This window comes from Bos javanicus, chromosome 3 (genome assembly GCF_032452875.1).
Source record: "Bos javanicus breed banteng chromosome 3, ARS-OSU_banteng_1.0, whole genome shotgun sequence".
NCBI classification, from domain to species: Eukaryota; Metazoa; Chordata; class Mammalia; order Artiodactyla; family Bovidae; genus Bos; species Bos javanicus.
The window spans coordinates 18,441,129-18,513,217 of NC_083870.1; the positions used below are offsets into that span (position 1 = coordinate 18,441,129).

General features: G+C 39.3%; 1 protein-coding gene across 1 annotated transcript; it reads left to right on the forward strand.

Annotated features, from left to right (window-relative positions):
* Window positions 1–16,234: 16,234 nt before the first annotated feature.
* On the forward strand, window positions 16,235–48,412 carry FLG2 (filaggrin 2). The gene is made up of 3 exons (XM_061412992.1): window positions 16,235–16,410; window positions 17,369–21,198; window positions 48,265–48,412. The coding sequence occupies exons 1-3, from the start codon at window positions 16,273–16,275 to the stop codon at window positions 48,410–48,412; spliced, it is 4,116 nt and encodes a 1,371-aa protein (XP_061268976.1). The 5' UTR covers window positions 16,235–16,272.
* The last annotated feature ends 23,677 nt before the right edge of the window (window positions 48,413–72,089 follow it).

Consider the following 72,089-nt stretch of genomic DNA (forward strand, 5'->3'; position numbering starts at 1 on the left):
CCCCATGAATCGCAGCACGCCAGGCCTCCCTGTCCATCACCAACTCCCGGAGTTCACTCAGACTCATGTCTATCGAGTCAGTGATGCCATCCAGCCATCTAATCCTCTGTTGTCCCCTTCTCCTCCTGCCCCCAATCCCTCCCCGCATCAGAGTCTTTTCCAGTGAGTCAACTCTTCGCATGAGGTGGCCAAAGTCCTGGAGTTTCAGCTTTAGCATCATTCCTTCCAAAGAACACCAAGGGCTGATGTCCTTTAGAAAGGACTGGTTGGATCTCCTTGCAGTCCAAGGGACTCTCAAGAGTCTTCTCCAACACCACAGTTCAATAGCATCAATTCTTCAGCGCTCAGCCTTCTTCACAGTCCAACTCTCACATCCATACATGACCACTGGAAAAACCATAGCCTTGACTAGATGAACCTTTGTTGGCAAAACAATGTCTCTGCTTTTGAATATGCTATCTAGGTTGGTCATAACTTCCCTTCCAAGGAGTAAGCGTCTTTTAATTTCATGGCTGCAGTCACCATCTGCAGTGATTTTGGAGCCCAAAAAAATAAAGTCTGACACTGTTTCCACTGTTTCCCCATCTATTTCCCATGAAGTGTTGAGACCAGATGCCATGATCTTCGTTTTCTGAATGTTGAGTTTTAAGCCAACTTTTTCACTCTCCTTTTCACCTTCATCAAGAGGCTTTTTAGTTCCTCTTCACTTTCTGCCATAAGGGTGATGTCATCTGCACATCTGAGGTTATTGATATTTCTCTTGGCAACCTTGATTCCAGCTTGTGTTTCTTCCAGCTCAGCGTTTCTCATGATGTACTCTGCATATAGGTTAAATAAGCAGGGTGCAATATACAGCCTTGACGTACTCCTTTTCCTATTTGGAACCAGTCTGTTGTTCCATGTCCAGTTCTAACCGTTGCTTCCTGACCTGCATACAAATTTATCAAAAGGCAGATCAGGTGGTCTGGTATTCCCATCTCTTTCAGAATTTTCCACAGTTGATTGTGATCCACACAGTCAAAGGCTTTGGCATAGTCAATAAAACAGAAATAGATGTGTTTTTTTGGAACTCTCTTGCTTTTTCGATGATCCAGCAGATGTTGGCAATTTGATCTCTGGTTCCTCTGCCTTTTCTAAACCCAGCTTGAACATCTGTAAGTTCATGGTTCACGTATTGCTGAAGCTTGGCTTGGAGAATTTTGAGCATTGCTTTACTAGCGTGTGAGATGACAAATGCAAATGTCTGTTTAACTACCATCAGAATCAAGACATAGAACAGTGTCATTATCCAAAAAAATAACCCTCGTGTACCTTTGTAGTCAACCTCTCCCTCCAGCCCCAAGATCTGGCGCAAGTGATTTCCGTCCCTATCAGTTCAGTTCAGTTCAATTCAGTCACTCAGTCATGTCCAACTCTTTGTGACCCCATGAATCGCAGCATGCCAGGCCTCCCTGTCCATCACCAACTCCCAGAGTTCACTCAGACTCACGTCCATCGAGTCAGTGTTGCCATCCAGCCGTCTCATCCTCTGTTGTCCCCTTCTCCTCCTGCCCCCAATCCCTCACAGCACCAGAGTCTTTTCCAATGAGTCAACTCTTCGCATGAGGTGGCCAAAGTACTGGAGTTTCAGCTTTAGCATCATTCCTTCCAAAGAAATCCCAGGGCTGATCTCCTTTAGAATGGACTGGTTGGATCTCCTTGCAGTCCAAGGGACTCTCAAGAGTCTTCTCCAACACCACAGTTCAAAAGCATCAATTCTCCATCCCTATAGCTTTGTCTTTTTCCAGAATGTCATGTAAATAGAGTCACAGAGAATTTGGCCTTCTGAGCCTGGCTTTTTTCACTAAGCAAATGGATTTAAGATTCATCAATTTTGCTGTATATAACTGTGAATCCATTTTTGTTTGAAGGGCTAATTCATCATATGAAGGACGTTTCAGTTGTTTTCAGTCTTTGGTTATCACAAGTGTTTTAGTCGCTCAGTCGTGTCCGACTCTTTGTGACCCCATGGACTATAGCCTACCAGGCTCCTTCGTCCATGGGATTTTCCAGGCAAGAGTACTGGAGTGGGTTGTCATTCCCTTCTCCAGAGGATCTTCCTGACCCAGGGATCGAACCCAGGCCTCCCATATTGTAGGCAGACACTTTACCATCTGAGCCACCAGGGAAGTCATGACATCACAAGTGAAGCTACTATAAATATTTGCATACAGGCTTCTATGTGCATATAAATTTTCACTTCACTTGGGTAAATAGCTGGGAGTGAGACTGTGAAGTCAGACAGTGAATGTCCGTTTACATTCATTGTGAAGTGAAGTGAATTCGCTCAGTCGTGTCTGACTCTATGCAACCCCATGGACTGTAGCCTACCAGGCCCCTCTGTCCATGGGATTTTCCAGGCAATAGTACTGGAGTGGATTGCCATTTCCTTCTCCAGAAGATCTTCCTGACCCAGGGATGGAACCCAGGTCTCCTGCATTGTAGACAGATGCTTTACTGTCTGAGCCACCAGGGAAATTGTTAATTTTCCAAAGCAGCTGTACCATTTTTTCATTGCAAGAGTTCTAGTTGCTCTGTATCCTAGATAGTACTTGGTATTACTAGATTTAAAAGAGACTATTCTACTAGGTGTTAGTGGTATCTCATTGTAGTTTTATTAATAATTTGCATTTCACTAATGACTAATAGTGGGGAGTCCCAGGTGGCTCAGTGGTAAAGAATCCTCCTGCCAATACAGGAGACGTAGGTTTGATCCCTGGGTTGGGAAGATCCCCTGAGGAGGAAACAGCAGCCCACTCCAGTATCCTTGCCAGGAAAATCCCATGGACAAGGAGACTAGCAGGGTCCATGGGATCCATGGGGTTGATGGGGTTGCAAAGAGTCAGACACGACTGAGCAGGCACACATGCAATGACTAATGATATTGAACATCTTTCCACATGCTCATTTACCATTCAGATCAGATCAGATCAGTCGCTCAGTCGTGTCCGACTCCTTGCCACCCCATGAATCGCAGCACGCCAGGCCTCCCTGTCCATCAACAACTCCCGGAGTTCACTCACACTCACGTCCATCGAGTCAGTGATGCCATCCAGCCATCTCATCCTCTGTTGTTCCCTTCTCCTCCTGCCCCCAATCCCTCCCAGCATCAGAGTCTTTTCCAATGAGTCAATTCTTCGCATGAGGTGGCCAAAGTACTGGAGTTTCAGCTTTAGCATCATTCCTTCCAAAGAAATCCCAGGGCTGATCTCATTAGTGTATATATTTTAAAATTTTTTATTGGAGTATAGTTGTTTTACAATGTTACTTTCTGCTGTACAGCAAAGTGACTCAACCACATGTATGGGTTGTGCTAGTGGTAAAGAACCTGCTTGCCAGTGCATGAGATGTTAGAGACATGGGTTCAATGCCTGAAACAGGAAGATCCCCTGGAGGGGAGTATGGCAACCCACTCCAGTATTCTTGCCTGGCTAATCCCATGGACAGAGGAGCCTGGTGAGCTGCAGTCTGTAGTGTCGCAAGGAGTCAGACAGGACTGAAGCAACTTAGCATGCACTCATATGTATATTCCTCCTCTTTTTGGATTTCCCTCCCATTTAGGTAGCCACTGTGTATTGAGTAGAGTTCCCCGTGCCACACAGTAGCTTCTCATTAGTTTTCTATTTTATATATTCAGTTCAGTCCAGTCACTCAGTCGTGTCCAACCCCATGAACTGCAGCACACAGGCTTCCCTGTCCATCACCAACTCCTGGAGCTTGCTCAAACTCATGTCCATCTAGTCAGTGATGCCATCCAACCATTTTATATATAGAATTGTGTCTTTGTTAATCCCAGTCTCCTAATGCATCCCACCCCCCATCATGTCCCCTCTTGGTGTCCATAGGTTTGCTCTCTGTCTGTGTGTCTGTTTATGGCTTGCAAATAGGTTCATGGGTACCATTTTTCTAGATTTAACATATATGCATTCACTAGTCATTCAGTTCAGTTCAGTTCAGTTCAGCCGCTAAGTCGTGTGCACTCTTTGTGACCCCATGAATTGCAGCACACCAGGCCTCCCTGTCCATCATCAACTCCTGGAGATAGCTCAAACTCATGTCCATCTAGTCAGGGATGCCATCTAACCACCTCATCCTCTGTCGTCCCCTTCTCCTCCTGCCCCCAATGCATCAGGGTCTTTTCCAATGAATCAACTCTTCGCATGAGGTGGCCAAAGTCCTGGAGTTTCAGCTTTAGCATCATTCCTTCCAAAGAACACCCAGGGCTGATCTCCTTTAGAATGGACTGGTTGGATCTCCTTGCAGTCCAAGGGACTCTCAAGAGTCTTCTCCAACACCACAGTTCGATAGCATCAATTCTTCGGCGCTCAGCTTTCTTCACAGTCCAACTCTCACATCCATACATGACCACTGGAAAAACCATAGCCTTGACTAGACAGACCTTTGTTGGCAAAGGAATGTCTCTGCTTTTGAATATGCTATCTAGGTTGGTCATAACTTTTCTTCCAAGGAGTAAGCGTCTTTTAATTTCACGGCTACAGTCACCATCTGCAGTGATTTTGGAGCCCAAAAAAATAAAGTCTGACACTGTTTCCCCATCTATTTCCCATGAAGTAATGGGACCAGATGCCATGATCTTAGTTTTCTCAATGTTCAGCTTTAAGCCAACTTTTTCACTCTCCTCTTTCACTTTCATCAAGAGGCTCTTTATTTCTTCTTCACTTTCTGCCATAAAGGTGGTGTCATGTTCATATATGAGGTTATTGATATTTCTCCCGGCAGCCTTGATTCCAGCTTGTGCTTCCTCCAGCCCAGCATTTCTCATGATGTACTCTGCATATAAGTTAAACAAGCAGGGTGACAATATACAGCCTTGACGGACTCCTTTTCCTATTTGGAAACAGTCCATTGTTCCACGTCCAGTTCTAACTGTTGCTTCCTGACTTGCATAGATGGGTACAATAAAGGACAAAAACGGTATGGACTGAACAAAAGCAGAAGATATTAAGAAAAGGTGGCAAGAATACACAGAAGAACTACACAAAAAAGATCTTAATGACCCAGATAACCACGATGGTGTGATCACTCACCTAGAGCCAGATATCCTGGAGTCCAAAATCAAGTGGGCCTTCAGAATCATCTACAAACAAAGTTAGTGGAGGTGATGGAATTCCAATTGACATATTTCAAATCCTGGAAGATGACTCTGTGAAAGTGCTGCACTCAATATGCCAGCAAATCTGTAAAACTCTGTAGACACTTTGTGCTACAAATTTTCCTCTAAACACTACTTAGCTTCAACTCACAAATTTTGACATATATTTTTTCATTTCTATTAAGTTAAATACATTCTAATCTCTCCTTTGATTTGTTCTTCAATCCCAGATTATCCTGAAGTGTGTTTTGGTTTCTGAATATTTGAATTTGTAGATAACTTTGTTAGTTTCTAATTTAATTCCATTGTGATCAACTCTGTAGAAGTTAAATCATTTTAATTCACTGAGACTTGTTTTATGGCCCAGAATACAGTCTATCTTGATAAATGTTCCATGCGCACTTAGAAAGAATGTGTATTCTGGTGTTGGGTGTTCTGTAACTGTCACTTAGGTCACATTGGTTAATAGTATTCTTCAAGACTTCCATAACCTGAAAGTAACCTGAAAGTCAGTTGTGTCCGACTCTTTGTGACTCCATGAACTGTAGCCTGTCAGGCTCCTCTATCCATGGGATTCTCCAGGCAAGAGTACTGGAGTGGGTTGCCATTTCCTTCTCCAGGGATCAGACTCAGGTTTCCCACATTGCAGGCAGATTCTTTACCATCTGAGCCACCAGAGAAGCTCTTCCATATCCTATTGATTTTCTATCTACTGGTTTTATCAATAACTTGGAGGGATTTTCGAAATCTCTGACTATAAATGACTCTTTCTTTTTGCAGTTCTATTCAGTTTTGGCTCATTAAATGCTTAGAATTATGATGTTCTTTTGATGACTTGACCCTGCTTAGATTTCCTCTCTTGTGCTGCAGCCTATAAATGTTCTCTCCCTGTAAAGTTCATAGAGCATCTCTAGGCTTTAAGCTGGAGACATTATTATTTGCTCACTTTATTTATTTTTCCTGTGTTGTTTGTTGTCCAATGGGTGAAAACATTTGTTTCCTTTTTTGTTTACTAGATTTTAGTTGATGGAAGTGGGAGGGTCTTGAAGGCAATAATCAAGCAGAGACTCAAAGGAGATGAGAGTGCACTAGCTGCAGAAGAGTACTCTAGAGAGAGGAAACTCAGATGGGAGTGTGCCTGGCAAATTCATGGAACACCAGGGAGGCTAGTATGGCTAAAGAAGAGAGAGTGAGGAGAGCAGCAAGAGATGAGGTCAGAGACCTTCTAGTCTTTATCGGGCTTCTGCCTACTCTAAAGCAGGGAGTGACATGCTCAGCCTTCTGTGTTAAAACGTCAAGTCAGTCTACAATCTTGACAATATACTGTAGAGAGTTGAGAGTAGAAGCCGGCACATCAGTTAGGAGATGAATGAGCCAGCAAGAAACAATAGCAGTTGGATTAGTATGGCAAAAGTGAAGATGGTGAGCATTGCATAGATTCTGGTTACCATCTGGAAGAAGAATCAATAGGATTTGCTGACAGTTTGCCTTTGAGGTATGAGAGAAAGAAAGAAGTTAATAATGAACCAGTGTTCTCTGTATTATACTGTATTGTATTTATCTTTTATATTTTCACAAAAGGTTTAAAGGTTAGTTCTCCTATGGTTGAAGTTGTGTCTAGAGAATGGGCACTGACTTTCTACCTCATACTTTTTTTTCCCATTTCTTTTCTAATGGCCCAGTACATATCAGCTCCTGTGAATATTTATTGGTTATAAGAATTAAGGCATATGGGACTCTCTTTTCAAACTGACTAAGAGCTGAAGTACAGTCCTCTGCTATAGGGTTGATGCAGAGGTGGGTTAGAGCAGCCAGCCTCAGAGTTTCTTAGGGTGGGGGCCACAGAATCTATATTTAAATTAATATAAAGGTCCCTCCCTTCACAATCATTCTCAAAATAGAGATCCAGCCTGTCTTATCACTCACGTTGCTGCTTGACAAATAGCTTAGCCGAGGCCCCAGATTGCTGGGTCGTGGAACCAACAGGGGAGGGAACCAGTCCTACGGCTGGCAGGATCTGAACTGGGCTAGTATGCACCCGACTCAACTTGCCTCTGGCTTTACATAAAGCCCTGAAATGGGTTGAGTTTTGCTATTTCAGCCACTAACAGCTTTGAGCAGCTTGCAGGAGAAAGAAGCAGCTGAACTTGGTAGCTTAGCTTTACTTGTAGGTAGAAGAAGTCAAAACTGCAAAATACACCTCAGTCAGCTGATGTCTCCCTGACATTTAGGCCAATTCGAAACACTTAGAACTATCTGTTCATCAGAATTCTATGTGGTAGGAGGGTAAGAGGCAGTAGAGAAGCCCATAAATCCATAAACCATTAAAGACTGCTAGGACTCTGGCTTCTTTATGAAAGAAAAGGGACAGAAGGATTTTTCTATCTATAAAACTCCTAAAGAATCCATGGTTTCAAAGTTTGGGAAGAGTAAGTGTTCCTACTGAGGATGAGGTAGCTAGGAAGTATATACAACCAGGAAGGAGCTTCCAGAGGCTAGAATGTAACTAGAGGAAGAAAGGGTACAGATTGTTAAAGCAAGATAAATAGGCCATAGACCCCCTTCCTGGCAGCAGATCAATAATAGAATGAATGGAAAAGAAAGAAGGAAACAATTGATGTGCCCTTGAAAGCAAATCTAGGGCATATGCTTTGAATTGCTGATGTAAAAGTAAATGATTCTCATCTGAAGATTCTATATCTATCATGAACAGAGTTTGTGTCATCATCACTATAAATGCCATCTTGATTATTGGCTTCATAATTACCTTTAATCAATGTGATCCACCAGCCAACTGAGTTAGAACCAAGACCCTCTCCTAAGCCGACCAATCATAGGCCACTTTGTACAGTATTTGATGCCCAGAGATGCTAATTAATCCTGAGCACATCTGACTTATGATTTTAGCTCTCAAAACAAAACTATTAGGAACAACATACACAATAAGCATAAAAATACAGTATTTTAATCAGATTAAAAAAAAAAAAAGATAGCCTTTTTTAAGCAAAAACCCAGGAATTTCTACCTCTTGTTGAATGAGTGTTTTGTTCCAGGCACTTGACTTCTTTGAGGCTTTATAACAACACCTGTGAAGAAAATGCCTCACATTTAAAGAGATATTAAGTCACATAACTAGTGAGTGGCAGAGACAGGATTCCAACCTAGATCTGTCAGATTCCAAGTTTTATGCTCTTAATCACTGGGCTCAACAACTTGGCTATAGATTTTGTGTTCATTTTTAGGGAGAAGTCAAGAAACATATTTCTTTAAGAGTCCTACTCTGACTTTGCCCCAAATTCTTCTGTGTGGATCAGACTTAGGGAATGAATATGAGAAAGAAGTCTGGGCTAATAACTGCTCCTCTTGTAGCAAAGGTCCCAAGCCCCACTCTGCATGAGTATATCTGCCTCTCTAGCCATATTCATCTCAGAAATGAGTGGGATGACGTCTTTGAACATCTCAAAAAGCTAAATATTGGTCTCTCTATGCCAGGGGTCCTGGACCCTCAGGGAACAGATTCTGCTCCAAGTATCTTTGACCTGAACAATACTAGGAGCAGGAGGTGGGGCAATTGGGTTGGAGAACATGGTCGATCCTGAGACTTTAGTCAACCCATAATAATTACATGAAATACTCTGTCTGCCTTTTACAATTATCTTGCTAGAGAGGTGACATAGTATCCGTAAATCAAGTTACCAGTCCCCAGGGAGAAAACCTCCCACTGAAGAAAAAGTAAGACACTGCAGATGTGCTTTTCCACAGATCCCACTTTATTATCCTTCCTCTAAGAGTCCAAATGCTCAGAAGTGATTTAAACTAGATAATTCCAGAAGACTAAAACTCTGATGCATCATTAGTGCCCAGAGGCAAGAAATTAGCACATAGATGGAGTGACTAATGCACAAAATAAACATAATTAATTTTAAAGGGAAACAAACAAAATTATCAGAGATAATGGAAACAATCAATAAAACTAATTAATCCAAAATTAATAAAACCTAAGCCTGATAGCTGTAACTCATAGAGGTGCTATATTTATTTTTCCCTAGTCCTATTCAAAGACATCACCCGATTAGTAGATGCAAACTACTATATATAGGATGGATAAAGAACAAGGTCATACTATATAGCACAGGAAACTATATTCAATATCCTGTGATAAATCATAATGGAAAAGAATATGAAAAAGAATGCAAATATGTATAACGGAGTCACTTTGCTGTACAGTAGAAATTAACACTACACTGAAAATCAACTACACTTCAATAAAAATTTTTTAAAGTATACAAAGATGTCATCCTAAGCAGTCTAAGATATTTTTTGTCAATTTTGTCCTCATCCATAAGGCATGAAAAATCAGCCTTATTTTGGTACTGTACAGCAAGTCTGTCCCTTGTTAAAATTTAATGGTGTGGGGATGAATAAATGTATATACATATCTATATATTTGTGTAATTGTGTGCACATAGTGTATCCTGGGCAATCCAAAATCGCAAATCCTCAATATGCTTTCAAACAGGAGAGTGCCAAGATTGTTGAAAGGATGTGATGGAAAACCTGAGGCTCATAAATAATCCCAAACTAATATACCTTCATAGAAGAGACCATGCTTAGCACTGGCCTTTGCATATTATAACTTTTCAATAATGTATATTAAATGTGTGTGGGAATATGTGTAGAGAGGAGTGAATGTGTATGAGTGTGTGTACCATGTACATATAAATCTTAAACTGTTGCCAATTTTTTTTCTGATATAAAGACTCTTGCTCCTCAGAAGAAAAGCTATGACAAACCTAGACAGCATGTTAAAGAGCAAAGACATACTTTGCCGACAAAGGTCCATATAGTCAAAGCTATGGTTTTTTCAGTAGTCATGTATGGATGTGAGAGGTGGACCATAAAGAAGGCTCAATGCTGAAGAATTATTTTTATTTTTTTAATTGAAAGATTATTGATTTACAGAATTTTGTGGTTTTCTGTCATATATTAATAAGAATCAGCCATAGGTACACCCATGTCCCACCCCTCCCTCCCAAATCTCCTGCCCATCTCCCTCCCCATCCCACCCTTCTAGATTGTCACAGAGCCCCTGTTTGAGTTTTCTGAGTTATACAGCAAATTCCCATTGGCTGTATATTTTACATATGGTATTGTAAATTTCCATGTTACTCTCTGCTTATATCTCGAGGAACTGATGCTTTCAAACTGTGGTGCCAGAGAAGACTCTTGAGAGTCCCTTGGATAGCAAGGAGATCAAACCAGTCAATCCTAAAGGAAATCAACCCTGAATATTCATTGGAAGGACTGAGGCTGAAACTCCAATACTTTGGCAACCTGATGTGAAGAGTCGACTCATTGGAAAAGGCCCTGATGCTGGGAAAGATTGAAGGCAGGAGGAGAAGGGGGTGACAGAGGATGAGATGGTTGGATGGCATCACTGGCTCAATGGACATGAGTTTGAGCAAACTCCAGGAATTGGTGAAGGACAGAGAAGCCTGTTGTGCTGCAGTCCATGGGCTCACATAGAGTTAGACACAACTGAGCAAATGAATAGCAACAATCTTTTCTGATGCCAAACTCCAGGCCAATATTCAGTCCTAATCTAGCTTCATTATACTATCTCATACATTCTTGGACTGCCTCACCACTGGAAGCACATTCACATGAAGAAAATGGTCATAGGAGCACAGCAAGTCCTCAAAAATATGCTTGCTGAAGTAACAGGAATTGCTGAGAGCCACTGTACTGATGAAATTAATTTGGTTACTTTAAATTCATACTTAAAAATGGACTCTCCCTCCTTTTAAAAAATCTTATGAGTTATTCTCTTTGTAATGAAATGTGGTTCCAAATGCTTATAAATGATTCAAAAAATCAACTTCATGCTTAAACAGCCAATATTTTTACCTACCAAGTGATATTTAAAAGAATTTGATGCTCTGAATGCTTTGAAGGAAGAGCTCCTGTTAACATTTTGAGCATATATATATATATACAGTCTTTCAGGGAAATTACTTTTATTGTACAGATTATATGTGTTTTAAGGGAAAAAAATCCCCTGCCTTACTTAATAACCATATGTTGCAAATTGTCAAAATACAAATTCTAGATGATCTAGAGAATCCTAAACTCCAGTGCTAATTGAAGTTCCTTCTTCTTTAGTCAGGTTTATCTAGTCAGTAAGTTTCCATATCCATCGGGGAGCAGCCTCTTCTTCATATTGTTATCACAGGTGCTGGATGTTGTGACTGCAAAAACCACTTGAGTTTCTGAGACTCAGCCTTCAGAAATGGCCCTGAGTAGATTTCAACAAGCATCTGGAAGCCCCAGCTGGCGCATCTCACTTCCATCTGCACAGAACAAGTCACTGAAGCCTCCCATTATGACTAAAAGCCTGGATGTGTCAGTAGACATCTCTTTGTGAGACTGTTGCTCCAGTATATGAATCTTGAGATATCAACAGTGATGTAAGAAAACAAGAAATGGATCTAGGTGTGGGGACATTCTCAGATGGTGTGGCTAATGGTTCCATCTTCACCACAAACTTCTCGTAAACAAACTTCTCGTAACAGAAAATATAAGCTCCTTTGAAGGCTAGATTCCAACAGTTCAACCCAATTGGCCTCTGATTTCACTTAGAGAGAGATTACCAGGAGGGAACAGTTAAGAACCATCTCCAAGAAACATCACCCCCCCAAAATCTACTGATAACCCCCTGCTGCTGCTGCTGCTGCTGCTAAGTCGCTTCACTCGTGTCCGACTCTGTGCGACCCCACAGACGGCAGCCCACCAGGCTCCCCCATCCCTGGGATTCTACCAGTCAGATTAAACCTGAACATAAGAAAGAAAGAAAGAAAAGAAATTAAATTCTTTTTTAAAAATTTATTTATGTGGTCAACATTACCCTAATATTATCTTGTCTCACATGTCTGACATTATTCTCATTTCACAGAAATGGAAAGAGACTCAGATTTAGAAATTTGCTCAAGGTATTATAGGTAGTAAATGTTGGAGCTGTAATATAAAAACAGTCTGTCTTACTGCAAAGTCAGTATTCTTCCTACTACATTATATCATGAGCCAAGAATAGTTCCCTAAATTGCTTTTACAGAAAAGAGACATTTAATAGCTATCAGCATCCCTGGATCAACTCTGAGGTTATCAGTTCTAAGTTGAGTTTGTTCAGAAACCTCAAACTCCTAAGAGTCTCAGCAGAGAGGAAATGTTTGGTTCTTAATGATAGGGACAGGATCATTTAGGCCATAAGGCAAGTCCTTTGAACTTAACAGGATGCTAAAGGAGACTAATTTAACTTGGAGAAGGCCCGCCTTGAATATGGTGAGATAGGAAACAAAATTCAGCTGATATTCAGTGAAAAAACCCAAAGCTAGAACTTTTACAGGTACAATGAAAGTTGTTTTTAATATTCTAAGATGTTGCTTCCCTCTCAAGACAATCCTTTTGCCAACAGTGCACAACTTCACTAAATGGGCCTAAAATCAAAGAGTCTGATGAGATGAGTGAATAGTGCAAGAAGAAGGTCCAGATACAGAGAAATGGTAAGGTGAGTTGTGCCCTAACCCCTGACTCCAGGCCTCTGCTTCACCGGACTAAACAATCTTTCAGAAGCCAGGCAGGAAAATTCTCTGCATGTGTCATCAAATGGATCCCTACATTATTTTGTTTTCTTTCCAGATAGTGCTTAGGCCTCTGGTAGGATAATAACTATTCTCCAAAATTGTAGCTGAAATGATCTGACAGGTGTCCACTTATTCCCCTGACACTAAGAACACCTTGCAGTTATTACAGAGGGAAAACTGAAGCATTGATAAGTGAAGAAACTTAAGAATACTAACTAAAACCTAGCTGCATAATTCTGTGAATATGCTAAAAGCCACTGAAGTATATACTTTAAAAGGTTGAATTTTATGGTATGTTCATTACATCTCAATAAAATTGTTATTAAAAAAGTCATGACATCTTCTGGAGCATGACATCTTCTGGAGCAATGCTTTTGACAGATAAGGAGTATTTCTGCCTTTAAAGGCCTACAGTTAGCTCCTGATTTATTTTTATCAAACATGATTGAGTGCCTCCTATGTATAAAACACTGTGATAGTTGCTATAAAATATTTTAAAGTATCTTGCAATAATTTTACAATTTACTAAGCATTTATTATATGCCAGGTAAGTACTAAACAATTTCACATGTTATCTTATCTCTATAGTGAAGTAGGTATTATTGAAATTGGAAAACTGAGGCTTAGAGGATCAGATAATTGTCCAAGGAACACTACCTATAAGAGACAGAGCTGAAATTTAAACTCAGATATTCCTGACTCCTAAGTCAATATTTTTACCTAGTGTGATCTGCAACTCAGAAAAGAGACCTGAACACAAAAAATACAAGCGTGAGTGGCAGAGTTCTGAGAGTGGGCAAACAATGGAACTAGAATCCTGAAGTTGCAGGGCAAGGATGACTTTAAAAATGTACTTCAGTGTGGAGTCTGGGGGTCTGAAAGTCCTCCTGACACAAGAGTCATCTCAGTGAAAACAAGCACAATTCCAAAAGATACACACAATTGAAAATGACCATAATATCCATGGGATGACATCACTTTCTGTGTGGTCATTTCGGTCAGGGAATCCCTGACTAGGAAAGCACTGGATGTATCAGTGGTATATCCATTAACATTTTGTGAGCAGACGTTCTAACTGTTAACTAAGTACTAGGCATTGTCTAAGATGGTGAGGTAAATAAAATAAATGGCTTCCCTGAAGGAGCACCCAAATAGGAACTGACTGACCCCAAATATGTGGTATATATGTGATTAAGAGGCAGGCTTTAGCATTAGACAGTATGGGTTTCTATGTTAGTGTTGCTGCTTCCGAGATGTGATTTTGGACAAATTATTAAATTTCTCTATGCTTTCATTTCCTTATTTGTAAAATGAGAATGACAATAATACTGACCTCACAGGATTATTGCAAAGAATAAATATGTAAGCATGTAAAACTGCCATGTCAGGCAGTTCCCTCAGGTATTGCATTTCATGTACATGTATGTACATACTTCATGTACATAAATGACATTTTCCCAAGGGTCTAGGCCCAAAACTGCCAGACTACCAATGAACAGCAGAATGCTAGAAGAAAGCCCCCTCTAAATTCACCTTGAACACTTCTGAAAAAAATGACTTTCATGTATAGCCCATTAACATAATTTTATAGCCTAGAAAAAAGCCTTCCAGAGAGTACATGTCTTCTCTTCCTGGCTGATAATACTCCTTTTATATACTTTCATACATTTCCTAAAACTGCATGCTTTTTTGTGTAATAGGTGTATATAGTAGAGGTAAGCTAGTATAACGGTTAAAAGAAAGGGCATTATGATAAGATAGATACAGTTCAAACCCTAGTTCCTCCACTTACAAGCTGAGTTACCTTAGAGAGGGTTCTTATGATCTCTGAATCTGTTTCTTCATCTGTAAAATGGAATACAGTACAAACTTCATAGAAATGTTGTAGAGATTCAATGAGATGATATGTGAAAAGAATTCAGCACAGTATCTAGTACATACTAAATTCTCAATAAATAGTAGCTGTTATTATTGCAAAAAAGACATTAATTAGGTAGCCTGGTGGCCCAGGTTCATTCCAATTACATAAGCATCTATTACACACTGCCAAGTAGCTTACATTTTGCTACTTTTGGTGGACAGTGAAGGGATTGAACTACGTTTGTCCTCTAAAACATAATCTCTGCTTTTCACAAGTGTATGACCCTGAGAAAAGTGTTGTGCGACATGTTCTCATATTGGAGGGTGGGCTGGTACCAGCCTTTCTGCAATCATCTCAGAGATGATAAAGGAAGATAAACACAGAGGAGGAGATAGGATTGTTGAAAATGAACCAGTCCAACCCACAGAAGGCAGCACCCACATGTTAGCTATATAAGGGCCACTAGCTCAATCCTTTGTCGCCCTGCAAGCTGCATCAGGCTTTATCCTACTTTTTCCTTTGGTGAACCAGGTGAGAGAAAACTCATCCAGCTACATCAGTGGATATTTGGTTGGCTATTGTTCATGGTATAAATCCAGGGGTATGAGCTAAGACAGAGTTAATATATATTTGGTTTTCTTGCCTTCCCTCCTTTTCGTTTCTTTCTTTTTTCTTCTTTTGTTTGCTTATTTGTTTGGTCAGTTAGTTTATTCCAGGGTCTTTTTAGAATAAATTTTTCTTTGTTATGGAAAATAATGTAAGTAGAAATTTGTTTCTTATAGGCTGTTCCACATTCTCTTCCTAGTCATTTTTTGTGCTATATTTTCTGGGTTGTACAGCTGAAATAGGGAAAAGACCAGCACTGCTGTAGAAACCCATCCTTGTTCAGTGGCAACTTTCAGAGCTCCAAGATTTAATCATCCTCTAGTCAAACTGCAGTTTACATTGCTGAATCTTTTCCCCTGATTACTGAAAGAAAACAGAGTTTGGTTAAAGCAGAGATTAGGATATCTTGGGAGCTTTGATGAGGGCTATCTCATGCTTCTAAAGCAACAGGGTAGAGTTAGCCCACTTTGTCCATTGTTAATTTGCTAAATCCCTTATCAGTCCAATTTAGCTGCTGGTACCCAGAGGGGAGACAGGTATGCATGTTAGATGGTCTGGTACGTTTGATTTAAAAAACAAACAAACAAAAACAGTGAAACTAGCCAGAAAGACTGGAGCAATATATCTCGGTAATTCTAGAAATTTTGGAAGCCCCAAGACAACACCCAGAACACCAAAGTACACAAAGCGTAGAGATGCTGTGTAGAGAATATATTCATCCAGGACATGGAGATCTGAAATCTAGTCCTAGATCAGTCAACAACATGCCATGTATGGCTCGATCTTAGCAAAGCAACTCAACGTTAACAAGATTAGCTTTCACGGTATTTATGTGTATTGTATCACCCCTGACCTATTCTTACTTGTTAAGGTATTTTGGTTTAAAGAGACAAGATATTTGAAAACTCGGGATGATTACTATTAAAATCAGAACTGTTTATGCATTAAAATAAAATGAATGATAGGATCTTTTTTTTTTTTTCCCCTTCAGGTTCACTTAAACCTGCAAAAAGATGACCAATCTCTTGAGAAGTGTTGTCACCGTAATTGATACTTTCTACAAATACACCAAGCAGGATGGGGAATGTGGTACACTGAGCAAGGATGAACTAAAGGAACTTCTGGAGAAAGAGTTTCGTCCAATTCTGAAGGTGAGGACCATGTACCAGGACTGAAAACTACTAGCATCCTGTACACTCTCTGTTTATGAGCAAGGAATAGCTAAAAAGTGTGCAATCCCCATGGTCTTTGAGCTCACACTATGAGTAGTACTTTTGGGGGACATCAGAAAGTCTGTTGAGGCAGCATTTATTTTTAAAGAGGTGATCATTTTCTTCCTCCTACCATATAGACCATCAGACTTTTTCATGTCCCCAGGTTTTTCCTTCTAAAAAAGCAAATGATAAATTTGCACTATCAATTTATAAATTACCCTAGCAAATGAGGAAGAAAAGATATAGAGAGGGACATGTATAAGGGGTGTTGATCAAGTAACCAAGGTGACTAAAAACTGAAAACAAAATACAAGAATATTTTTTTCTATTTACTTGGGAAGGACTCAGTTATTAGCTTCAAAATTATAGATCATAACATAGAATATATTAGCAGGCAAGGCTTAAAATGTATGTTAAACACACCAGGTACTGAATTTGGTTTATTCAACTCCCCCTTATTTACCATACCTGAGTATCTACTTCTCCAGCTTAGGTCCTTGAACTGTATGCACTGAGGATCCCAATGGCCTTTATTCTTTTTTATTACCTCTTCACACCTGCTAGGTGTTGTTAGGCTGTTTTAGCCTAAAGTATTTCTTGATTGGATTAAAATACCTAACATCAAACATTCCCTCAGTCGTGTCTGACTCTTTGCAATCCCATGGATTATACAACCCATGGAATTCTCCAGGCCAGAATCCTTGAGTGGGTAGTCTTTCCCTTCTCCAGGAGATCTTCCATCCCAGGGATCAAACCCAGGTCTCCACATTGCAGGCGGATTCTTTACTGAGCCACAAGGGAAGCCTCCCACAATTCTACAGCTTTACCCAGATATTTTAGCTGAGCATATGGACTAGACTGACCAGGTCTTCTTTGGTGTGTTGCTTGTACACAGAACCCGGATGATCCAGACACAGTGGATGTCATCATGCATATACTGGACCGAGATCATGACCGAAGACTGGACTTTACTGAGTTTCTTCTGATGGTATTCAAACTGGCTATGGCCTGCAACAAGGTTCTCAGCAAAGAATACTGCAAAGCTTCAGGGTCAAAGAAGCACAGGCATAGTCACCGACACCAGGAGGAAGAAAGTGAAACGGAAGGTGAAGAAGAGGACGCATCAGGACAAAACTCAGGTTACAGATATTCAAGTTGGAGTGAGGGAGAGGAGCATGGTTATAGTTCTGAGGGCTCTAGGGGAACTCCAAAACACAGACATGAGTCTGGCTCCAGAAGGCTGAGAAGGCAAGGTGGTTTATCTAGCTCAGAGAACCAAAAGAGATCTGGAAAAAGGCACCATGGGTCCAGCTCTGGTTACTCATGGAGTAATGGCAAAGAAAGACATGGTTCCAGCTCTGAAGAACTGGAGGGAAAAAGAAACAAGTCACATGTTAGCCCCTCTAGGGTATCTGGGTATGAATACAATTCTGGATCAAAGAGTGGTAGAGGGAGAGGTCATGGTCATCTGTCATACGAATATGAATCAAACTCTACTCAGGCAAGTTATGCAAGACAAAAACATGGGTCTAGCTCTAAAGGTTCAGAAGATGGTGGGAGGGAAAGTCATGCATGTGGTTCCAGCAATTCAGGTGGGTGTGGAAGACAAAAAAACACTTCTAGTTCTTGTCAGGCAGGTAGATTTGGAGAGCAAGGAAACCAATCTAGCTATACCCAATCAGGTTATCAATCAGGAAGTAGTGGAGAAGGTCATAGATATATCTCAGGAGGTTGGGCCTCTGGATATGGTCAACATGAGCCTAGCTCCTATAGCCAGTCTACTAGGCAGAAAGGATATGGATCTAGAACATGTGGTCAACCACAGAATTGTGGAGGACAACAGGGAACAGGTTCATGTCAGTCCTCTTGTTGTGGACAATATGGGTCAGGAGTAAGTCAGTCTTCTACTTATGGTCAACATGGATCTGGTTCCTGTGGATACTCTTCAAACTCTCATCAAAAGAGGTGTGGTTCAAATGAAACTTCTAAATGTGGTCAACGTAGATCCAGCTCAGGTCAATCTTCTGGCTTTGGCCAACATGAGTCAGGCTCAGGTCAGTACTCTGGCTTTGGACATTGTGGGTGTGGCTCAGGTCAGTCCTCTGGCTTTGGACACCATGAGTCTACATCAGGACAGTCTTGCTATGGTCAACATGGGTCAGGCTCATGTCAGTACTCTGGTGCAGGACAATATGGATCAGGCTCAGCTCAGTCCTCTGGCTTTGGACACCAGAAGTCTATATCAGGACAGTCTACCTGTGTCCAACATGGATCTGGTTCAGGTCAATCCTCGAGCTTTGGCCAACCTGGTTCAAGCTCTGGTCAGTCTTCTGGCTTTGAACACCATGAGCATAGATCACAGCAGTCTGGCTATGGCCATCATGAATTGGGCTCAGGACAATCATCTGGCTTTGGCCAACATGGGTCAACTTCAAATCAGTCTTCTGGCTTTGGACAACATAGATCAGGCTCATGTCAGTCTTCAGGCTTTGGACATCATGAGATTGGCTCAGATCAGTCCTCTAGTGATAGTGAAAGGCATTCAGAAGTCTCACAGAGACACTCAAGATCCGCTCATGGGCAGGCTGGATCTCAACATGGAGAGTCAGGAACCACAGTGAGAGGGAGACACGGAACTGGTCATGGGCAGTTAGGAGACACCAGCAGACATGGCCACTCTAGGCAGGGACAATCTACACGGTCAGGGTCCAGACAGGTGGGGAGACAGGGATCCAGTAACAGTGAGGCTAGTGACAGTGAAAGGCATTCAGAAGTCTCACAGAGACACTCAGGATCCACTCATGGGCAGGCTGGATCTCAACATGGAGAGTCAGGAGCCACAGTGAGAGGGAGACACCGAACTGCTCATGGGCAGTCAGGAGACACCACCAGACATGGCCACTCCAGGCAGGGACAATCTACACGGTCAGGGTCCAGTCAGGTGGGAAGACGGGGATCCAGTCACAGTGAGACTCACGACAGTGAAAGGCATTCAGATGTCTCAGAGAGCCACTCAGGATCCACTCATGGGCAGGCTGGATCTCAACACGGAGAGTCAGGAACTACAGTGAGAGGGAGACACAGAACTGCTCATGGGCAGTCAGGAGACACCAGCAGACATGACCACTCCAGTCAGGGACAATCTACATGGTCAGGGTCCAGTCAGGAGGGAAGACAGGGATCCAGTCACAGTGAGGCCACTGACAGTGGAAGGCATTCACATGTTTCACAGAGCCACTCAGGATCCACTCATGGGCAGCCTGGATCTCAACATGGAGAGTCAGGAACTACAGTGAGAGGGAGACACAGAACTGCTCATGGGCAGTCAGGAGACACCACCAGACATGGCCACTCCAGGCAGGGACAATCTACACGATCAGGGTCCAGTCAGGAAGGAAGATGGGGGTACAGTCACAGTGAGGCTAGCGACAGTGAAAGGCATGCAGGAGTCTCAGAGAGACACTCAGGGTCCACTCATGGGCAGGCTGGATCTCAACATGGAGAGTCAGGAGCCACAGTGAGAGGGAGACACCGAACTGCTCATGGGCAGTCAGGAGACACCACCAGACATGGCCACTCCAAGCAGGGACAATCTACACAGTCAGGGTCCAGTCAGGCAGGAAGACAGAGATCCAGTCATAGTGAGGCTAGTGACAGTGAAAGGCATGCAGGAGTCTCAGAGAGACACTCAGGGTCCACTCATGGGCAGGCTGAATCTCAACATGGAGAGTCAGGAACTACAGTGAGAGGGAGACATGGAACTGCTCATGGGCAGTCAGGAGACACCAGCAGATATGGTCACTCCAGGCAGGGACAATCTACACGGTCAGGGTCCAGTCAGGCAGGAAGACAGGGATCCAGTCATAGTGAGGCTAGCGACAGTGAAAGACATGCAGGAGTCTCAGAGAGACACTCAGGGTCCACTCATGGGCAGGCTGGATCTCAACATGGAGAGTCAGGAGCCACAGTGAGAGGGAGACACCAAACTGCTCATGGGCAGTCAGGAGACACCAGCAGATATGGCCACTCCAGGCAGGGACAATCTACATGGTCAGGGTCCAGTCAGGCAGGAAGAGGGGGATCCAGTCACAGTGAGACTCACGACAGTGAAAGGCATTCAGATGTCTCAGAGAGCCACTCAGGATCCACTCATGGGCAGGCTGGATCTCAACACGGAGAGTCAGGAACTACAGTGAGAGGGAGACATGGAACAGCTCATGGGCAGTCAGGAGACACCAGCCAACATGGCCACTCCAGGCAGGGACAATCTACATGGTCAGGGTCCAGTCAGGCAGGAAGAGGGGGATCCAGTCACAGTGAGACTCACGACAGTGAAAGGCATTCAGATGTCTCAGAGAGCCACTCAGGATCCACTCATGGGCAGGCTGGATCTCAACACGGAGAGTCAGGAACTACAGTGAGAGGGAGACATGGAACTGCTCATGGGCAGTCAGGAGACACCAGCCAACATGGCCACTCCAGGCAGGGACAATCTACATGGTCAGGGTCCAGTCAGGCAGGAAGAGGGGGATCCAGTCACAGTGAGACTCACGACAGTGAAAGGCATTCAGAAGTCTCACAGAGCCACTCAGGATCCACTCATGGGAAGGCTGGATCTCAACATGGAGAGTCAGGAACTACAGTGAGAGGGAGACACGGAACTGCTCATGGGCAGTCAGGAAACACCACCGGACATGTGCACTCTGGTCATGGACAATCCACATGGTCAAACAGACAATCAAGTCACACTCATGCCCATTTTGGTAAAAGTCATTCTACGTCACAGATCAGTGGCAGACAAAGACATAGATCAGATCAAGCCTGGAGACATGGCAGTTATGGGAGTGCCGAATATGACTATGGGCAGTCTGGTTATGGACCTTCTAGTGGTAGCAGAACAAGCAGTCATAATTCTAGTCCTTTTAGGTCAACAGACCAAGCTGCAACCAAGCGAGCATCTAGTCATGGACAATCAGTTTCTAGTTTTGACTACATGGGATCAAAAGCAACTGAAAAAATAGGAAGACAAGATTCAAGTCCTGGACAATCAGAGATAAGTGATGGGAAGTCAATTTATTCCCATAATCATTCTGGATTTTGTACAACTGGAGGACAGGGATCTAGTCATAGACATTCAGTAGCAACTCAGGCACAGTCAAGAGATATCCATGTTCAGTCTGGAAGGTTGGGGTCTACTCATAGCAGTCAGCTTAGTAACCACTCTGCCTCTAACCATGGAAAACCCTTATCAGCCCACAGCCATTCAGATTCTAGTTCAACTAGAAGTCAAAGATCCCATAGTGATAGTAAGGAGTATTGGGGGGAAAATATTCATGAACAATTAGAATTGAGGCATAGACAATCAGAGTTCAATACAATAGACGTACATGAATCCAACCAGCAGCACTTAGGAGATTCATCTTCTCATGATCTGGTAAGATCCAGCACAAATTTAGCAACACAAGGATCAAGTGATGGACAATCAGGACATATCCAGGGTCAGTCTGGATTCAGCACCAACGAAAGACAAGTATATAGTCATGGCCAGTCAAGGGACAGCTATGGGCATTCAAGTGGCAGTCACTCACTTGATAGCCAAGCCCCTTTGGGAATTGAAGAAAAATAGTTTTAGGTATTTATCAAGCAGTGTAACCACATGGAGTGGGGAAAGGCAAAAGCAAGAGTCTGGATCAAGTCCGTCAGGGACCATGAGAAAATACAATCAGGATGTTGATGATAAGCAGACAGGAGACTCTGAGGTCAGAGGTTACCATGGAAGAGAGAGAACAGATTCAGGTTCCTTGCAACACCCCACTCTATGAATATATCAAAGAACAAAGGTGCTATTACTTTGAATAATAATTTGAAACCAAAGGAAGACAAACTAACTCAAGATAAGAAATAATCCAAAGGAGAAATGAGACACACAACATGGAATTAAGATATTTAACATGATCCTTTCTTTTGGTAGTGGGGGTATATATCTGATTTTCTATTTAACTGTGGTACTGTATTCTATTTCTTTTCTTTGGTACAAGGCATTTTTGTAAGGCTCCATAATCATTGAGCTCTTAGAAAATAGTGGATAGAAGAAGTAAATTGCATTTGGGACATATTTAGAACTATATGACAAAGTGATTGGATGCTCTGGAATAAAGTGAGCATTTAAAAATAATTTTATATATTCCAGGTTGATTTAATTGATTGTTGATAAACCTATCCAAGAAGCTCAGAGACATGGTCTAGGAGTCAAAATTTCTCTAATAACATTGTAACATATTCTGTGTCCTAAACAACAAAAAAAGTAGTAGTTTAAGATTTAGAATATTTGCATCTTTTGTACCACCACTGGAACACTCTACTGCTGTTTTTTAATTTATTGTCATGACCACCTGGATACAGGATCCAGAAAATTGTATTGCATAAAAATTGACAATAAACATTTCATCAAGTTACATTTTGTCTTCTCTTTCATCCTCACAAAAACAAATACAGCCTTCTGCTATGGGGTCAGATGCATATTTCTGTTTTCTACCTTTGGACACCTAGATGACAGGAAAATATCTGGATACTATTCAAAGTCCAAAGAAGGCAAAACTCAATCACATTTATCTTTTCCTCAGTCTAATCACTGTCCAAAGCATTTATAAGAAGAAATGTTTTATATTGAGGAGTTGATCTCAGATACTTTAGTCAACTGTGATTATCAGAGCAATCATTATTAAACATAACCCCAAGTGGCTATTTCCTGAGACCACACAACCTCTGAAAATAATATTGATGAGTCACAGACTTTCTCTGTCAAAGACATTAATTGAAATATCCCTTAGCAATGGAGGCTAATGGGGTCCTGTAATTTCTAGTCAAATAAAAACAATTAAAAGTATACTCCTCCCTAGCAAGAAAAATATGTGAGTTTATTATAAACAGAAAGAGACATAACAAGGAGTAGAAAAATAGGTACAAAAAATAATAACTCAGTAGAAAGTTTATTGATATAAAATCAAAAAGCAAAGTTCACAATGTGAAAACTAGTACAGACTTTAAAGATCATTCCCATAATTTACAGATTAAAAGAAAAAAATCAAAGCAAAGCACATTTACTCTAACCAAAATGAGTGATAATTCCTTAAATCAGAATCTGATGCTCCATCATCTTCTCCTCCCCCCAGAAACTCGAGCTTCTTTTTTTCCACCTTCACCTTTGGATTTCAAACTAAAGTACAATTCATCAATGGGTGTTCAAGATTGCAAGCCACTATTAGAGAAAGAAATTATATGAAAGACCAAAAGAATAGTCTCATTCCTCTGATTAAACTTAGAACATGTTCTATCCAGCTTTTAACATTTTATTTTAAGAACTATCCAAATTTTAAGTCATGCTATTTGAGAAATAGAACACTAGTCATATTACTTTATTAGTGGAAGAAAATAAAATTATTGTTATACTAGTAGTGACACACATACAAATAACTGAGTATATGTGAGAGTTGGACCCTAAAGAAAGCTGAGCACCAAAGAATTGATGCTTTAGAACTGTGGTGTTGGAGAAGACCCTTGAAAGTCTCTTGGACAGCAAAGAGATCAAACCAGTCAATCCTAAAGGAAATCAGTCCTGAATATTCATTGAAAAGACTGATGCTGAAGCTGAAACTCCAATGCTTTGGCCACCTGATGTGAAGAACTGACTTTTTGGAAAAGACCCTGATGCTGGGAAAGATTGAAGGCAGGAGGTGGGGACAACAGAGGATGAGATGGTTGGATGGCATCACCGACTCAATGAACGAGAGTTTGAGCAAGCTCCGGGAGTTGGTGATGGACAGGGAAGCCTGGCGTCCTGTGGTCCATGGGGTTGCAAAGAGTCAGACACGACTGAGACACTGAACTGAACTGAATTGATATGGTAGTTAACTCTAAATGGTAACCAATTTATATCTATATATCCATCATTTATATGCTTTATATGCATATATATGCAAATTTATATCAATCATTATATATGCTTTATATATAATTATAATTCCATTATATTTCATCATTGAATAAATGCTAATTACCAAAGAATCATTGGAAATTTAAATATCATGTTTAATCTCACCCAAACAAAATCTATTGTAGGTTAAGTAAATGAGACTCAAAGAGATTAACTTGCCCCTGTTGTGCAGATGATTGGAAGTGCTGCTATGATCCGGGTATAGGTTTCTGATTCTTAAACCAAAGTACTTTCCATTCTTCCAGGGGCTCTGCACTCCATTCATTTGTAATTTCCCCACTCTTTAATCTCTAAATATGAAATTTAGAAGTGTATAAAACTTTACCAGTTCCTTGAATCAATGTTAATTTGCCTTTACTCTGTGAGTGTATATTTATCAGTGATACCCATAATTCCTTGACCAAACTCATCTAAAGTATAAATATAATGGAAAAAATTATATTCCAGACTGTTAAGATGACCAATGATTTGCTTTAGTCAAATTGAAGGCAATTACCCATTATAAATTATACCAAAAGTTTTCTAAAATAATTCAAAAAGAATTACATATTCCCCTTCTAAGATGAAAGGTAAAAGTGAGACAGCAGGTATGCTCTACAAGGTCAAAGGTTAGAAACTGGAGTGCATACATATGGAACCCTTGTGAAGAGTTGAATTAGATGCAGTTCTGTTGAGAAACGAGTCATATGGTGTGTACAATCAGAGATTTTCCCTCTACTATGACCTGTGTATCAGTATTCTATGGATAAAACATTTCTGTGCCAAAGGATACTAAGTGAAGTCAAAGCATTCTTCAAAGCATGTCTGTACTGCCAGGGAGGCACATATGGCATTGAGGAGAAACTCTGAGTGGCCAAATTAGGAGCACCAAAGAAAAAAAATTCTTCTTTCCTTAAACTTTCTAGATAAAGATGACATTTAGATATGGGAAACTGAAGGTCAGTTTAAACTGGACATACTGCATGCATATTGGTTGTTTTGTTGGAGTGTAAGTCATAGTCTGGGGTTTCCTTGGTGGCTTAGATGGTAAAGAATCTGCCTGCAATGCAGGAGGCCTGGATTCAATCCCTGGGTCAGGAAAATCCCCTGGAGAAGGGAGTGGCGACCTAGTCCAGTATTCTTACCTGGAGAATTCCATGGACAGAGGAGCCTTGCAGGCTATAGTCCATGGGGTCAAAAAGAGTCAGACATGACTGAGCGACTAACACTACTACTACTGCTAAGTCATAGTCCTGTGTTATGAGAGACTTCTGTGTTTTGAGTTATGAGATAACCAGAAAGGACCTTTTAAAATAATACTACACATAGTTTATTTTTATGTATGGCATTAAAGAATGTTTTAATTTCATTCTTTTACACATAGCTGTCCAGTTTTCCCAGCACCATTTATCTCCATTATATTGTCTTGCCTCCTTTGTCAAAATCCCCAGTGGCTCAGTGGTAAAGAATCTGTGTGCAACGCAGGAGACTAGCAGGAGATGTGAGATTGATTCCTGGGCCAGGAAGATCCCCTGGAGTAGGAAATGGTAACCCAGTCCAGTATTTTTGCCTGTGAAATACCATGGACAGAGGAGCCTAGTGAGCTGCAGTCCATGGGTTCACAAAGAATCAGACACGACTGAGCAACTCAGCAACAACCTTTGTCATAGATTAACTGATCATACATGTGTGGGTTTATTTCTGGGCTTTCTATCCTGTCCCATTAATCTATATTTGTTTTCCGTGCTAGTACCATACTGTTTTGATGATTATAGTCTTGTAGTATAGTTTGAAGTCAGGGAGCTTGATTCCTCCAGCTTCATTTCTCTTTCTCAAGATTGCTTTGGCCATTCAGGGTCTTTTGGGTCTCCACACAAATTTAAATTTTTTTTTGTTCTAGTTCCGTGAAAAACTGTTGATTTGACAGGAATTTCATTGAATCTGTAGATTGCCTTGGGTGGCATAATCATTTTGACAAAATTGAGTCTTCCAATCCAAGAACATGGATTAAACATCCAAATGTAATACCAAATATTGTAAAACTCTTAGAGGAAAACATAGGAAGAACATTCTTTCACATAAATCATAGCAAATTATTTTTTGACCCATCTCCTAAAGTAATGGAAACAAAACCAAAAATAAACAAATGGGACCTAATGAAACTCAAAGGCTTTTGCACACCAAAGGAAATCATAAATAAAATAAAAAGAGAACCCACAGGATGGGAAAAAATATTTACAAACAATGCAACTAACAAGGGATTAATATCCAAAATTTACAAACAATTCATGCATCTCAATATCAAAAAAAAAATCCAATCAAAAAATGGGTGGAAGGCCTTTATAGGCATTTTTCCAAAGAACATATACAGATGGCTGAGAGACACATAAAAAGATGCTCAGTAGCAGTAACTATTAGAGAAACTCAAATCAAAACTATAATGAGATATCACCTCACACCAGTCAGAATGACCATTATTAAAAAGTCTATAAACAATAAATACTGGAGAGGGTGTGGAGAAAAGGGGGTCCTCCTACACTGCTGGCAGGAATGTAAATTGATATAGCCACTATGGAGAATAGTACAGAGGTTACTTAAGAAGCTAAAAATAGAACCGCCATATGATCCAGCAATCCCACCCCTGGGCATATATCCAGAGAAAACTATGATTTGAAAGGGCACATGCACCACAACGTTCATTGCAGGGCTATTTACAATAACCAAGATGTAGAAGCAACTTAAATGTCCATTGCCCAATGAATGGATGGATAGAGAAGGTGTGGTATATACAATGGACTGTTACTCAGCCATTTAAAAAAATGGAATAATAGCATTTGCAGCAACATGGATGGACTTAGAGATTATCATATTAAGTTAAATAAGCTAAACAGAGAAAAACAAAATATTATACAATATTACCTATATGTAGAATCTAAAAAGATACAGATAAATTGTTTACAAAACAGAAACAGACTCACAGATTTTAGAAAGCAAACTTGTGGTTACCAAAGGAAAAAGTAGGGGGAGAGAAAAACTGGGAGTTTGGGATTGACTTACCCAAACTATTATATTTAAAATAGATGATCAACAAAGACCTACTGTATAGCACAAGGAACTCTACTCAATATACCACAATAACAAAAAGGGGAAAATAATTTGAAAAAGAATGTATATATGTATCTGCATAACTGAATCACTTTGCTGTATACCTGAAACTAACGCAACTTTGTAAATCAACTATAATCAAATATAAAATAAAAATAAATAAAAATACTACATGCAATAAAGGTGAGTATACAAGCTATGGCAGCAATGAGAAAAAGGATGTAGAACAAGAAAAAGATCATGACTGAGGCAATGTTGGATTTGACTGGAAATGAATCCAGCCAATAAACAGAGGTCAGCTTCTTCTCTAATAATAAACCATTTGGCATAATTAAAAGGCCACTAACCCAGACTCTTACACCTATTCTAAGCAACATTTTACCAGCTTTGGGGAGTATATTAAGTGAAAGTGAGACAAGTTCTACTTACTAAATACATAGAGGTACCAGTCAGGTCAGTTCAGTCGCTCAGTCGTGTCTCTTTGCGACCCCATGAATCGCAGCACGCCAGGCCTCCCTGTCCATCACCAACTCCCGGAGTTCACTCACACTCACGTCCATTGAGTCAATGATGCCATCCAGCCATCTCATCCTCTGTCTTCCCCTTCTCCTCTTGCCCCCAATCCCTCCCAGCATCAGAGTCTTTTCCAATGAGTCAACTCTTCGCATGAGGTGGCCAAAGTACTGGAGTTTCAGCTTCAGCATCATTCCTTCCAAAGAAATCCCAGGGCTGATCTCCTTCAGAATGGACTGGTTGGATCTCCCTGCAGTCCAAGGGACTCTCAAGAGTCTTCTCCAACACCACAGTTCAAAAGCATCAATTCTTTGGCGCTCAGCCTTCTTCACAGTCCAACACTCACATCCATACGTGACCACAGGAAAAACCATAGCCTTGACTAGATGGACCTTTGTTGGCAAAGGCATGTCTCTGCTTTTGAATATGCTATCGAGGTTGGTCATAACTTTCCTTCCAAGGAGTAAGTGTCTTTTATTTTCATGGCTGCAGTCACCATCTGTAGTGATTTTGGAGCCCCCAAAATAAAGTCTGACACTGTTTCTTCTGTTTCCCCATCTGTTTCCCATGAAGTGCTGGGACCGGATGCCATGATCTTCGTTTTCTGAATGTTGAGCTTTAAGCCAACTTTTTCACTCTCCACTTTCACTTCCATCAAGAGGCTTTTTAGTTCCTCTTCACTTTCTGCCATAAGGGTGGTGTCATCTGCATATCTGAGGTTATTGATATTTCTCCCAGCAATCTTGATTCCAGCTTGTGTTTCTTCCAGTCCAGCGTTTCTCATGATGTACTCTGCATAGAAGTTAAATAAGCAGGGTGACAATATACAGCCTTGACGTACTCCTTTTCCTATTTGGAACCAGTCTGTTGTTTCATGTCCAGTTCTAACTATTGCTTCCTGACCTGCATACAGATTTCTCAAGAGGCAGATCAGGTGGTCTGGTATTCCCATCTCTTTCAGAAGGTACCAGTAGACATTTATAAATACTCTATTTGTATTATGAAGCTATTTGACACAAGGAAGTATAGAATTTGCAAGGCATTTGTTCATTTTTTAAAAATTATTTAGATACATTAAATTTTCTCTTATATTACCTATTTTGTTCATTTTTCCATGATGATCACTGATGAAAATCTTATGATTTCCTAATGACTACAATAAAATAATTATAAAAAAAAGATGAAATGGAGAATCACTCTCTGTTTCCAAACACTTAGATGTGTTTCTGGCTTTACCAACTTTTTCTAGGATTAAAGTTTCAAAGGTTTACTGGTCTTCAGTCCTTCATTAGAACATAGACATGAAGGGTAAGTGAAGCAGTTTCCCATAGTGAGGCTACTAGAGAAGAGGAAACAGAGAGAGAATTTGAAATATACAAATGAGATGGTCTGCTGAGGGGGTTGGGGGGACAGGACTTAAGGACTCAACAACTTAGATTCCAGTATAGGTAAATTAGCCCCCTCTAATGATCCAGCTCCAGGTGTTTCTTGACTTCCTACTTTTGCATTCCAGTCCCCTATAATGAAAAGGACATCTTTTTTGGGTGTTAGTTCTAAAGGTCTTGTAGGTCTTCATAGAACCGTTCAACTTCAGCTTCTTCAGCATTACTGGTTGGGGCATAGACTTGGATTATTGTGATATTGAACGGTTTGCCTTGGAAACGAACACAGATCACTCTGTCGTTTTTGAGATTGCATCCAAGTACTGCATTACGGACTTTTTTGTTGACCATGATGGCTACTCCATTTCTTCTGAAGGATTTCTGTCTGCAGTAGTAGATATAATGGTCATCTGAGTTAAATTCACCCATTCCAGTCCATTTGAGTTTGCTGATTCCTAGAATGTCAACATTCACTCTTGCCATCTCTTGTTTGACCACTTCCAATTTGCCTTGATTCATGGACCTGACATTCCAGGTTCCTATGCAATATTGCTCTTTACAGCATTGGACCTTGCTTCTATCACCAGTCACATCCACAGCTGGGTATTCTTTTTGCTTTGGCTCCATCCCTTCATTCTTTCTGGAGTTAGTTCTCCACTGATCTCCAGTAGCGTATTGGGCACCTACTGACCCAGGGAGTTTCTCTTTCAGTATCCTATCATTTTGCCTTTTCATACTATTCATGGGGTTCTCAAGGCAAGAATACTGAAGTGGTTTGCCATTCCCTTGGCCAGTGGACCACATTTTGTCAGATGTCTCCACCATGACCCGCCCGTCTTGGGTTGCCCCACAGGCATGGCTTAGTTTCACTGAGTTAGACAAGGCTGTGGTCCTAGTGTGATTAGATTGACTAGTTTCCTGTGAGTATGGTTTCAGTGTGTCTGCCCTCTGATGCCCTCTGCAACACTTACCGTCTTACTTGGGTTTTTCTTACCTTGGGCATGGGGTATCTCTTCACAGCTGCTACAGCAAAGTGCAGCCACTGCACACCTTGGACGAGGCGTATCTCCTCACCGCCGCCCTTCCTGACCTTCAACATGGCATAGCTCCTCTAGGCCCTCCTGTGCCCACACAGCTGTGGCTCCTTGGACATGGGGTTGGCCCTCCTGGCTGTCACCCCTGGCTTTGAGCATGAAGTAGCTCCTCCCAGCCGCTACCCCTGGCCTCTGGTGTGGGGTAGCTCCTCCCGGCCGCCGCCCCTGACCTCGGACACGAGGTAGCTCCTCTCAGCTGTCGCCCCTAACCTCGGATGCCGGGTAGCTCCTCTTGGCTGCCACCCCTGACCTCGGTCATAGCAAACACCCTCTTCCAACAACACAAGAGAAGACTCTACACGTGGACATCACCAGATGGTCAACACCGAAATCAGATTGATTATGTTCTTTGCAGCCAAAGATGGAGAAGCTCTATACAGTCAGCAAAAAAAAGAACAGGAGCTGACTGTGGCTCAGACCATGAACTCCTTATTGCCAAATTCAGACTTAAATTGACGAAAGTAGGGAAAACCACTGGACCACTCAGGTATGATCTAAATCAAATCCCTTATGATTATACAGTGGAAGTGAGAAATAGATTTAAGGGCCTAGATCTGATAGATAGAGTGCCTGATGAACTATGGAATGAGGTTCGTGACATTGTACAGGAGACAGGGATCAAGACCATCCCCATGGAAAAGAAATGCAAAAAAAGCAAAATGGCTGTCTGGGGAGGCCTTACAAATAGCTGTGAAAAGAAGAGAAGCAAAAAACAAAGGAGAAAAGGAAAGATATAAGCATCTGAATTCATAGTTCCAAAGAATAACAAGAAGAGATAAGAAAGCCTTCCTCGGTGATCAATGCAAAGAAATAGAGGAAAACAACAGAATGAGAAAGACTAGAGATCTCTTCAAGACAATTAGAGATACCAAGGGAACATTTCATGCAAAGATGGGCTCAATAAAGGACAGAAATGGTATGGACCTAACAGAAGCAGAAGATATTAAGAAGAGGTGGCAAGAATATACAAAAGAACTGTACAAAAAAGATCTTCATGACCCAGATAATCACGATGATGTGATCACTGACCTAGAGCCAGACATCCTGGAATGTGAAGTCAAGTGGGCCTTAGGAAGCATCACTACGAACAAAGCTAGTGGAGGTGATGGAATTCCAGTTGAGCTATTTCAAATCCTGAAAGATGATGCTGTGAAAGTGCTGCACCCAATATGCCAGCAAATTTGGACAACTCAGCAGTGGCCACAGGACTGGAAAAGGTCAGTTTTCATTCCAATCCCAAAGAAACGCAATGCCAAAGAATGCTCAAATTACCACACAATTGCACTCATCTCACACCCTAGTAAAGTAATGCTCAAAATTCTCCAAGCAAGGCTTCAGCAATACATGAACCATGAACTTCCTGAGGTTCAAGCTGGGTTTAGAAAAGGCAGAGGAACCAGAGATCAAATTGCCAACATCCACGGGATCATGGAAAAAGCAAGAGAGTTCCAGAAAAACATCTATTTCTGCTTTATTGACTATGCCAAAGCCTTTGACTCTGTGGATCACAATAAACTGTGGAAAATTCTGAAAGAGATGGGTATACCAGACCACCTGACCTGCCTCTTGAGAAACCTATATGCAGGTCAGGAAGCAACAGTTAGAACTGGACATGGGACAACAGACTGATTCCAAATAGGAAAAGGAGTACGTCAAGGCTGTATATTGTCACCCTGCTTATTTAACTTCTGTGCAGAGTACATCATGAGAAAAGCTGGACTGGAAGAAGCACAGCTGGAATCAAGATTGCTGGGAGAAATATCAATAACCTCAGATATGCAGATGACACCACCCTTATGACAGAAAGTGAAGAGGAACTAAAAAGCCTCTTGATGAAAGTGAAAGTGGAGAGTGAAAAAGTTGGCTTAAAGTTCAACATTCAGAAAACAATGATCATGGCATCCGGTCCCATCACTTCATGGGAAATAGATGGGGAAAGAGTGGAAACAGTGGAAACAGTGTCAGACTTTATTTTTGGGGGCTCCACAATCACTACAGATGGTGACTGCAGCCATGAAATTAAAAGACGCTTACTGCTTGGAAGGAAAGTTATGACCAATCTAGATAGCATATTGAAAAGCAGAGACATTACTTTGCCAACAAAGGTCCGTCTAGTCAAGGCTATGGTTTTTCCTATGGTTTTTCCTATGGATGTGAGTGTTGGACTGTGAAGAAGGCTGAGCACTGAAGAATTGATGCTTTTGAACTGTGGTGTTGGAGAAGACTCTTGAGAGTCCCTTGGACTGCAAGGAGATCCAACCAGTCCATTCTGAAGGAGATCAGCCCTGGGATTTCTTTGGAAAGAATGATACTAAAGCTGAAACTCCAGTACTTTGGCCACCTCATGCAAAGGGTTGACTCATTGGAAAAGACTCTGATGCTGGGAGGGATTGGGGGCAGGAGGAGAAGGGGACGACAGAGGATGAGATGGCTGGATGGCATCACTGACTCGATGGACATGAGTCTGGGTGATCTCCAGGAGTTGGTGATGGACAGTGAGGCCTGGCCTGCTGCGATTCATTGGGTCGCAAAGAGTTGGACACGACTGAGTGACTGAACTGAACTGAACTGAAAAGATGTCATATTACACTTATTTTTCTCATTACTCATTCTTCACTGAATAATGTTTGGAGATGTTGATTTATATAAATCTAGTTCATTCTTTTTGCTATAGAATTCTGTGGTATAGATACACTGAATTTTATTTAGCCACCCATCTATTGGTGGGTATTTAGGTTGCTTTCAGTTTTTTCAGTATTGTAAACAATGCTGCGGTTAGTATCTTTCACTTGTCTTCTTGTTCACATATATGTTTTTCTAGGGCGGATACCTAGAATGGAATTACTGGCAGATAGGTTATGTGCAATTTTTAATTTAACAGATATTCCCAAAGTATCCTCAAAAGTAATTGTATCAAATTACTCTCCTATGATTAGTATATGAAAGTTCCCTTCCCCCAACACTGGGCCAAAAGTTAGTATTACCAACTTTAGAAGTTTTGTTAATTTTACAGGTAAATGATAGCATCTATCATCATTTTAATGTCTCTTCCTGAATACCAGCAAGTTAAGTGTTTTCTCTAAATTGTATTCTTTGTTGGGTTTTCTTTTATTTTTCTTTATTTTTTTATTTTTTGCCATTACCATCCAATCTTGAGTGTAAATAAGGGAAGCAAGTCATTCCAAACACAGGGTAGTAATGAACAGTTACTATTCACTTCATTTGAGCACAGATAAAATTTTTTTTAACTTTTTTATTTTTGACCCCTTTCATCCATTTGTCCCACCCACATCCCAACTGCCTCTACCTCTGGGAAACACCAATCTGTTCTTTGAATCTGTGAGCTTGTTTTGTGCCTGTGTGTGTTGTTGTTGATGATGATGATGGTTTAGATATGACATGTAAAAGAAATCATACTGTATTTGTCCACTCCAGTATTCTTGCCTAGAAAATCCCATGGACAGAGGAGCCTGGGAGGCTACAGATCGTGGGGTCACAAACAGTCAGACGTGACTGAGCACACATCTGACATTTCACTTGGTACAATGCCCTCGAAGTCCATCCATGTTGTCGTAAGTGTCATTTTCTTTTTTTTTTTTTCCCTGAAAATATTACATTGGGTGTGTGTGTATGTATATATATATATACATACATACATATATGTATGTATATATATATCACAATTTCTTTATTCATTAATTCATGTATTGCTAAGGTTGTTTCCATATCTTGAGTATTGTGATTAATGCTGCAATTACATGTATCTTTCCAAGTTAAGTGTTTTTGGTTTCTGTCTTCTGGTTTACTCCGAAGTGGAATTGCAGGATCACATGGTAGTACTATTCTTAAGTTTTTAAGAAACTTCCGTACTGTTTTCCATAGTAGCTGCACCAATTTATATTCCCAGCAACAATGGACAAGGGTTCCCTTTTCTTCACATCCCTGACAACAATTGTCATTCCTTGTGTTTTTGAAAATAGCCATCTAAAAGGTGAGGTGACATCTTGTCATGGTTTTCATTTGCATTTTCCTGACCATTAATAATGTTGAGAATCTCTTCATGTATCTGGCCAGCAGGTACATGAAGAGATTCTCAACATTATTTCCAGAAAATGTTCTGGAAAAATGTTCAGACCTTTTGCCCATCTTTTAACTGGATTCCTTTTCCTTTTTTTTTTTTTTGCTATTGAGTTGTACGAGTTTTTATATATATTTTGGAAATTAGCCCCTTCTCAGATAAATGATTTGCAATTATTTTCTACCATTCAGTAGGTTGCCTTTTTATTTTGTTGATGGTTTCTTTCACTGTGAAGAATTTTTTAGTTTGATGTAGTCCCACTTATATATTTTTTGTTTATTTTGCTTTTAATGTAAGAGTCAAAAAAACCATTGCCATAATCTTACTGCCTATGTTTTCTTCTAGGAGTTTTATGGTTTCAGTTTTTCTGTTCAAGTTTTTAATTCATTTTGAATTAATTTTTGTGTATTGTGTAAGACAGTGGTCAGGTATCATCCTGCCTGCATGGGACTGTTCAGTTTCCCCAAAACACTGAATAAACTGTCTTTTCCCCCTTGTATATTCTTGGCTCCTTTGTCATAAATTAATTGACTGTATATGCCTGGGTTATTTCTGACCTTTCAATTCAGTTTCATTGATTCACATGTCTGTTTCTATGCCAATATGAGGCTGTTTTAATTACTAAAGCTTTCTAATATAGTTTGAATCATGGTTATCTCCAGCTTTGCTCTTCTTTCTTAAGATTGTTTTGGTTAATTCAGGGTCCTTTGTGGTTCTATACACATATTAGGATTGTTTGTTTTGTTTCTGTGAAAAAATGCTATTGGAATTTTGATAGGGATTGCACCGAATCTGTAGATTGTTTTGGGTAGTATGAACATTTTAACAATATTAATTCTTCCAATCCATGAGCATGGATTATCTTTCCATTTATTTGTCTCTTTAAATTCTTTCATAATGTCTTGTACTTTTCAATATACAGGTTTTTCTTGGTTAAATTTATTCCTAGATATTTTACTCTTTTTGATGCAATTTTAAATGGGATTTTCTTAATTTCTCCTTCTGATAGTTCATTGTTAATGTATAGAAATACAAGAGACTTTTGTGGATTGATTTTGTATTCAGTTCACTTCAGTCACTCAGTTGTGTCTGACTCTTTGTGACCCCATGAACTGCAGCACGTCAGGCCTCCCTGTCCATCACCAACTATCAGAGTCCACCTAAACCCATGTCCATCGAGTCGATGATGCCATCCAACCATCTCATCCTCTGTCATCCCCTTCTCCTCTTGCCTTCAGTCTTTCCCAGCATCAGGGTCCTTTCCAATGAGTCAGCTCTTCGCATCAGGTGGCCAAAGTATTGGAGTTTCAGCTTCAACATCAATCCTTCCAATGAACATCCAGGACTGATCTCCTTTAGGATGGACTGGTTGGATCTCCTTGCAGTCCAAGGGACTCTTAAGAGTCTGCTCCAACACCACAGTTCAAAAGCATCAATTCTTCAGTGCTTAGCTTTCTTCACAGTCCAACTCTCACATCCATACATGACCACTGGAAAAACCATAGCCTTGACTAGATGGATCTTTGTTGGCAAAGTAATGTCTCTGCTTTTTAATATGCTGTCTAGGTTGGTCACTACCTTCCTGCCAAGGAGTAAGCATCTTTTAATTTCATGGCTGCAATCACTATCTGCAGTGATTTTGGAGTCCAGAAAAATAAAGTCAGCCACTGTTTTCACCGTTTTCCCATCTATCTGCCATGAAGTGATGGGTCTGGATGCCATGATCTTCGTTTTCTGAATGTTGAGCTTTAAGCCAACTTTTTCACTCTCCTCTTTCACTTTTATCAAAAGGCTCTTTAGTTCTTCGCTTTCTTCCATAAGGGTGGTGTCATCTGCATATCTGAGATTATTGATATTTCTCCCAGCAATCTTGATTCCAGCTTGTGCTTCTTCCAGCCCAGCATTTCTCATGAGATACTCTGCATATAACTCAAATAAGCAGGGTGACAATATACAGCCTTGACGTACTCCTTTTCCTATTTGGAACCAATCTGTTGTTCCATGTCCAGTTCTAACTGTTGCTTCCTTACCTGCATATAGGTTTCTCAAGAGGCATGTCAGGTGGTCTGGTATGCCCATCTCTTTCAGAATTTTCCACAGTTTATTGTGATCCACACAGTCAAAGCTTTGGCATAGTCAATAAAGCAGAAATAGATGTTTTTCTGGAACTCTCTTGCTTTTTCCATGATCCAGCAGATGTTGGCAATTTGATCTCTGGTTCCTCTGCCTTTTCTAATACTAGCTTGAACATCTGTAAGTTCACGGTTCACGTATTGCTGAAGCTTGGCTTGGAGAATTTTGAGCATTACTTTACTAGCATGTGAAATGAGTGCAAGTGTCTGTCTACAGTGTGGGAGACCCAGGTTCGATCCCTGTGTTGGGAAGATCCCCTGGAGAAGGAAATGGAAATCCACTCCAGGACTATTGCCTGGAAAATCCCATGGACAGAGGAGCCTGGTAGGCTACAGTCCATGGGGTCGCAAAGAGTTGGACACGACTGAGCGACTTCACTTTCACTTACTAGCATGAGATGAGTGCAATTGTGCGGTAGCTTGAGCATTCTTTGGCATTGCCTTTCTTAGGGATTGGAATGAAAACTGACCTTTTCCAGGCTGTGGCCACTGCTGAGTTTTCCATACTTGCTGGCATATTGAGTGCAGCACTTTCACAGCATCATCTTTCAGGATTTGAAATAGCTCAACTGGAATTCCATCACCTCCACTAGCTTTGTAGTGATGCTCCTAAGGCCCACTTGACTTCACATTCCAGGATGTCTGGCTCTAGGTCAGTGATAACACCATCATGATTATCTGGGTCGTGAAGATCTTTTTTGTACAGTTCTTCTGTGTATTCTTGCCACCTCTTCTTAATATCTTTGCTTCTCTTAGGTCCCTACCATTCCTGTCCTTTATTGTATACTGGAACGTTACTGAATTTGTTAATTCTAACAGTTTAATATCATGTCATCTGCAAATAATGATGATTTTACTTCCTCCATTCCAATTTGGATGCCTTTTACTTCTTTTTCTTTCCTAATTTCTCTGGCTTGGACTTCCAGTACTATATTGAATAAAACTGGCAAGAGTGGGCATCCTTATATTTTTTTCTGACCTTAGAGGAAAAGCTTCCAGCTTTCCACCATTGAGTGAGATGTTAGATGTGGGCTTGTCATATGTGTCCTTTATTATATTGAGGGACATTTTCTCTACATTCACTTTGTTTTAAATCATAATAGCATGCTGAATTTTCTCGAATGCCCTTTCTGCATCTATGGAGATGATCATGTGATTTTTATCCTTTATTTTATCATGTGGTCTAATCTGTGGATGTTGAACCATCCTTGTACACCTGGAAAAAAACCCATTTGATCATGGTGTATGATCCTTTTAACATACTGTTGAATTTGGTTTGCTAATATTTTATTGAGGATTTTTGCATCGATGTGCATCAGGGATATTGACCTGTAATTTTCTTTTCTTGAAGCATCTTTATCTGGTTTTAGTGTAAGGATACTGCTGGCCTCATAAAATGAGTTTGAACATTTTCATTCCTCTTCTACTTTTTCCGAAGAGTTTGAGAGGGATTGGCATTAATTCTTATTTGAATGTTTGGTAGAATTCACCAGTGAAGCCCTCTGATCCTGGATTTGTATGTGTTGGGATTTTTTTTTTTTTTTTTTACTGATTGAATATCTTTACTAGTAATCAACCTGTTCAAATTTTTCTGTTTCATCATGATTCAATATTGGTAGGTTATATGTTTCTATAAATTTATTCATTTCTTCTACATTGTGCAATTTGCTGCTGTATAACTGTTCTAAGCAGTCTGTTACAATCTTTGGTACTTCTGTAGTATCAGTTTTAACATATCTTTCATTTCTGATTTTGAGTCTTGTTTTCCTCAGTGAGTCTTACTAAAGATTTTTCAGTATTATTTATTTTTTCAAAGAACCATTTCCTAGTTTCATTCATTTTTTAAAAGTTTCTATTTCATTTGATTCTTCTTAAATCTTGTTATTTCCCTCCTTCTCCTAGTTTTAGGCTTCATTTGTTCTTTTTCTAGTTTCTTGAGGTACAACCTTAGGTTGTTAATTTGAGACTTTTCTTATTTCTTGAGATAGGTATTTACCATGTGAACTTCCCTCTTAGAACAGCTTTTACTGTATCATATACATTTTGGTATGTTACGTTTCCATTTCTGTTTGTCTCAGATATTTTTTTTAATTTCTCTTAGCATGTTGTTTAATCTCCACATACTCGTGAATTTTTCAGTTTTCCTCAAGTAATTCATTTATTTTCATACCATTGTGGTCAGAAAAATGCTTGACATGATTGCAATCCTCTGAAATTTTTTTAGACTAGTTTGGCAGCTTAATGTATGATCTACCCTGGAGAATGTTCCATGTGCCACTGAGTAATGTGTATTCGGTTGCTTTTGGATGCAACACTCTGTAAATATCAGTTAGGTTCACCTGATCAAATGTGCTGTTTTAAGTCAATGTTTCTTCATTGATTTTTCTGTCTGGATGATATAGTGTTTGGTATAAGTGGGGTATTAAACTGTGATTGTTATTGTGTTGCTGTCCATTTCCCTTTTTAGGTCTTTATATATTTGTTTTACATATTTAAGTACTCCTAGGCTGGTTGCATGGAGAAGGCAATGGCAACCCACTCCAGTACTCTTGCCTGGAAAATCCCATGGATGGAGGAGCCTCGTAGGCAGCAGTCCATGGGGTCACTAAGAGTCAGACACGACTGAGTGACTTCACTCTCACTTTTCACTTTCCTGCATCGGAGGAGGAAATGGCAACCCACTCCAGTGTTCTTGCCTGGAGAATCCCAGGGACAGGGGAGCCTGGTGGGCTGCCGTCTATGGGGTCGCACAGAGTTGGAAACGACTGAAGCGACTTAGCAGCAGCAGCAGGGTGGTTGCATAAATATTTATAAATGTTATATCATCTTGCTGAATTGATCCTTTTTTCATTATGCAACATCCTTTTTGTCTCTTATATAGTCTTTGTTTTAGTCTCTTTTGTCTGACATAAATATAGCTACTCCAGCTTTCTTTTCATTTTCATTTGCATGTAATACATTTTTCCTTCCCTACACTTTCAGATTGTGTTGTTTCCTTACATCTACAGTGAGTCTCTTATAGCCTGCATGCAGTTGGGTCCTGTTTCTTTCTTTCTTTTTTTTTTTTTTTTTACTTATTTTAGTTGGAGGCTAATTACTTTACAATATTGTAGTGGTTTTTGCCATATATTGGCATGAATCAGCCATGGATGTACATGTGTTCTCCATCCTGAACACCCCTCCCACCTCCCTCCCCATCCCATCCCTCTGGGTGATCCCAGTGCACCAGCCCTGAGCACCCTGTCGCATGCATCAAACCTGGACTGGTGATCTGTTTCACATATGATAATATACATGTTTCAGTGCTTTTCTCTCAAATCATCCCACCCTCGCCTTCTCCCACAAAGTCCAAAAGACTGTTCTATACATCTGTGTCTTTTTTTCTATCTCACATATAGGGTCATCATTACAATCTTTCTAAATTCTATATATATGCATTAGTATACTGTATTGGTGTTTTTCTTTCTGACTTACTTCATTCTGTGTAATAAGCTCCAGTTTCATCCACCTCATTAGAACGGATTCAAATGTATTCTTTTCAGTGGCTGAGTAATATTCCATTGTGTATATGTACCACAGCTTTCTTATCCATTCATATGCTGATGGACATCTAGGTTGCTTCCATGTCCTGGCTATTATAAACAGTGCTGTGATGAACATTGGGGTACATGTGTCTCTTTCAATTCTGGTTTCCTCAGTGTGTATGCCCAGCAGTGGGATTTCTGGGTCATATGGAAGTTCTATTTCCAGTTTTTCAAGGAATCTTCATACTGTTCTCCATAGTGGCTGTACCAGTTTGCATTCCCACCAAGAGTGTAAGAGTGTTCCCTTTTCTCCACACCCTCTCCAGGAGTTATTGTTTCTAGACTTTTGGATCGCAACCATTCTGTCCAGCGTGAGATGGTACCTCATAGTGGTTTTGATTTGCATTTCTCTGATAATAAGTGATGTTGAGCATCTTCTCGTGTGTTTGTTAGCCATCTGTATGTCTTCTTTAGAGAAATACCTGTTTAGTTCCTTGGCCCATTTTTTGATTTGGTCATTTATTTTTCTGGAATTGAGCTGCAGGAGTTGCTTGTATGTTTTTGAGATTAATTCTTTGTCAGTTGTTTCATTTGCTATTATTTTCTCCCATTCTGAAGGCTGTCTTTTCACCTTGCTTATAGTTTCCTTCATTGTGCAAAAGCTTTTAAGTTTAATTAGGTCACATTTGTTTATTTTTGCTTTTATTTCTATTGCTCTGGGAGGTGGGTCATAGAGGATCCTGCTGTGATTTATGTCAGAGAGTGTTTTGCCTATGTTTTCCTCTAGGAGTTTTATAGTTTCTGGTCTTACGTTTAGATCTTTAATCCATTTTGAGTTTGTTTTTGTGTATGGTGTTAGAAAGTGTTCCAGTTTCATTCTTTTACAAGCGGTTTACCACTTTTCCCAGCACCACTTGTTAAAGGGATTGTCTTTTCTCCATTGTATATTCTTGCCTCCTTTGTCAAAGATAAGGTGTCCATAGGTATGTGGATTTATCTCTGGACTTTCTATTTTGTTCCATTGATCTATATTTCTGTCTTTGTGCCAGTACCATACTGTCTTGATGACTGTAGCTTTGTAGTAGAGCCTGAAGTCAGGCAGGTTGATTCCTCCAGTTCCATTCTTCTTTCTCAAGATTACTTTGGCTATTCAAGGTTTTTTGTATTTCCATACAAATTGTGAAATTATTTGTTCTAGTTCTGTGAAAAATACCATTGGTAGCTTGATCAGGATTGCATTGAATCTATAGATTGCTTTGGGGAGTATACTCATTTTCACTATATTGATTCTTCCAATCCATGAACATGGTATATTTCTCCATCTATTTCTGTCCTCTTAGATTTATTTCATCAGTGTTTTATAGTTTTCTATATATAGGTCTTTTGTTTCTTTAAGTAGATATATTCCTAAGTATTTTATTCCTTTCATTGCAATGGTGAATGGACTTGTTTCCTTAATTTCTCTTTCTGTTTTCTCATTATTAGTGTATAGTAATGCAAGGGGTTTCTGTGTGTTAATTTTATATCCAGTAACTTTACTATATTCATTGATTAGTTCTAGTAATTTTCTGGTAGAGTCTTTAGGGTTTTCTATGTAGAGGATCATGTCATCTGCAAACAGTTTTACTTCTTCTTTTCCAATCTGGATTCCTTTTATTTCTTTTTATGCTCTGATTGCTGTGGTCAAAACTTCCAAAACTATGTTGAATAGTAGTAGTGAGAGTGGGCACCCTTGCCTTGTTCCTGACTTTAGGGGAAATGCTTTCAATTTTTCACCATTGAGGATAATGTTTGCTGTGGGTTTATCATAAATAGCTTTTATTATGTTGAGGCATGTTCCTTCTATTCCTGCTTTCTAGAGAGTTTTTATCATAAATGGATGTTAAACTTTGTCAAAGGCTTTTTATGCATCTATTTAGATAATCATATTGTTTTTAGCTTTCAATTTGTTAATGTGGTGTATTACATTGATTGATTTATGGATATTAAAGAATCCTTGCATTCCTGGGATAAAGCCCACTTGGTCATGATGTATGATCTTTTTAATATGTTGTTGGATTCTGTTTGCTAGAATTTTGTTAAGGATTTTTGCATCTATATTCATCAGTGATATTGGCTTGTAGTTTTCTTTTTTTTGTGGAATCTTTTCCTGATTTTGGTATTAGGGTGATGGTGGCCTCATAGAATGAGTTTGGAAGTTTACCTTCTTCTGCAATTTTCTGGAAGAGTTTGAGTAAGATAGGTGTTAACTCTTCTCTAAATTTTTCATAGAATTCAGCTGTGAAGCCATTTGGTCCTGGGGTTTTGTTTGCTGGAAGATTTCTGATTACAGTTTTGATTTCCATGCTTGTGATAGGTCTGTTAAGATCTTCTATTTCTTCCTGGTTCAGTTTTGGAAAGTTATACTTTTCTAAGAATTTGTCTGTTTCTTCCAAGTTGTCCATTTTATTGGCTTATAGTTGCTGATAGTAGTCTCTTATGATCCTTTGTATTTCTGTGTTATCTGTTGTGATTTCTCCATTTTCATTTCTAATTTTGTTGATTTGATTCTTCTCCGTTTGTTTCTTGATGAGTCTGGCTAATGGTTTGTCAATTTTATTCATCCTCTCAAAGAACCAGCTTTTAGCTTTGTTGATTTTTGCTATGGTCTCTTTGTTTGGGTCCTGTTTCTATCTATTAAACTACCCTATGTCTTTTGATTAGAAAATACAATCCATTTACATATGAGTAATTATTGATAGTAAAGTTGCTCAGTCGTGTCCAACTCTTTGCAACCCAATGGACTGTAGCCTGCCAGGCTCCTCCAGTCATGGGATTTTCCAGGCAAGAATACTGGAATGGGTTGCCATTTCCTTCTCCAGGGGATCTTCCTGAACCAGGGGTCAAACTTGGGTCTCCCACACTGCAAGCAGACTCTTTACCATCTGAGCCACCAGGGAAGCCCACTAATTATTGATAAGTATTTACTTATTTCCATTTTGTTAATAGTTTTCTGAATGTTTTTGTACATCCTCTCTGTTCCTTTCTTCTTCTTTGCTCTCTTCCTTTGTGGTTTGATTATTTCTTAGGTGATATGTTTATATTTCTTTATCTTTTGTATATTTACTATAGGTTTTTGCTTTGTTTTTACCATGAGGCTTACACATGACAACCTGTGTCTCTAACAGTCTATTTTAAGTTGATAACAACTTATTCTTCATCCTATCTTAAAGCTAAACATTTTTACTCTCCCTTCCCCCATATTTTGTTTCTGATGTCACACTTTACATCTTTAAAGAGGAAGAAATTTTATTTGAAAAAATAATGGCTAAAAATTTTCCTAACCTGGGGAAGGAAACAAACATCTCAATCCAGTAATCCCAGAGAGTTCCACTAAGAGGAATCCAAAAAGATCCACACATATTATAATTAAAATGTCAAAAGTTAAAGATGAAGAGAGAATCATAAAAGTGTCAACAGAAAAAACAACTTCTAATATACAAGGGAATCTCCATAAAACAATTAGAAGATTTTTTTTCAGCAGAAATTTTGCAAGCCAGAAGGGACTGGCATGATATATTCAAAATGCTGAAAGAAAAAAAAAAAAACTTTCAACCAAGAATAGTCTATGCAGCAAACTGATCATTTAGAACTATATAAGAGTCAAGGCTATGGTTTTTCCAGTGGTCATGTATGGATGTGAGAGTTGGACTGTGAAGAAGGCTGAACACCGAAGAATTGATGCTTTTGAACTGTGGTGTTGGAGAAGACTCTTGAGAGTCCCTTGGACTGCAAGGAGATCCAACCAGTCCTTTCTAAAGGAGATCAGCCCTGGGTGTTCTTTGGAAGGAATGATGCTAAAGCTGAAACTCCAGTACTTTGGCCACCTCATGCAAAGAGTTGACTCATTGGAAAAGACTCTGATGCTGGGAGGGATTGGGGGCAGGAGGAGAAGGGGACGACAGAGGATGAGATGGCTGGATGGCATCACCGACTCGATGGATGTGAGTTTGAGTGAACTCCGGGAGATGGTGATGGACAGGGAGGCCTGGCATGCTGCAATTCATGGGGTCGCAAAGAGTTGGACACGACTGAGCGACTGAACTGAACTGAACTGAAGAGACAAAGAGTTTTCCAGACAAGTAAACATTAAAATAGCTCATTGCCACTAAACTGCCTTATAAAAATGTTAAAAGAGATTTTTTTAAACTGAAAAGAAGAGCACCAATTACTAATAATAAAACATGTACAAAGATAAACCTCACTGAAAAGGTAAATATATAGTAAATATGGCTGATTAACCATCTATAAGGCTAGTATGAAAGTTAAAAGACAAAAGTAGTAAAAATAACCATAATTACAGTATTAGCTAAAGGACACACGAGATAAAAAAGATGTCAAAAGGGTTTTATATGAAATATTTATTTTAATACTGATCCTTTTAGTATTATATTATCTCATCTTCAAGGGCTTCCCTGGTGGCTCAGATGGTAAAGCGTCTGCCGGCAATGCGGGAGACCCGGGTTCAGTTCCTGGGTCAGGAAGAAGGAAATGGCAATCCACTCCAGCACTCTTGCCTGGAAAATCCCATGGACGGAGGAAGAGCCTGATAGGCTACAGTCCATGGGGTTGCAAAGAGTTGGACAAGACTGAGTGACTTCACTTTCACTTTATCTTATCTAGGGTATCTCTTAATGTAGTTTGAATGAAAACACATTGCTTGTCAACTATGTTGTTGGTATTTTCTTCCAATTCAAAGTTTTCTTTTAATATATAGTGCCTTTTGTCAAATAAAAATTTGGAATTTTTATGCAGTCAAACATATATAAACTTTTCTTTATGAATTCAGCTTTTGGGGACATAGTCAAGAAAATCCTTTTTCCTAAAAACAAAAGTTTTCATTCTTCTCCATATTCAAATAACTTAAGAGTTTTATTTGCTTTGTTTTGGTCATGGTTTGGTGTTGGCCCTTTGTTGTTATTCAGTCACTAAGTTGTGTCTGACTCTTTGCAACCCCATGGACTGCAGCATGCCAGGCTTCCCTGTCCTCCACTATCTCCCGGAGCTTGCTCAAACTCATGTTTATTGAATCAGTGATGCCATCCAATCATCTCACCTTCTGTCACCACCTTCTCGTCTTGCACTCAACTTTCCCAGAATCAGGGTATTTTCCAGAGTTGGCTCTTTGCATCAGGAGGACAAAGTATAGGAGCTTCAGCTTCAGCATCAGTCTTTCCAATGAATATTTAGCATTGACTTCCTTTAGAATTGACTGGTTTGATCTCCTTGCAGTCCAAGGGACTCTCAGGAGTCTTTTCCAGCACCACAGTTTTGAAAGTATCAATTCTTTGGCAATCAGCCATTTTTATGGTCCAACTCTCACATCCATAAGTGACTACTGGAAAAACCATAGCTTTGACTATACAGACCTTTGTTGGCAAAATGATGTCTCTGCATTTTAATATGCTGTCTAGATTTGTATTTCTCCCAGAAATCTTGATTCCAGCTTGTGATTCATCCAGCCAGGCATTTTGCATGATGTACTCTGCATAAAAGTTATATAAGCAGGGTGACAATATACAGCCTTGACAAACTCCTTTCCTGATTCTGAACCAATTGTTTCATGTCCAGTTCTAACCTGTTGCTTCTTAACCTGCATACAGATTTCTCAGGAGGAAGGTAAGGTGGTCTGGTATTCCAGTCTCTTTAAGAATTTTCTGCAGTTTGCTGCAATGATAATATTATAAATATATCAGTTTATCCCATATTAATCTATAAATTTAATACAATCACAAATACCTCAAATATTTTTTTAATTCTTTTGAGAAAAGTGATAACTTTATCTAAAATTTTCATGGAAGAATAAAGACCCATGAATAAGTAAGTTGACATTTCAAAAAAAAAGAGGAAAAAGAAAGAATATCTAATAGGTATTAAGAAATATCACCATATCATCATAATAACAAAAAAGTGTGATATTACTGCAACAACAAATAAATTAGTGAAATAATGGAGAGCTTAGAAATATAACCTTGCTTATATGAGAATTTAATATACAAATGGTTACCACATATTAAGGAGAGAATGACTAACTACTTAATAAATGAAGCTACAAACTTAGCTCATGCTATAGATTAAAATAAAATTGGATCTTTACCTAAAACTACATCAAAGGTAGACTGCAACTGCAATAATGATCTAAATGATAAACATAAAATAATAAAAGAAATAAAAGAAAATAATTTTGTAATCTCAGAGTAGGAAAGGACACTGTTGATAGAACTTTATATACATATTTTTTTATTGTGATTTTTCTTTTATGACAGCATAAAGGTTTCTATTCAGTGAAAGATGTCATGACAAAGTTAACTGACAAATAACAGACTGGGAGAAATTATTTGCATAGTCTATATCCATCAGTGGACTAATATAGGAATATACAAGGAACTATTTCCAAAAAATTAGCAGAAAAATGGGAAATGTATTTGAACAGGCAATTATGGAAGAGATAATCAATATAACTTAGAAACATACACAAAGATGTTCAAACTCATTAGTTAGGGAAACACAAACAGAAATAACAGTGAAATAGACTAGATAGCTAGGCATTGGTTGGGATGGATGTGGGTTTAGGAACTACTTCAGGTAGAAAAGTGAAGTATAGTAGTACAGCTGTTCCAAAGAGCAATCTCAGTATTTTGTCAAATCAAGCATACACATACCCTACCACCAGGCAACTCTAATTCTGTGTTTAGACCCTCCAAAAAACACTTCTCATACATCCCTAGTGGATGTAAAAGGATGGTCATTGTTTTTCATGCTGGAGAATTGCAAGCAATCTGAATGTCCATTCCTGGGGAAGCACATAGGTACACAGAGTGGGTGCACAACAGTGGCACAGTTGCAAGCATTGAGCTAGATATATTAAATACATGAAGCAGGATGCATGCTAAGTGAAAAAGGTAAGAAACAGAATGAGATCTACCACATAATAGCACTTACATAAAAGAAAACTACATGCACACAAAAATAATGATGCATATTTTAAAGAACATATACAAATTAAAAAATACAGTGTAAACTCATTCGAACAATTTTCTAGTGGGTGAGGGACAGAGAGATGGGAGTGAAGAATGGGGATATAAGTTAATCAATCAACCATTCCAATAAAATGTGCATAGACCAATAAGGATAATATGCCATGAAGTGAGGAACATGATTAACTCAGCTCTCTACAAATGGAATTTAAAAAATATAATGCTTGGTATCCTGGGTGTTGATAATCTCAAGTCAGCAAAAAGTCTGGAGAAGTCTATGAAGAGTAATAGAAGATCACGAAACTGTCTATGAGAACAGGAAACATCTTGAGAAGAGTGAAGGCACAAGAAAGAACAGAAGACCTAAGGAAAAAAGTGGTTTCTGCATTTCTGACTTCAGAAGATAAAAAGAAGTTAGAAAAGGGAAAATTAAATCATTTTTAAAATAGGAACCAGGTTTAGACTGCTAGGTGGCTTCCAGTGTTGAACAGGGCAGAAGCCACAGATGCACTCCTCTTTATGTAGAGGTTTCAGGCCAGCCTCTACTCTTGTTCACAAAAGAATGTATTCTTTCAAAAAATGTATAATGTGACAAATGTTGGTTCAGTCTTTGGTTTGGAGGGAAAGGGAAGCCATGAAAGAATTTGCAGGGAGAACTTGTTTTTCCTCTTCTTTCCCTTCCTCTACTATCATTCTTCCTTAACATGCCCTGGTTAACTTGCTATGTTTTTATATTTATTATAAAGGCAGAACATAGTAAAAAGCAAATAGCAATTACAGTAGTTGGTTCTATTTCTACTTGAAGTAACAGAAAAACTCAACTCAAACTTTATTAAATAAAAAGGGGAATTTATTGGTTCATGTAATCAAAAAGTTCTGCATGGGTCCTGCAGACAGCACTCAATCCAAGGCTCAAAGGGTGTAATCAGGATTGAGGGAGTTTCTTAATTACTAACTCTGCTTTCCTCTCCGCAGGCTTCATTTTCAACTGTATGCTGACATACAGTTTCAGAGTGGCTGCAGTAGCTCAACACACATGCTTCCAAGTTCAAATCTCAAGGTGTGGCAGTCGGAGGAGCATGAAATGATGTCTCTTTACTGGTGGTTCCCACAAGCGTCCTGAGATTCTTCCTGAATCGGCCCAGGTTACATACCCACCTCTTGCTGACAGCTCTATTCAGAGACATTCTTCACCTCAGAGTCAAAGCTAGACCTTTTACCGCACCCCCCTAATCACATGGAATAAGAATGGGAATAGATGAATTACCACATGGGACTCTTGCAAAAGGTAGACTATACAGAAGGGAGACAAACAATGAATGTACCTGAAGTAATTTTCACTGTTTTTTCTTTTAGTATTTTCATTTATCATTCACTTTTCTCTTATCTTACTATTTTCCTAAAGTAGGTGAAAATCTTCTCTCTGATCTCCCAGAGTTACTAAAGGAATCCAACATATCACCCTACACCCTTCAATAACCTCCACATTCTCAGGGAAAGGGGATCAAATATTGAAGAAAAAAAAAATATATATATATATATATCTTGCTCTTTTCTCTTGATGAAAACACATATAAAATTGAATCAAAATAAGAATGTGTCACAGTTAGTTAACAATTCTGTTAAGATTTCATAATAACATAATACTGAAGTGAAGTGAAGGTCACTCAGTCATGTCTGACTCTAGGACCCAATGGAATATATACAGTCCATGGAATTCTCCAGGCCAGAATACCGGAGTGGGTAGCTGTTCCCTTCTCCAGGGGATCTTCCCAACTCAGGGATTGAAACCAGGTCTCCCACACTGCAGGCAGGTTCTTTACTGTCTGAGCCGCCAGGAAAACATAATACTAATAACTGCCATTTATTGAACACCTGCTATAACATCAGCCAAAGTGCAGACCATTGATGTATAATTCATTTAGCACCCTCAACAAGCATGCAAATTATGTATTATTATCCCCACTTTAAAGATGAGGAAACAGTCAGAGAGGTAAAGAAATCTGCTCAAAGAGAGCTGGTAACTGGAGGAGCCAATGGTCAAAGGCAATCAGTAGGACTTATGAGACTGGGCTCTCAACCCTAAACCAAGAACTCTGGGATCTGGGCACCGATTAGGCACCAATATTGTGACCACAGTATAATTTCAATTCAATCGTTTCATGTGCCTCATCTGAAAAATTCTAATAATTAGGAATTTCATGAGGAAATGAAATAATTAGTTGAGGATTACTAAATCTATACTATAAAAAAAACTGCAAATAGTTGTCTATAGACTGCTTTAAGCACAGATAGATATGCAATGCTGCCAGAATATACTTTGCAAGTGTAACTAATGGCCTGGACGTCAATAAAAGATGTCTCATCCAGCCCTGGGGGACTCTGCCCCAAGTTGTTGGGATATCCTAAAATAAGATAAATCCCTTGAAATGAATGCTTTTAGAAGTTGAGAAAATCTGGTAATACTTTAGGCAACACTGGTAAAACAAGTAGAAATGCTGTTGAGCCAAGAATCTACCTCAATTTCAACAAGATGCAAAACCAATACAATATTGTAAAGTAAAAAAAATAATAATAAAATTTTTTTTAAAAAAGATCATCATTGATGAAGAAATCTATGAGGTTAAAAATGCATTATTCACCTAATGAAGTCACACTTTAAGGACTTTGCAGCCTTCTGTCTCAGTGATTCTTTTGGACCTATGGTAGTTTAGAGTCCTAAATAACTGTTTTTAGTTTTTGCTATAAGCAGAAATTATAAACAATATGCCAGAATGGTTCACCTTCTAAACCCATCACTCCCCAGACTATTAGACTATGCAAAGCTTCTGACCCCATAGTAAGCCACATACACTATTCTGGGCCCTCCCCCACCTACACCTGGTGAGAGGGGTGTGGTGTAGTCAGTACTGGAGCTACTTGACAGTAATAATCATGGAGATTATCAGCCAAACATCTGCCTTATCTACAGGGTGTAGGTGGTGAATTAAGATGGATGAGTAATTAGGAGATTTGCAAGTGAAGTCCCTCAGTCATGTCTGACTCTTTGCGACCTCATGGACTGTAAACTACCAGGCTCCTCTGTCCATGGGATTTTCCCGGCAATAGTACTGGAGTGGATTGGCATTTCCTTCTCTAGTGGATCTTCCCAACCCAGGGATCGAACCTGGGTCTCCCACATTGTAGACAGACGCTTTACCCTCTGAGCCACCAGGGAAGTCTTGGAGATTTGCAAGGGGGTCTAAAGTCCAAGTTGGTAAAAAGTGGGTACAGAGTAGATAAAGGGGTCTTCACATACTGGAAGTTCAGTGAGACCCTTTATCACCCAGAACAAGTATTGACCTTCAGCAGGAGAAATTTAAGAACAGAAGTTCCCCAAAGTTCAGGAATCAGCATCAGGTCACCTGTTCTGCTGGTCCAGTTTTGATCCTCTCAGTGGTGATAACTAGGTCTCTGCCTTGTTCCTGGTCTTTGAATGTCCCATGTTAGGAGCTCTTCTTTGTCTTTCTGCCTTTCCTGCTTCCAAAATTAAAATTCTAGCCTGAAAGATGAGCCCCCCGAATCCTGCTACCCACTAATGAAGTTGCTGATACTAACTCCCCATCACCTAGTAAATCTCCTATTCCTGGTTTCTCTATCACTGAGTTCTGTCCACCTCTCAGACACTACTAAGACTGCCCCTCCCTAACCTGTCTGCCTACACCAGCTATTGCCAAAACTCTAACCTATTGCCTCTTGTTGTTTTTCCTCCCTCAACCACCATTTCCAATGCATTGTTAAGCTCTAGCTCTGAAATGTCTCTTCCCTTCAATCCTAGTGCAACATCTTATTTTGAAACCTCATTATTGCCTCCCTTTTCCCAAATTGCCTGCATCCTTGCCTGTATCAAACTCAATTTACCATCCATACTCTTAGTAGAGGTATTTTTACTAAATAAAAATCTGATCCTGTCACTTTTCCACTTAAAAATTCTTCAGTTGGTCTCCAATGTAAATAAGATAACATTATATGACTTAGCATGGTTTTTGAAAACTTTCAATATACCCTTTCAGGTCAATCTTCCCATGTTCTGTCCCATGAAATGCAATTAATGCATTCTTTAAAGTTCAGCTCAAATATAATCTTTTCAACTCTCTAAAAGAGAATAAGCTAAAATAAACAAGAGGGACTATATTAAACTAGAGCTTCAAATAAAACATTGGAAAGGCAACCTACAAGTAGGGAGAAAATATTTATAAACCAAATATCTGATAATGGGTGAAGATAAAAATATATAAAGAACTCATAAAACTCAATAGCCAAAAAGCAAATAATCCAAGTTATTATAAAAATGATCAAAAGATCTGAATAGACATTTTCCCCCAAAGACATACAAATATCCAATAGGTATACGAAAAGGTACTCAGCATCACTAAACAGGGACTCTAATCAGAACTACTCAGAGAAATGAAAGCTGATCAGAGAAATGCAAAGCAAAACCATGATAAGATATCACCTCACACCTGTTAGGATGGCTGCTATGAAAAAAACAAGAGATAAGTTTCGAGAATGTAGAAAAGGAAACCCTTATACACCAGTTGCTAGGGATTAAAAACTGATGGCGCCATTGTGAAAAACAGTACGGAAGTTCCTCACAAAACTGAAAATAGAACTATCAACTACCATATAATCCAGCAATCCCACTCCTGAGTATTTAGTTAAAGTATCAGTATCTCAAAAAGATAGTCCCGTATTCATTGCAGGATAATTCACAATATCAAGATATAAAAATAATTTAAATTTTCTTCAACATGTGAATGGATAAAGAAAACTTTATGTCTTACATATTACATATTAATTAGCTGGCTCAGTTGCACACTCGTGTTTGACTCTTTGCAACCCCATGGAGTGCAGTACGCCAGGCCTCCCTGTCCTTCACCAACTCCTGGAGCTAGCTCAAACTCATGTCCATCGAGTCGGTGATGCCATCCAACCATCTCATCCTCTGTTGTCCCCTTCTCCTCCCACCTTCAATCTTTCCCAGCATCAGGGTCTTTTCTAATGAGCCAGCTCTTCACATCAGGTGGCCAAAGGATTGGAGTTTCAGTTTCAGCATCAGTCCTTCCAATGAATATTCAGGACTGATTTCCTTTAGGATGGACTGGTTGGATCTCCTTGCAGTCCAAGGGACTCTCAAGAGTTTTCTCCAACACCACAGTTCAAAAGCATCAATTCTTCAGTGCTCGGCTTTATTTATGGTCCAACTCTCACATCCATGCATGACTACTGGAAAAGCCATACCTTTGACTGATGGACCTTTGTTGGCAAAGTAGTTTCTGCTTTTTAATATGCTTCCTAGGTTAGTCATAACTTTTCTTCCAAGGAGCAAGTGTCTTTTAATTTCATGGCTGCAGTCACCATCTGCAGTGATTTTGGAACCCCAAAAAATAAAGTCTGTCACTGTTTCTATTGTTTCCCCATTTTTTGCCATGAAGTGGACTGGATGCCATGATGTTAGTTTTCTGAATGTTGAGTTTTAAACCAACTTTTTCACTCTCCTCTTTCACTTTCATCAAGAGGCTCTTTAGTTCTTCTTTGCTTTCTGCCACAAGGGTGGTGTCATCTGCATATCTGAGGTTATTGATATTTCTCCCAGCAATGTTAAGGGATACATGAGTTGCTTATCTTGATCTTGGTATTCATTCCACAGTACATATTTACATCAGATCAACACATTGCATACTGAATATATACAAGTATATTTACCAATTATTCCTCAATAAAGTTTGGGGAAAGTTAGTAAGTGGAAGAAAATAAGTTACTCCCTCATCTGTCTTTTCATAATGATTTATAAATATCTATACTAACATATCAGAGAAGGCAATGGCACCCCACTCCAGTACTCTTGCCTGGAAAATCCCATGGATGGAGGGGCCTGGAAGGCTGCAGTCCATGGGGTCACTAAGAGTAGGACACAACTGAGCGACTTCAATTTCACTTTTCACTCTCATGCATTGGAGAAGGAAATGGCAACCCACTCCAGTGTTCTTGCCTGGAGAGTCCCAGGGACAGGGGAGCCTGGTGAGCTGCTGTCTATGGGGTCACACAGAGTCAGACATGACTGAAGCGACTTAGCAGCAGCAGCATACTAACATATATCACATTGTTTATATGTCTGTTTTCTTCATTATATTATGAACGCTTTGAGGACAGGGAGCATAACTTCTTCATTGATGGCCCTATGGTAGGCATGATGAGTGATGAGTAGTCAGCTAGTAACTGATGTTTGTTGAATGAATGAATGATCCCTGAATACTGTGACCTGTTCTTCATCTGAACCTCACTCTGACACCTGCAAAAAAGTCCCTCCAGAATACACTCTATCTTCTGTCTATAATATCCTTACATACAAATGGAGCAGGTAGGAAAGGAAGTAGGAGTTTATTCCAAGTTCTAGCCCTTCCTAATCTTCCACAGTCTCCTGTAATCAATGGCATATGCTAGTCCCTGTCTGAATAAGTGACACTGGTGCAGTCTGGTCATAATGGCTATAAAGTCTCTGTCCTAGCTTGCTCCTAGATCCTTCTTTTCCAGTTTCCTAATGCTGCACCACTCTGTCACCAAAACTCACTGTTTCCATGGAACACAAAATGGAGACTGGTTAATACTTTAGTGCTGGTACTGGTCATTGCCAATGTGGCCACTTTAAAGATCTCATAATCCCTCTGTTCATAACCATTTGAAAGTTAAGTCATGAAGGCTTTCCCTTAACTGCAATGAGGTGATCAGTTACATTTCTATCATCCCTTCTATTATTTTTTCTCTTCTTACTTTTTTTTCTAATTGTTAGAAAAAACTTTCAAAAAACACAGTACTGCATAGATGCCATTCCCTTCTCATCCTAGAAAGCCTCTGGCCATCTTTTCAGTTGTGCTTGAGGGGTTTAATAAACCACCATGGTTTTTAGAAAAATAACACCTTTGGGCTGGAGGAAGCACAAGCTGGAATCAAGATTGCTGGGAGAAATATCAATAACCTCAGATATACAAATGACATCACTCTTATGAAAGAAAGTGAAGAAGAACTAAAGAGCCTCTTGATGAAAGTGAAAGAGGAGAGTGAAAAAGTTGGTTTAAAACTCAACATCCAGAAAACGAAGATCATGGCATCCGGTCCCATCACTTCATGGCAAAAAAATGGGGAAACAATGGAAACAGTGACAGACTTTATTTTGGGGGTTCCAAAATCACTGCAGATAGTGATTGCAGCCATGAAATTAAAAGACGCTTACTCCTTGGAAGGAAAGTTACGACCAACCTAGACAGCAGATTAAAAAAGCAGAGACATTACTTTGCCAACAAAGGTCCATCTAGTCAAGGCTATGGTTTTTCCAGTGGTCATGTATGGATGTGAGAGTTGGACCATAAGGAAATCTGAGAGCCAAAGAATTGATGCTTTTGAACTGTGGTGTTGGAGAAGACTCTTGAGAGTCCCTTGGACTGCAAGGAGATCCAATCAGTCCATCCTAAAGGAGATCAGTCCTGGGTGTTCATTGGAGGGACTGATGTTGAAGCTGAAACAGCAATACTTTGGCCACCTGATGTGAAGAGCTGACTCATTTGAAAAGACCCTGATGCTAGGAAAGATTGGGGGCAGGAGGAGAAGGGGATGACAGAGGATGAGATGGTTGGATGGCATCACCAACCCAATGGACATGAGTTTGGGTAATCTTTGGGAGTTGGTGATGGACAAGGAGGCCTGGAGTGCTGTGGTTCATGGAGTCGCAAAGAGTCGGACATGACTGAGCGACTGAACTGAACTGAACTGAATTGGTAAAAATACTTCTGGAAATACTTCCCCACTGTTCAAAAGACATGTCTTTTAATTTTTGTTTTCTCTGAATCTCTCTTTCATTCTCATTTGGAGTGTGTGTGTGTGTGTGTGACTCTTGCATCTGCAGTAGCTGAAATAACATGTTACACATACACACACACACACCCTCAAAACCACATGTCTGTCCCATGTTCTTTCAATTCTATTCTCAATTTCCAACACTGAGGCCATTTCAACTTTTCCCCATACCTAAATAAAACTGTCAGTGAGTACCTAGGAATTATTACGTTCAGTTCAGTTTATGAGAACTGTCATGTCGGACTCTTTGTGACCCAATGGACTGCAGCACACCAAGCCTCCCTGTCCATCACCAACTCCCAGAGTTTACCCAAACTCATGTCCATTGAGTCGGTGATGCCATCCAACCATCTCATCCTCTGTCATCCCCTTCTCCTCCCGCCTTCAATCTTTCCCAGCATCAGGGTCTTTTCAAATCAATCAGTTCTTTGCATCAGGTGGCCAAAATATTGAAGTTTCAGCTTCAACATCAGTCCTTCCAATGAATATTCAGGACTGATTTCCTTTAGGATGGACTGGTTGGATCTCCTTGCAGTCCAAGGGACTCTCAAGAGTCTTCCCCAACACCACAGTTCAAAAGCATCAATTCTTCAGTGCTCAGCTTTCTTTATAGTCCATCTCTCACATCCATACATAACTACTGAAAAACCATAACTTTGACTAGATGGACCTTTGTTGGCAACTAATATTTCTTCTTTTTAATATGCTGTCTAGGTTGGTCATAACTTTTCTTCCAAGGAGTAAGCGTCTTTTAATTTCATGGCTGCAGTCACCATCTACAATGATTTTGGAGCCCCAAAAATAAAGTCTGTAACTGTTTCCACTGTTTCTCCATCTATTTGCTATGAAGTGATGGGACCAGATGCCATGATCTTAGTTTTCTGAATGTTGAATTTTAAGCCAACTTTTTCACTCTCCTCTTTCACTTTCATCAACAGGCTCCTTAGCTCTTCGCTTTCTGCCATAAGGGTGGTGTCATCTGCATATCTGAGGTTATTGATATTTCTCCTGGCAATCTTGATTCCAGCTTGTGCTTCATCCAGCCCAGCATTTTTCATGATGTACTCTGCATATAAGTTAAATAAGCAGGGTGACAATATGCAGGCTTGATGTACTCCTTTCCCAATTTGGAACCAGTCTGTTGCTCCATGTTCAGTTCTAACTCTTGTTTCCTGACCTGCATGCAGATTTCTCAGGAGGCAGGTCAGGTGGTCTGGTATTCCCATCTCTTGAAGAATTTTCCACAGTTTGTTGTCATTCCCACAGTCAAAGGCTTTGGCATAGTCAATAATGCAGAAGTAGATGTTTTTCTGGTACTCTCTTGCCCAGTTATTATGTTGGGTATTTTAAAAACTGAGAGGCAATCCAGACTGGCATAAAATAGCATGCTTATACATAGAATAAGCTCATCCTGACTTTCACTCCACCTACAACATTTCTCTCTCCCCCTCTCTTTATCTTTCCTTTACACACACACACACACACACACACACACACACACACACAAAGATTAAAGTAAGAAGCTGAAATCACTGAGGACAACTTGAAATCTTTCCTTGTAATCAACACTACTTTTCCTCACTATTGTCTTGGTAAATACCAGCTATAGGTAGAGGTGTTCCTACCAGATATTGCTCACCACCAGATACCTAAGCAGGAACATCACCTACAATATGCCAAGGAACCCAAGAGAATATTCAACCATGAAAAATTTCATCCCCAAAACAGCACCTCCTAGGAGATGACTACAACTCCAATAGGAAATCATTTAACCACAAATCCCAGCTCCCCTTCACACCTACAGCCTCAGTCACATCTCAAAGGACTGCCCCTTGAATCGTGACAGCTTGACCTACATCAGCAGCCCACAGGCCATATGGCAGCATTATGCCCTTCTAGCCCATTGGATAGGAAAAGGGAGGGACAACCACAAATGAACGATTGCAACTGAAATCCTATAATTTCTGATTTGTCAATAATGCTTGACATTTGGGGATTGTCTTCATACCTTAATAAATCTTGGCATCCAGAAGATATAACTGTGGACACCTAACATGCCTCTGAAAGCATTTCATTGTCTGGGAACAATCAGGCAAAGAGTTAAGTTCTGTCTTAGGACAGAGAAGATGCCCTACATCTCAGACTGCATTATTCCTTGGTCAGTAATTTTAAAGATTTAAGTGGTAAAAGTTCTTTGGCATTCTAAAGATAAAAAGCTAAGATGCAAGAGGGATCAGGCATGCTGGCAGGAAGTGGAATATGGAAACATATACCATATACATAGGATGTAGTGGGAATTCCACATAAAGTGGAATTGATAGTCCTATTATGCCTTCTGGAGAAGGCGATGGCACCCCACTCCAGTACTCTTGCCTGGAAAATCCCATGGATGGAGGAGCCTCGTAGGCTGCAGTCCATGGGGTCGTGAAGAGTCGGACACAACTGAGCGACTTGACTTTCACTTTCACTTTTCACTTTCATGCATTGGAGAAGGAAATGGCAACCCACTCCAGTGTTCTTGCCTGGAGAATCCCAGGGACAGGGGAGCCTAGTGGGCTGCGTCTATGGGGTCGCACAGAGTCGGACACGACTGAAGCGACTTAGCAGCAGCAGCAGCATTATGCCTGCAGTTAGTAAACTGCACTGACCAAACAGGCATCTGAGCTGAGTTGAATCAAGTCAGGCAAAGAAATTTACATGAATAACAGAATCATAGCTCTCACATGGAAAGAGGGATTAATAGACATCCTCCAAATGTTCCTCTACTTAATGACCCTCCAAAATATCCTTGTCTGATGCTCATCTCCCAGTAATAGATGCAACCTGTGCAATATGAAGTGCATTTTGAGGGGGAAATCTGAGTTGCAGGCCTGAGTCCTGAACTGTTGATTCATCAGCCATGCAGCGTTGGACCTCCTGATTGTCAACCACAGTATGAGGAGCCCAGACTAATTGACTGCCAACAACTCATTCAAGTCAACGTTCTCTAGGCAGTGATAGGGAACTATCTCCAGAGATAATTCTTTTCATGACTGGACAATTCTGACTATTAAAATGTTCTTACTTATTCAAAGTCAAAGTACACTTGCCTATGCTTTCTACCAATCTGAGTTTTTATACAACCCACTACAAGAGATTCTCAAAATCACTGAAAACAGATAATCTTCTCCCACCAGCTGCTTCTCACCTTGTTCCCTTTGTTGTTGTTGTTGTTTAGTTGCTAAGTCGTGTCCAACTCTTTTGTGACCCCATGGACCATAGCCCCACCAGGCTCCTCTGTCCATGGGATTTCCCACACAAGAATACTCGAGTGGACTGCCATTTCCTTCTCCAGGAGTTCTTTCTGACCCAGGGATCAAATCTGAGGCTCCTTCATTGGCAGGTGGATTCTTTACCACTAAGATACCTGGAAAGCCCTTGTTCCCTTTACCACCCATCTGGCCAATCACCTACTTACTTGATTCAGAACACATAACAAGTTGCCCACATCCGTATTGAGAAGTGAGTGTCAGAACTGAGTGAAAAGCTAAAGAAACCATCTGACAAGGGCCAACTGAAGGACACCACCACTTATTTTGTTCTAGTTAATGCACTTTTCTTAATGCATCCTGAAACAGCATTACCTTTTGGGCTACTACATCACACCACCACTTCCACAATACCCCTTCTTTTACTCATGGCTTCTACCCTGTACTTGCGAAGTTGAATTTAAAACCAAAGTCAGAATTTTACTTTTAACTCAGTAAGATTCAATTTTATTAGATCTGAGCTACTTCTGTGATATGCTAAAATCTCCTTGGATCTTCAGTCTCTCCTAAAAATATTTGCCATCTTCTACATTTTCTTTTCTTTCTCTCTCTCTTCTTTTTTTTTTTTTGGCTGTACCACACAGCATGGGGATCTTAATTCTGAAACCAAGGATCAAATCATGCCCCCTGCAATGGAAGCACAGAATCTTCACCACTGCACCACTAGGGAAATCCCTCTGCCCAAATTTTCATCCAAGTTACTAATAAGAATACAATGATCATAACATGGTCAAGAAAACAGTCCTGGAGGCAAATACTAGGACTGTCCTCTATATGGATAGGAAACCCTAAGATTTGTGTCCTCTGATCTTTAAAACATTGCAGCCTAGACTGCCCCCGCCTTGCCACTGTCTGGACTCCACTGTTCTCAGCTCACTCACTGCTGGCCCTGCAATGATTCCACCATTAAGGTCACCCAGGACATAGGATACTTTGAAAGAAACCACCATTTCAAATGCCAAAAATATAAAAATGTCTTTCTAAAAAGGAGATAAGTTCACTCCTAGAGTAATGTGGTGTATGGGAAATAATGTTGGAGTTGGAGTCAGAATGACCTGGAATTATAGTCAGAATCACCTGGAATTGAATCCTGGTTCTGTAACTTACACTCTGGGTAATCTTCTCCCTATCACTATCAGCTCCCTCATCTCAAAATTAGGGATGATAATAATGACCTCGCAGGATTGTTTCTGAGGATTAGAAATATATGCAACATCCTAACACTTTCTTGGCACATACTGAGTGGGCATACAGTATAGACTATGACTATTATTATATCCTGGTGAGAGAGAGACAGTAGCTCCTGGCACAAAAAGATAAACCTAAGAAGAAAAGAGAAGAAAATGAAGATCTATGTTCTGTGGATGTTAACTACTAATGTTCCACAAAAGGAAAGAAAATGAGGACATTAAACAAAGATTTTAAAGCTCGGACATATGCATGCCTCACCGACTCTAAACAAGATCATCTCACCCCATACCCCCACCCCTGCCAACCATCACACCCACGCATTTATTTCATCATGTCTCAGGAACTATTACAGGGTCCAGGAATACAAAAGATGATTCAAGACCCAGTCAATACCAGAATGAGAAGAAATACAAAATGGGGCACTGGGCACCACATATACATAAGTAATTAAAGTATCATCAGTGCTGTAAGGGAGATTAATATAGAGTATATGAGAGGACAGGGATCTGCCTGGAGATGTAAGGTGAGGCTTTATAAAGGAGGTGGTGATTCTGGACAGGCTTAAAGAATGAAAAGAAGCTAAGACTGAGGGACTCCCCAGTAGTAAGGACAGCATTTAGAGAATCTGAATAGTAGTAGACCATTAAAAGGTTATGCAAGGAATGTGGATAAATATAGAGTGACTTTCCCATAAAATGCAGGTGATAAAAGAAGTAGCTAAAAGGATACAGATTCATTACTACTGTGAAGGGTACCAGACACATACTTTTATATGTCTGGTAAAGAAATTTGGAATTCTCCAGGCAAGTAGGAGCCACCAGAAGGAATGATAAGAGTAAAAGATGAATCAAGCAGGCTAACAGTGGAAGGGTTGGTTATGACATTTTTTACTAATGTCCAGTTAAAAAATGGTGACATCTAGAACTAAGATTGCCATGCTAGAGACAGAGGAAGGTCTGCATAATAGACCTTCATATAGAAGTGACACATCGTGACATGCCATGAGGGCTAAAGAGAGAGAGAAATGGAAAATGACTTTGTGGGGCTTTAGACACTCAGCAGATAGAGGTGTCAGGTGAGTTCTCTCAGGATTCAGAGATGGAATTTATTAATAAAAAGGGACCTGTGGGTAGATGCTTGTAATGTTGGCATGTAACGTGGGCCATGATCACAGACTTCAGCACCCAGCAAGCTCTTCCAGGCTACAATCTCCTTGCTCTTCTGGTGAAGTAAGGAAGTAAGAGGGAATACATTTCACCTTGTCTACTTGTTCCTAAGCAAGGTGGAGATCTGGATGTACATGTGGTCTCATCCTCCTAAACCTGAAAGATGGTATATTTTGGTACAAGGCATGATAATTAGTTCAGTTTGAATAGTATAGACTGAGATACAAGAAGACATCCAAATGGAAATGTAATCTGTTCAATATACAGTCTGGGAATAAAGAAAGAGGCCAAGAATAGGCGTCTCCTGTATATTTATGAGGTCAATGAGAAAAGCCACAGTTTATTCCACAGGAAGAGTAGGTAGAACATGTCTCTGATACCCCAATTAACAACCTTGAAAACAAGACTAATGATTCTTGTCCAATAAGCTCATGCCAGCTCCTAATGATCACTGCTTCTAATTCAAGAGCCCACTTTCTTGTTCTGTTTTGAAAAATCAAAATTAAATTTGCCTACCTTCTCTGAACTCATTACACTTTGTAGAAGATCAACATTCATCATGGCAAATTCTCTCAGGATTCAGAGATGGAATTTATTAATAAAAAGGGACCTGTAGGTTGATGCATGTAATGTTGGCTTAAATATAAGCCAAATTTAGTTTTTTCAAAAATGTGTACTCTACTACTCCTATAGAGACAAGGATAAGGAAGCACACTTATCAGTAGATATCTATCAAGCATCTACCATTCAAAGTGGGGGTAACAACAACAGCGACAAAACCCACAAGGTGTGGACCCTGCACACAAAGAGCCTATGCTAGCCAAAGGGAATCTTCCATGAAAGCTACAACATGCACGAGAATGATGTAAACCTAAACTGTAATTTGGTAAAACTGGTACAGATGAGTACGTGAGCAAGTTGGGAAGTAAACAGGTCGCTAGAGAAATAGAGGTGGAGATATGGGTGGATCTGAGTTTGGTTAGGAATGAATCAGTCCATCCTACAGAGGATGGCTCCTCCCTGGATGGACCTGCTATAAAAAGGCCATGATCCCAGACTTCAGTACCCAGCAAGCTCCTCCGGGCTACAATCTCCTTGCTCTTCTGGTGAAGGAAGGAAGTAAGTAAGAGGGACTAAATCTCACCTTTTGTACTTGTTCTTAAGCAAGGTGGAGAGCCGGATGTACATGTGGTCAAAACTCAGGTCAAAACTTCTGGATGTTTGGGGTCCTTTATTTTTAGTTGCTATGTTACTAAAAGCTTATTTTGACACAGAAGGAAAATGAGGGCACAAATTTGCTTTCTACCTGGCTACTCTCAATATTGTTTGTTTATCTATTTACCCATTCACTGAACAAATATATATTAACTACCTTCTATTTGCCATATGCTCTCTCTTGGCTGATTATGCAGTAATGAACAACATAAACTTCGTAGCAGAAGGAAACACAAGAAATGTTCATTGCAGCCATCGCAGCACTGTTTATAATAGCCAGGACATGGAAGCAACCTAGATGTCCATCAGCAGATGAATGGATAAGAAAGCTGTGGTACATACACACAATGGAGTATTACTCAGCCATTAAAAAGAATGCATTTGATTTAGTTCTAATGAGGTGGATGAAACTGGAGCCTATTATACAGAGTGAAGTAAGCCAGAAAGAAAAACACCAATACAGTATACTAACACATATATATGGAATTTAGAAAGATGGTAACAATAACCCTGTATATGAGACAGCAAAAGAGACACTGATGTATAGAACAGTCTTTTGGACTCTGTGGAAGAGGGTGAGGGTGGGATGATTTGGGAGAATGGCATTGAAATGTTTATAATATCATATATGAAACGAGTCGCCAGTCCAGGTTCGATGCACGATACTGGATGCTTGGGGCTGGTGCACTGGGATGACCCAGAGGGATGGTATGGGGAGGGAGGAGGGAGGAGGGTTCAGGATGGGGAACACATGTATACGTGTGGCGGATTCATGTTGATATATGGCAAAACCAATACAATATTGTAAAGTTAAAAAATAAAATAAAAAAAAAACAAAAAATGAATAAAAATTTAAACAGTGATAAGAACAATGAAGAAAATAAGACAGTGATATAGTAAAGTAATAGGATAGTACTTGAGATTGGAGGGTTAGGAAAGGACTCTGGGGAATTATCTTTTGAGCAGAGATCTTAAAGACAGAAGAAACTAGTCAAGGCAAACACGAAGATTTTAAAGCAGTAGTAAATCCTTTAAAGGACAAAAAGATGCTTGGGTGCCTAGAGCATGTTTAACATGAGGAATAGTGGTATATAGTGAGTCACAGAACTAGACAGGCCATGGAAAGAGGGGCACAGTAGAGTTTGTACATTATTTGAAGTAGATGAGAAGACATTGGAGAGTATTAAGCAGGAAGAGTAACAAGATCACTCTGAGCTGCTATACGGAAAATAGGATCATAGGCAATGGTGGGAGAAAGGAGATGGACTGCAGTTTAGGTGAGAGATGACAGGGTAAAAGAAACAGTGAGAAATAACTCTTTGTCCAAACACAAATATAGAAGCTATGCATGTCTCCATTCTCTCCTTTACACCACACTGATTTATGGTTCTGACCACCAAATCTGACTGTAAGACAAGCCAATCCATCTGTCTTCCTATCCACATTACCATCTTAATCTAGGCTATCCCTTCATTCCCACTTCTATTACATGGAAATACCACAAATTATTTATTCATTTTTTATTGATAGATATTTGGGTTATTTTCCTTTGGGGAGATATTATAAATAATGGATCTATGAACATTTTTGTTCATGATTTTTAGTTACAAACGTGTATATATTTCTATTGGGGATATTCCTAGGAGTAAATCGCTGGTATTAAGTATTATCAAACACTTCTTGAAAGTATTTCTGCCAGCTTATGCTCCTTCTAGGAGTGTATGAAACACCCAGTTTCTCCATATCTTCACCAATATGTGGAATTAGTATTCTTTTTTCTGTCTTTTTAGTCATTTGGGTGGGGGTGTTATAGTCTCACACTGTTAATTTCAATTTGTAGCTCCCTGATGATTAAGAAAATTGAGAACTTTTTGTGTTTACTAGCCATTTGTATATCCTATTTTGCAAAGCTCTTGTACTGTCTAACCATTTTGCTATGGGGCCATCCATATTTCTTGTATTGATTTATAGGAGTTACTTTTATATTCAGGAGAGAGCCCTTTATTGGTTAAATGTGTTGCATCTATTCTTCCACTCAATGACTTTCCTTCTCTCCTTAATAGAGTCTTTGAATAAACAGACATTCCTATTTTTAATGCACTCCAATTTATCAATCTTGTTCTTTATCATTAATATTTTTTAAGTTCTCTTTAAGAAGTATTTCTCTACCCCAAGTTCTTGAAACTATTCTCCTATGTTGTTGTTTTGTTTTTTTTTTTTTACTTTGCAATATTGTATTGGTTTTGCCATACATCAACATGAATCCACCACGTGTGTACACGTGTTTCCCATCCTGAACCCCCCTCCCACCTCCCTCCCCATACCATCCCTCTGGGTCATCCCAGTGCACCAGCCCCAAGCCTCCTGTATCGTGCATCGAACCTGGACTGGCGATTCATTTCTTATATGATATTATACATGTTTTAATGCCATTCTCCCAAATCATCCTCCCCTCCCTCTCCCACAGAGTCCAGAAGACTGTTCTATACATCAGTGTCTCTTTTGCTGTCTTGCATACAGGGTTGTCGTTACCATCTTTCTAAATTCCATATATATGAATTAGTATACTGTATTGGTGTTTTTCTTTCTGGCTTACTTCACTCTGTATAATAGGCTCCAGTTTCATCCACCTCATTAGAACTAAATCAAATGTATTCTTTTTAATGGCTGAGTAATACTCCATTGTGTATAGGTACCACAGCTTTCTTATCCATTCATCTGCTGATGGACATCTAGGTTGCTTCCATGTCCTGGATATTATAAACTGTGCTGTGATGAACATTGGGGCACACATGTCTCTTTCAATTCTGGTTTCCTCGGTGTGTATGCCCAACAATGGGATTGCTGGGTCGTATGGCAGTTCTATTTCCAGTTTTTTAAGGAATCTCCACACTGTTCTCCATAGTGGCTATACTAGTTTGCATTCCCACCAACAGTGTAATAGGGTTCCTTTTTCTCCACACCCTCTCCAGCATTTACTGCTTGTAGACTTTTGGATCGCAGCCATTCTGACTGGCGTGAAATGGTACCTCACTGTGGTTTTGATTTGCATTTCTCTGATAATGAGTGATGTTGCGAATCTTTTCATGTGTTTGTTAGCCATCTGTATGTCTTCTTTGGAGAAATGTCTATTTAGTTCTTTGGTCCATTTTTTGATTCTCCTATGTTATCTCCTTCACCTTTTTTTTAAAGACTATGTTAGACTTTGTAGGCAAATAATCCCTCTCTTTTAAAAAGTATTCACTTATTTGTTTGGCTGTGCCGGGTCTTAGTTGCAGCACATGGAATCTTTGATTTTCATTGTGCCATGTGGGATCTTTTAGTTGCAGCATGTGGGATCTAGTTCCCTGACCTGAGATTGAACCTGGGCCCCCTGCATTAGGAGTGTGGAGTCTTAGCCACTGAAGTCCAGTCTCCTTTATCTTTCATATGTAAAATCCACCGGGGAACAAATTCATTTTTCCATATTGGAAGCCAATTAACCCAGCACCATTTATGCAAAAGACTATATTTTCCCTGCCAACTCTCATCACAACCTTTTTCATAAATTAAATGTGCATAATGATATATCTGATCTTTCACTTATCTATTTGTTTAATGCTGCATCAGTGTCACGCTGTCTTCTTTTATAATACACTTAACATCCAGTATGTCTACAAAATGGTAGACATACTGGTCTTTTTCAGTGTTGTTCTGGCTAATCCTGGACCCCCACATTTTAATATAAATTTCAGACACTGCCTTATCAATCTTTATTTTAAAAAATTTCACAGATTCTGAATGAAATTTTATTGCACATAAAAAGGAGTTTGGGGAGATCTGACATCTTGACAACATTGACACCTTCAATACATGAACAAGACACAATCTTCCATTTATCCATATCTTTTTAAATTAGTCTCAATAACATTTATAATTTTCTGAGTACATATATTTCATATTTTTTGTTAGATTTCAGTTCAGTTCAGTCACTCTGTTGTGTCTGACTCTTTGCAATGCTATGGACTGCAGCATGCCAGGCTTCCCTGTCCAACACCAACTGCCGGAGTTTACTCAAACTCATGTCGATTGTGCCAGTGATGCCACCCAACCATCTCATCCTCTGTCGTCCCCTTCTCCTCCCACCTTCAATATTTCCCAGCATCAGGGTCTTTTCAAATGAATCAGTTCTTTGCATCAGGTGGCCAAAGTATTGAAGTTTCAGCTTCAGCATCAGTTCTTCCAGTGAATATTCAGGACTGATTTCCCTTAGCATGGACTGGTTGGATCTCTTTGCAGTCCAAGGAACTCTCAACAGTCTTCTCCAACACCACAGTTCAAAAGCATCAATTCCTCGATGTTCAGCTTTCTTTATGGTCCAGCTTTCACATCTATACATGACTACTGGAAAAACCATAGCTTTGACTTGATGGACCTTTGTTGGCAAAGTAATGTTTCTGCTTTTTAATATGCTATCTAGGTTGGGCATAACTTTTCTTCCAAGGAGTAAGTGTCTTTTAATTTCATGGCTGCAATCACCATCTGCAGTAATTTTGGAGTGCAAAAAGATAGTCTGTTACTGTTTCCACTGTTTCCCCATCTATTTGCCATGAAGTGATGGGACCAGGTGCCATGATCTTAGTTTTCTTAATGTTGAGTTTTAAGCCAACTTTTTCACTCTCCTCTTTCACTTTCATCAAGAGGCTCTTTTGTTCTTCATCTCTTTCTGCCATAAGGGTAGTGTCATCTGCATATCTGAAGTTACTGATATTTCTCCCGACAATCTTGATTCCAGCTTGTGCTTCATCCAGTCCAGCGTTTCTCATGATGCATTCTGCATATAAATTAAACAAGCAGGGTGACAATATACAGCCTTGATGTACTCCTTTCCCAATTTGGAACCAATCTGTTGTTCCATGTCCAGTTCTAACTGTTGCTTCTTGACCTGCATACAGATTTCTCAGGAGGCAGGTCAGGTGGTCTGACACTCCCATCTCTTGAAGAATTTTCCACAGTTTCTTGTGATCTACACAGTCAAAGGCTTTGGCATAGTCAATAATGCAGAAGTAGATGTTTTTCTGGAACTCTCTTCCTTCTTCCATGATCCAGCGGATGTTGGCAATTTGATCTCTGGTTTCTCTGCCTTTTCTAAATCCAGCTTGAACATCTGGAAGTTCATGGTTCACGTACTGTTGAGCCTGGCTTGGAGAATTTTAAGCATTACTCTGCTAGTGTGTGAGATGAGTGCAACTGTGTGGTAGTTTGAGCATTCTTTGGCATTGGCTTTCTTTGGGATTAAATCTTTGTTAGATTTAACTTCTAGCAGTTTCCTGACTTTTTATACTTTTGTAAATAGCATCATTCCTTATTTCAATTTCTGTTTCTTGATTTTGTATAGAAACACAAATAAATTTTGTATATTTATCTTGTATCCAGCAACATTGTTAGTTTTATGTATTCTAGTAGTTTATACATTTTAAAGGAGAAGGAAATGGCAACCCACTGCAGTGTTCTTGCCTGGAGAATCCCAAGGATGGGGGAGCCTGGTGGGCTTCCGTCTATGGGGTCGCACAGAGACAGACACGACTGAAGCAACTTAGCAGTAGCACACATTTAAAAAAATTTTCTACATATGGAAGTCACATCATTCTTAATAATGACAGTTTTGTTACTTCATTTCCAATTATTCTGTTTTTCATTCTTTGTCTTAATTTTTGCTCTACCTAGGAACTTCAAAACAATGTTGCATAGTATATTAGCAGGTGTACTGATCTCATTCAAAAACTGAGTGAGAAAAGTATTCAGCATGTAACCATTAAGTATGCTGTTTACTATAGTACCATCAAGGTGAAAGTGAAAGTGAAAATCTTTCAGCCCTGTCTGACTCTTTCTGACCCCATGGACTATACAGTCCATGGAATTCTCCAGGCCAGAATACTGAAGTGGGTAGTCTTTCCCTTCTCCAGCAGATCTTTCCAACCCAGTGATTGAACTTGGGTCTCCCGCATTGTGGGAGGATTCTTTACCAGCTGAGCCACAAGGGAAGCCCAAGAATACTGGAGTGGGTAGTCTATTCCTTCTCCAGCGGATCTTCCTGACCCAGGAATCCAACCAGGGTCTCCTGAATTGCAGGCGGATTCTTTACCAACTGAGGTCTCAGGGAAGCCCTAATTGTACCATGGTAGGTACAACTCATATTTGTAAATAAAAATTAATGTTGGATTTTTTTATGGACAAGAATATATTTTTATTATAATTACTTCCTTATAATGCATTTTCTTCATTCACTGCCAGAATTTTCAGATTCCACTGGAATGAAAGAAAAATTGATCCAGGAATATGCTCAGCTTTAATTTGCATGTCTATTGTAGGGGTTTTATCAAATGTTTTTTGCATCTATTAAGAGGTTCAAAAAAAATGTTTTCCCAGTATTCTATCAGTTCTCATATATTATAACAAACATGATTTTTAGGAATAAAACTTTCTTAAGTATAACACATATTCTTTTTGTACAATACTAGATTCAGTTTATTATTTTCTTTCAGATTCTTGCATCTATATTCATAAAGAAAATTCTCCTGAAAACTTTGTTTCTTGTAATATCCTTGTCAGGTTAAGGGTACTGAGGTTATGTTGGATTCATAAAATCAGTGTTCTCCTTTTTTAATTTCCCTGAAACAATCTGTGGTATTAGAATTATTTATTTCTTACACATTAAACAAAATTGCCTGGTAAAGCCAACTGATTTGTAGCCACCCCTCCCCTCAATATGGAATACTTCCTGTTGTGTACATTTGCATAGGAAGCATTTTTCTAGAAATATATCCACTTCATTTAAATTTTCAAAAATTTTCTATAAAGTTTATAATATGCACTTATCTTTCTAGTACCTGTAAAACATAAGGCAATATCCCCTTTTATTTTCCTGATATTGACTACTTATGCCTTTCTCCTCTTTTCTTATTTTATTCAGAGTTCCTCGGTTTTATCAAATTTTCAAAAATCTTGGCTTTTTGATTCTCTAAATTTGTTTCCTACTTCATTAATATCAGTTTTTATCTTTATTGTACTTTCTTTGGAATTTGTTGTTCTTTTCCAAACTTCGTAACATATATGGTTAGGTTATTGATTTTTCAGCCTTTCCTTTCTAATATATGTAATAAAACTATAAATTTTTCATTAGGCATGGAATGACTGTATCCTACAAGTTTTGCTATTTCATATTTTTCTCATTTGCATTTAGCTCAAAATATTTTCTAATTTACACTGCAATGTATTCTATGACCTATTTGTTATTTAGAAGTTACTGCTTAATTTCCAAACATTTGTGGAGATTTTTGTATGTTTCTTTCTATCATTGAAATCTAGCTTCATTCCACTGTGGTACAAAACAAATTCTGCATGATTTTAATCCTTTAAAATTTGTTGAAATTTTCTTTATGATTAGCATATAGTAAACTTTCAAAAGTCTCATATTCATTTCAGTAGGATGTGTATGTTATATTTGTTAGATACAGTGTTCCACATATATTAGTTACTGTCTTATGAATTTTGTGGAACTCTTCTAGAGCTTATAATATTTTTGTGTACTTGTTCTATTAGTTGCTGAGAGAAGTATGTTACCTACTATAATTATAGATTTGTCAATTTGTCCTTATAATTCTGTCATTTTTTTGTAGTACATATTATGAGGCTATGTTATTAAGTACATATCAATTTAAATTCTTACATCTTCCTCATGAACTAGCCATTTATTGTTATGAAATATCCTTCTAGTTATACTTTTGTTTTAAACTCTGTTTTACAGATGTTAATATAGCAAAAACAATAGCTCTCCTTTAACATTTGAATAACATATCTTTTTCCAACATATATCAGACTTAAGTGTGTCTCTTGTAGATAGTATGTCCTTTTTTTTCCATATAGTCTGACAATCTTTGTTTCTAAGTTACAGTATTTAGTCCATTCTTATTCAGTATCATTACTGCTTAAATCTATTTGGTTTAAATCTACCATTTTACTACTTGGTTTCTAATATCCTACCTGTTTTACATTTCTTTTTCTCTTTTCTAACTTTTTTGGATGAATTACATGTTTGTCAGTTAATTTTTGCCATATTAGCTTATTAATTATACATCCTTTTACTGGTCTTTTCATGCTTACCTTAGACATTACAATACAACACTTACCCTTGAAATTATTAGAGTATATTATAAAAAAAAAATACTTTAACACTGCTAATACTTTACTCCAACAATCCAAGTATCCTATAGTACCTGACTCTATTTACCCTTTCCAACCTTATTTATGATAGCACTATCATAAATCTTGAAAGATATTATTATTGCTGTTTTTTCCATCACTATTCATTTAGACTTTCCCCTATACTTACACTTTTGACTTTTTCTTCATTCTTTCGTACCTCTCTGTGCTTCTGACTAGGATCATTCTTTAATATTTCCTTTAGAGTAAATCTTATGGTGTAAGGTAAATCTGCTTTGTTTGCTTGAAAATATCCTTACTTAAGCTTTCTTCTTCATGTATACTTTCAGTGGGTATAGAATTCTAGGGTAGAACTTACTTTCCTACAGGAAGATAAGAAAAACATTTCACTGTCTCCTGGCTTCCATTATTTCTTTTGAAAAGTCAGTAGTTGGTTTTTTGAAAATAATATGTTTTTTCTCTGGCTGGTTTTAAGATTTCCTCATTGTCTTAAGTGTTCAGACATTTTTTATTATGTGTCTAGGTATTGTTTTCTTTTATATATCTGCTTGGAATTGATAATACTTCTTGAATCTGTGGCTTGATATCTTCCACCAGTTTTTAATAATTGCAGTTATTTAACTCCCCAAATTACTGTAGTTCCCATCCGATGTATGGGATCATATCCAATCAATTCCCATCTGAATGTAAGCTTCAACAAATTGTCACAATTTTGATAGTGTTATGATACCTACACACACACATAAACACCAGCTTTCCAATTGTCCTTAAAAGAATCTTACTTTGAAAGAACCCTAATTAGTGATTCTACAAATTGATCATTTAAAAACTGAATCAGATTACTCTGTTTCCAAAAAAAAAAAAAATCATTTAGTGACTTCCCATTACACTTAAAATAAAAAGCACAAATGTTACCCTATTTAGAAGATCATCATTTTCTAACCCCTGTCTGTAAGTCTGACTTTAAGTTGTATTAATCCTGATTTGTTCTGGAATTGGTATTTTTTTCTATATCACTAATCTTCCAAGTTGATTCCCACATTCAGATCATTGCGCTGTTCCTTTTACCTAAAATTCTTCAACTTATCAATGGTTAGTTCCTTCTTATTTCTCTATTTTAAGCTCAAATGTCCTTTTTTAACACAAAATCTCCTCTGATCAATCTAAAGCACATCCCTCACAACAACTCTATATATTAATAGCACCATTCTTATTTTAACGGTATGCATGTCACTTCTCAATATCTAATTTCTTCATTTATTTGTTTATTGTCTTCAGAAGAATAGGTACTTCATTCATCTTGTTTATTATTATATTCCCAGAGCATAAAATAGTACCTAATCCTGTAGTAGGTGTTGAATATTTGTTAAATAATTTAAGGTATGAATGAGTGAGTGTAGAAATCAAAGGTAAGGTCAGGCTTGGAAGTATCAATCTGGAAGTAATTAGATAGAATCTGAAGTCAAGAGGTCCAATGAGATTTCAGTGAATAGATATATTTTAAAAGAGAAGGTCAAGGACATAGGCCATGGGGATTTTCCAACGTTTTGAAATTAAGCAAAAGATGAGAGATTAGTGAAGAATATTGAGAAAGAGCAGCTGATAGATTAGAGGTATATAAGGAGAATGCAGTGTTAAGATCCAAGAAACAAACAACCAAAAATTCCATGAAAAAGGGAATGAGCAATTCTACACCCCTAAGAGGGTGAGTAAGATGAGGAGGATGAACAACCGACCACTGTATTTAGCAACTTATAGACCAGAGGTTATTTAACACAAATCGGTTTCAAGTTTGGAGACAAAAAATTGAGAGAACTGATTTTAAATG

Coding starts and splice junctions, on each gene's coding strand:
- FLG2 (XM_061412992.1), top strand. CDS start 16,273: ATGACCAATCTCTTGAGAAGTGTTGTCACCGTAATTGATACTTTCTAC. Junction 16,411..17,368: donor AGTTTCGTCCAATTCTGAAG/GTGAGGACCATG, acceptor GCTTGTACACAG/AACCCGGATGATCCAGACAC. Junction 21,199..48,264: donor GGTCATGGACAATCCACATG/GTCAAACAGACA, acceptor TCCTCTCCGCAG/GCTTCATTTTCAACTGTATG.